Source organism: Puma concolor, chromosome A1 (genome assembly GCF_028749965.1).
Source record: "Puma concolor isolate L17-30 chromosome A1, mPumCon1.1.hap2, whole genome shotgun sequence".
In the NCBI taxonomy this organism is placed as follows: domain Eukaryota; kingdom Metazoa; phylum Chordata; class Mammalia; order Carnivora; family Felidae; genus Puma; species Puma concolor.
In genome coordinates, this window is record NC_141667.1 from 239,774,377 (window position 1) to 239,846,465 (window position 72,089).

Genomic DNA, 72,089 nt, shown 5'->3' on the forward strand with positions numbered 1-72,089 from the left:
TGGAAGAGGAAGCCTATTCTGATCCTCTGCTAGTCTCAGCTGTTGTCTCCTTCTTCTGAACTCCTACAACATTTTTCTAGACTCTCTTGGGAAACAAGCACAGAATTCCCTTTTTTACCGTATTTGTCCCACTTGAAATCATACACTGCCTTGCTCAATTTTTATCATTTACAGAGCCTATCATTGCATCCTGCACAAGAAACAGTTAAACCGAACAGCATTGTATGGCTCCCCTTTATTTTAAAACACAGAAGCTAGTGATGAGGTCCCCAGTGCCATTTTGCTCTCTCTCAGATTTTCTACTCTTGCCCCAGGAATGATCCAGGTTGCTGAAAGGAAGAAAGAGTAAAATAACTGTAAAATGAAAAGAAGTAACTGTGTTTCATGGTAGGAGTGATGGCAAAGCTGAGCACTCCAAGAAAGCTGAAACTGGGGAAGCCCCTGTCACCCCTGCTCCTGGAACAGGAGCTAATGGGCACTCACTTCTGCTGTCCTACTGCTCACACAAGAACAAAAACCAAACGTAAGTCATGTTTTGGAGAAGGTGTCATGAAGGCACCCAAACCAAAGTCACGTCATGGGGACTAAGTTGTAGGCTCAATTTCAACACTTCATAGTTTCCTTTTCATGGACCTAAACATTCACCAGAATTGAGATCATTCTGAAGGACCGTGGGGTCTTAGCCCACAAACAACGGTGTAATCAACGCTTTCTACTCTTGGGGCAGGGTGGTACTGAGCAAACACAGAAGGAGCAGAAATCAGCCTCCCTTAGAAACAACCTCATAGCCAGGAATCATAGGAATTTTCTCAGGCTAATTTATAGACATCATCTCAGCTTGGTTTGCATTGCTATTAAACTCTCTCACGGAACTGAAGAAAAAACTTTTTTAATGGGCACTTTGATATTCATTTAAAAGCTTAAAAGTATTTTTTTGTATTTTCAAAATACTACTTGCAAATAGTTGGAGTAGAAAAAAAAAAAAAAAGATCCGGTGTACAAATTACTCTCAAATAAACTTGTAAAATGCAAATATGGCTAAAAATATGAAATATTCTTTCTCCATGCAAGCTCCAGGCATACTTTCCCCTTGGCAAGGTGCTAGGAACAGAAAGTAATGAAATGAGCTGAATAAAACCAGGAGAGTAAAAAGAGATCAAATGGTCCTTTTAGCGTCAAACGGTCTCCCTTTGAAAATGTTTCCCACTCGGCAAACGCACACATGTCTTTCGAAGCCGTTTCAAGTACAAGCAGACATTCCCGTCTCCTGCCTGCCAGCTCTGGGTCCAGCAGCCCACTGTGGACAGCGCTTGGCCTCTGTATGTAAGGGACAGCATGACATTCATTTACTTCCAGGTCAAAGGTGAAACACATTTGTCATTAAAGTCCTCAGCTCACCCGTAGAAGAGTCCTTTTTTTTTTTCCAATGGGACATCAAATATTTTAATGTGGTCGGAGACATGAACAAGAGAACAGATGTTGATGTCTGGTGATGTCATCACCAAAATAATTTTTTCCCCCTAAACTTTGTTCTTCCTTCTTTTGCATAATCAGTTTCTGAACATATTCAAAAGCCGTGGAGGACAACGTAGAAACTAATAATTCACTGTGGGCCAGTGTCAAAGAGCAGGTCCAACGGCAAGACACAACTACGTTGTAAATAAGTTTTCCCTTCCTTATTCTCTTTATTTTTTTTTTTTTTGGAGGCTCATTCAAATTTTTTTTAATGGCCCCAAATATTACCTGTACTTCTTTTTTAGAAAGTAGTACTTTTTTCTCCTCCAAAATCAAAACAAAACCAAAGCACCCCTGGGGATGCGTCGTTGAAGTTTTGAGCTCTTCCCCTGTCCCTAGAATCTACCACGGTGACTGTGCAGGCTTCCGTCTGACCCTGACCAAAGAAGGTCAACTTCCTGGTCTAGAAAGTTCCTCAGCTTTCATAGGGCTTTGTAAAAAAAGGTTGCAGTCCACCAACAAGTCTACATAGCTACTTCATGACCACTGGGTTTTTGCATTATAGTAACTGTACTGGGTAGGGGAAATGTCACGTGCTCTAAGGGACCAACCTGGCCACAGCCATTTTAAAAATTGGCCAAAACGACTTGCTTTTGTTTCAAAATCTAAACGCCACATAGGACAATTTCTAACACAATCTCTGTTATCAGTTTAGGGCACACGTTTCATACAGAAAACAAAACGGACATCAGACCATGAACTGACCTTCATGCTTTCCCAGGTTTCTGGTCGGTTTCCATTGTCATCCTATGGGATGACACTTAGTCGTGAGTCTTTTAATAGATTATCAGACAGCATGAGCGATTGGAAAAACTGGAATATTTATTAGCGCTTTTTTACCTTTAAAGTAGATACCATTTTATCGAGATGTAATTCACATACTATAAGATTCACCATTTTAAAGTGCATACTCAGTGGTCTTTAACATATTCTCAAGGTTGTAAAACCAGAACACTTTCATCAGCCCAAAAAGAAACCCTGTACTCATTAGCAGTCATTCCCCTTCCTGCGTCGTCAGTCCTGGCAACCGTGATCCATTTTCTATATCTACAGAAGTTGCCTGTTCTGGATCTCTCCTCCAAGTAGAATCATACAATACACAGTCTTTGTGTCGGCTTTTCTTCACTTATCACACGGTCTTCAAGGTTCGTCCATGTTGCAGCACGTGTCAGAATTCCATCCCTTTTTCTAGCTGAATAATATCCCACTGTATGGAGAGACCACATTTTGTTATCCGTGCGTCAGTGGATGGGCACTTGAATTGTTTCCACATTGGGCTGTTACGAATGACAATGCTGCTATGAACATCCATGTACATGTTTTTATGCAAACATGTGTTTTAAATCCTCTTGGGAATAGACACTTTTAACCCATCAACTGTCCCGGTTCCTCAATTTATACTTACAGACAGGTATTAGGGTGATCTCAGCATGGTCTGCAAGGCACGCATGAGCTACTGGCCCCCACACACAGCTCTGACCTTTTACATTAATTCCCTTTCTCTTTATTTCCAGCTGTTCTCATATCCCGCTACAAATCTCTTCGTCTGCACCTGACCACCACCACTCACCATTTTTTAAGTGAGTAATCGAAGAGGTCTTTTCTCAATGCAACTAGCTAGTCTCACTCATTCTCTCTCCCAAGTTCTCCATCACCTTACCTGCAGGGGCTAAATAATCTTATAGCTCTAAATATCTACACGTTATGCTTGATCTTCACTCAAAGTAAGCTGTAATTCTTGACACTGTGCCACTCATCGTCCATGGGGAGAACTTTTTTCACTGAGTTCATCACCCACTTCTCCCTTATCCACAGAGTCCAGTCTGACCCATGGATAACCCACTACCACGCCTCTGCACCCTCCACCTGGAAATCCCTGCAGAATCTATTTACCAGGTAGTCCGGATTTCCCAGCCCTATTCTGACCAACTGTAGGGAGAACGGATTGACACGCAGGAGAACACATCCATCCAACCACAGACGATCTCACTCCAAAGACATAATGAGATCTCGCCCCTCACCGTGCAACCCTGTTCATCTACTGGAATGTAGGGACGGAGAGGTCTTTTTGTCTTGATCACTACTGGGTGTCCAGGACCTAGAACGGTGCCTACACACAGTAGTCTCTCAATACATATTCTGGTGAATAATTTAATGGGTACGGGAGAAAGGAGAAGTCTTCTCTTTCCAGAAGCATTGACGCATTTTGCTTCTGCTCCTTTCTGTGCAATGTGTGAGCCTCTATGCTAACTTCACTATAAATTTTGGGCTCATAAACCCTTCAACAAAAACAGTTCCTCTCCCTTTTCTTTCCTTTTTGGATATGTCGTGTGTTTTATGGCACTAACAAGTAGCTGAGAGCCTAAAACCATAATTAGAAGCCTACTCTTGGTTTTCTACTGAAAACAGCAACTCGATGCTCAAAACACCTTTGTCCAATTTTTAATTAGTTCTGGACTCGCTGATTCCAAACAGCCGGTGGTTAGCTCTCCATAAGTGTCCTCAAACCCCATAATTTAGACTAGTCCCCAATATACAGCTAAGTTGAGGCCTTTGGCAAAACCATTGGACTCACGGTGTTCCCCCATTCCCTCCTGGCCCCCATTCCCTCCTGCCCCAGCGTGAGCACTGGCTGCCACTCTTGCTCCAGAGAAGCTTGTCTTTATCTCTTCCAAAGACAAGCTATCTGACTCTAAGCTTTTCATTTCCCCTCTCCGGAACTCGGTTCCTCTGTGTAAGAACAGGGCTTTAGTCTAGATCGGCGGTCTGAAGACAACCACCCAGGGCAAAATCCAGCCCATCGCCTGTTTTTGTAATTAAAGTTTTACTGGGAAACTGCCTTGCCCACTCATTTACATATTGTCGCTGGCTGTCTTAATACTCCCATGACAGACTTGCGTAATTGCAAAGCCTAAGATATTTACTACCTGGTCGTTTATAGAAAACTTTGACCCCAGTCTAGATCATCCAGCCGGACATTCTATAATCTGAGCGCTCAGACAGATTTTTATTTTCTATTTCCTAGTTAAGGTCAGAACTTACCTGATGGGCTCTCAGGAAAGCAACTGGAAAATCTTCCAGTCTCCAAACCAAAGTAATATTTTTCTTATTTAGACCGAGTCCCTGTACCCCTCTCCACTAGACCATTAATTTTAACAATGTTTACAGAAAAACCAATATTTGCAAGGGTTGTTATGAAAATCTAGGGTCGTAGGCAGTAATGAAATTGGTGATGGGATGTCCTGCTACAGAAGGATGCAAAGCAAGTGGAAAATGAGGTGTTCCCCAAAAAAAGGAAAATGGAGGCTAGCTCAGTTTCTGGGGAGGCCACAGACTCCCGGGCACCCCAAGTACTAGGAGACTAAAAGGGAAACCTGACTGAAATAAATGGGCTTTTTAGGGGCGCCTGGGTGGCTCAGTCGGCTAAGCTTCCGACTTCGGTTCAGGTCATGATCTCGCAGTTCGTGAGTTCTAGCCCCGTGTCGGGCTCTGGGCCGACAGCTCGGAGCCTGGAGCCCCCTTCGGGTTGTGTGTCTCCGCCTCTCTCTGCCCCTCCCAGGCTCATGCTCTGGTCTCTCTGTCTCAAAAATAAATAAACATTAAAAATGTTTTCGAATAAATTAGATAAAATAAAATAAAAGGGCTTTTTAAATAGAAAAGTAAGACACTGAGAAAGAGGAATGGGCACATCTGAGAGGTGGACTTAACATGTAGGGCTTGGAGACAAAGGTGGGAGGAGAAGTGTCACTTTGTCACTGTCACGGGAGGGGGCAAGGGCTGGGGGAGCAGGGTCCCATGTACCGGGCCAGCCCGGTGCCACCTAACGGGCCCCGGGCCCCAGAGCCGGCAGCTGCCAAAGCAGATATTGGCGCTGCACACTTCAAACAAGGTTTGTGTGCCTGTTGAAACTTGAGAAAATTTGGGGCGCCTGGGTGGCGCAGTCGATTAAGGGGCCGACTTCAGCCAGGTCACGATCTCGCGGTCCGTGAGTTCGAGCCCCGCGTCGGGCTCTGGGCTGATGGCTCAGAGCCTGGAGCCTGTTTCTGATTCTGTGTCTCCCTCTCTCTCTGCCCCTCCCCCATTCATGCTCTGTCTCTCTCTGTCCCCCCAAAAAATAAATAAACGTTGAAAAAAAAAAAATTAAAAAAAAAAAAAAAAAAAAAAAGAAACTTGAGAAAATGTATTTAAGCCACAGGGTACTCGTTTTTAAACCACAGACTGTTCTTTGAAACGTGGAACGGTCGTTCAACACTTTTGAACACCTACTATGTGCCAGTGAGGGGATCAAGAGGTTTGGGGTTTTGTTCTGTTTTGATTTATTTTGTTTCAGTTGCAATACAGTTGACACCCAGCGTGGCATTCGTTTCAGGGGTATGGCACAGTGATTCGACAGCTCTCTATTACCATCTGTCACCCTACAAGGCTATTACAGCGCTTGGCTATATTCCTGATGCTAAACAAGGTATTGAAAGGACCCTGATCACTCACAGCAATCTGAAACGGAGACGCTGGGTTGGATCACTAGTTTTCTAGCCCGTAAGTAAAGGTCTCTTGCTGGGCTCTCCTCCCTGATGAGGCCAAGGTGTATGGCAGGGCAATGAAAAGGGCGTCCACCCTCATGGGGGTTTGGCCCCCAGACTTCTCCATAAGGACGCATCCTGCGCACGCACGCACGGTGGTCCTGTGCCTGGATGTTTACACACCCCTGCACAGGAGCTACTCCCGGTGGAGGGTCAGAGGATGGGACAAAGAAGAAATAAAAAGAGAGGGCGGGAAGGAGAATGTGGGATCATGGGTGCAGCCTCTGAATATCGGGACCTCCTCTTTACGTTGGCTAGGAGAGGGTGCATTTCAGGAAGCAAGAGGCACCCCAGAGACGACAGGTCACCTGTCTCCCTGCTCTCCTGCCCTCACCTCTACCCGAGACTCACAGCTGTGGGACAAGGCAATGAAACAGGGGATTTGGGACATTCAAGGCAGTTTGATAGCTACCAAATTCATTTCAGCGACGATTAAACCCAGTGTCATCAAGAGAAAAAAAAAGAAGGGATACGTACATTCACTACATCCGTTCAAGTTTCCAGGGGCTTTTAATATGTTAAGTGTAAGTAAATGTAATACTTGGCCTGAGTATTTTTATCATAAAGAAGGTAAGAAATTTCTATTGTGTAAATTATAAACATGTTGATAAGAATTGCGAAATATTTGATAATATGCCATATCTGTTAAGTATATGTATTTCTTGGCTTAATTGGGACAATTATATTTTGAATAAATTGCTGTATGCATTGAAAATAAATCATTCTTTTGGATGAAAAGCAAGTGGTCAATTGGCATAACGCATGTTAAGCGAGGTAAGTGAAGGTGCAGAAAAGTCCCTAAAACTTGCATCCAGGACCGAACTGTGACTTGTTCCTAGAACACCTCCAGTAGCCTCTCTGCTCTCCAGGAGGGAACCAGGAAACGACCATCTGTGTCAGAGAGGAACTTACTGCACGGTGGGGAGCGGTGGGTGGAGCCTGGGACTTGGGGCCCCTCCAGCTGAGATTCAAATCCCAGTTTTTTAATTTACTAGCCAGGTGCCTTTGGTCAAGTTGCTTAATCTCACTGAGCCTCAGTTGTTTCAACAGTAAGATGGTGTGATAATGCTATTATACTTGCTTCTTTTATCAAAAAGAAAGTTTGCTTATTTATTTTGAGAGAGAGAGAGCATGAGTGGGAGAGAGGGAGAGAGAGGAGAGAGAGAGAATCCCAGACAGGCTCCACTCTCAGTGCGGAGCCCGACGTGGGACTCGATCCCATGACCGCAAGATCGTGACCTGAGCCGGGGTCAAGCATCAGACGCTTAACCAGCTGAGCCACCCAGATGCCCCTATACTTGCTTCGTACGGTTACTCCGAGCATAGAGTGAAATAATCCAAAGTGTTGGCCAGGACTGGTATCCCTCAGCGTTGGCCCCTATCCTACGTCTGTACTGTAGCAGGAATAAAATGGGAAGTGATGAGCCCCTGGCACAGGGTAAGCGTCCAGGAACAGTGGCTCCTGCAAGGAATGGGTGGTTCTACATACAGAGGCACGGCGGGAGAAGGACCTGAAGACGCCCTCCAGCCCCTGGCAGGATGCCCCCTCCCGGTCCACACAGGGAGGTATTCGGGAAGAACGTCCTGGGACGGTGCCCGCAACTAACAACTAGAGTGTGGACCAAGAGGGACTGCACCCCAGCGTCCCAGTCCGTCGGTGTGCAGGAGAGAGAAGACCGTGCGGTTCGACCACCCCGCCCTCTGCACGCGCCCTGAAGAGCACACAGCTCCGTGGAAACTACCGCGGACACAGAACTCTAACTGCCCGCAGGAGCGGCCGCGTGGAGTGCCTCTCTGCACGGCTTGCGTTCTACGACTCCCTCCAAGCGAGGTCCAAACAACAACAGATGGGTCTTGTAGCCCCGATTCCCCTCCCCCACCCCCCCACCCAACAGGAACTGTCACTACCACCCTAATTAGAAAAGTGTTTCTTCAATGTGGTCAGTGGGTATCTCACATTTTGTTGTCCCGCAGCAAGATCATCGAACAAACGGGGCGGGAGGGGGGCAGGCGTTCACGAGACAGCAGAGCCCTAAGCTTTCAAATCCTGTCGGGCTCACACGGCCAGAAGTGGGCACAGCTGTAAGAGGGGCTCCCACACCCCGTTTGTCGTGGCCGACGCCAATGTCATTTCTCAAAGCCCTATCAACAGACACGCCGTATCTCCAGCTTCCTGGGCTTCCCAGGCGAGTTATCTGTCAAAGGCCTAAGCCCTGTCATTTATCTGAGAACATGACAGCGGGAGAGGGGCCAGGTTGGCAGGATCTGTGTCTGGTATTCGACGTAGGGGCTGAGCACCTGCTCCTGGAGGATGCACTTTAAGTGCACACGTCCCTCCTTCCACACTCTCTAACTGACGTTGGAATGTGCGGAAAGACAGTCAATAACCACAAAAAAGCGTTGGGTTTCCATGAAACAGGCTCTTCCAGCCTCTCAAGCTATTTCTATAGAAATATAATGTGCCACGGAGTATAAATAGAATTCACGGCTGCCAGGAATTTTGTTTTCTCCTCTTTGTCCTTCTATAGGAGCTAAAGATATTCACAGCAGCAGAAGAAAAATGAGTGAAGAATAATTTAAGACACCTTTGAAAGGCCCGCTAGGGCTATTTTTACTTTTTCTCATTCCATTGAAACAAAAGGTTCTAAAAATGGAGTCGGCAGAGCTAAGTTCTGCTGCAACCATTTGGTAAGCTCCTTGAGAGCAGGACCCGTGCCTTATAGCTCATGGGGTCCACCACAGACAGAGTGACAGGGACAGAAAACAGTGTCAGGAAACAGGACTGAGCGGAGGAAGCAGTAACGGCCAGCGGCCAGCTGAGGAGCCAAAGGCCGACGTGGGCAGAGGGGGGACGGGTCGCTCACACGCGGCCTGTTCCCGTGCAAGTTCCGGCTGCACGACTCACGTTCATCACGTGGGATGGGATTGAGAGCTGCCTTTGAGGTTAGCAAACAGAAGGGAAGGCGGAGGTCTGTCCTACGAAGCGAAGTTTTTAGCAGAGTCTCGGAAGTACTCTTGGGGCCAGGGTTTCCCTTCTGCGCGGAATCAGGGCCAAAGTCTTGTGCAGTCTGTGGCTTGCACACTTGCCCGTACGATATTGAGACCTGCGCACTGTGTCAGGGGCTTTCTGAGTGCCGGAGCGCATCACCCCACTTCATCTGGAGAACAACCTTGGGGGGAGTATAATGCTCACCGCCCACTTTACAGAGAGGCAGACAAGCCCAAGGAGGTGAATCCACGTGCCCATCGTCACAGAGCAAGTAAGCGGGAGAACCAGAGCGAGAGAGCGAACCCATGCATTCTGAGTCCAAAGCTCACCCAAGCTCGTCTAGAGAGGCTGACCTCACTCTCTCTCCCCGTCTCCCTCCCCAGCTCTTTCCCCCCTCTCCTCTGCTTCTCCAGCTTTCTCTCTCTCCCTCTGCCGTCCCCTCTCCTCCCAGGGATGACCACCAAGCTGGCTGCCGCATACACGTGCCCACCTGGGTTGCCCTCTCTCTCCCCCTTCTCCTGACCACTCTTCCCCAGAAACCAACTTAGAAGTTCTCATGGAAGGCCTCATCTCGTTACTAAATTCCTTCAAGAAGCTCGCTTTTGCAGAAAGCGCTCAATTCCTTGAGAACGTAGGCTACGTTTTATTCTCCCCCGAATGCCTAGAAAATACTAATCCTAAAGTATTGGCTCAGCAAATATCCACTGAACTGAAAAATAAAAGTGGCCGCTCGGGCCCAGCTCAGCAGGTGTGGCTGGAATCACCAGTGCTCACCAGCATTCAGCTCTGCCCCCCCTTCGGGGCCCACAGAAGACTCCGCTCCCAGCCCCGCAAAGGTAGGCAGGGCCACGGGGCCAGTCCTCGCCAAACACGCGTTGCTTTCGGGCCAGGCTTCTGCCTCGGCTTCCCCTGCTGCAGGGACGGCCACTTCTGCCGAAAGGACAAGATCAGATCAGCCTGCGCCAGCGTCCCACACAGGGGACAGCTGCCCTAAAAAGTAGCCTCAACACCGGCTAGAAATAAACCCTGTGGCAGGCGGCTGAGATGGGGGTTTGTTTATTCCCGCAGAGGAAGCTGGCCTCCCCCGACATGTTTATTCTCCCTCTGGTGAGAGTCAAGCTCCTGTTGGCTTTTCCCCTGCAGAACCATCCTTGCTGATAAGTAGAAAATGGAACCGGCTGGATCCTCACGAACCCGGGCCACGCTGGCTGCTCCACGGTAGGCCACGTGAGCCCGAGCCGGGGGACTGCTCTTCAGGACCAGGGCCCTCCCGGCCGCTCCCCAAGGCGGCCGCACTTTGCTATTCCCACCACGCGGCCATCACCCCCACCCGCACCCCGCTCCCCCCGGGCTCCGCCTGCAGAACCCGCAGCACATAATTTTGCCCCTTCGACGGCCGCAAAAGTCATTCAGACTATGCAACTGTAACGGGAGTGCCGTCGAGATGGACACCGCTGTTTTCATTGTTAAAAATGAGATGTTGGGGCGCCTGGGTGGCGCAGTCGGTTAAGCGTCCGACTTCAGCCAGGTCACGATCTCACGGTCCGTGAGTTCGAGCCCCGTGTCGGGCTCTGGGCTGATGGCTCGGAGCCTGGAGCCTGTTTCCGATTCTGTGTCTCCCTCTCTCTCTGCCCCTCCCCCGCTCATGCTCTGTCTCTCTCTGTCCCAAAAATAAATAAACGTTGAAAAAAAAATTAAAAAAAAAAAAAAAAATGAGATGTAGTTATAAAGTAAGTAAACCCTCTTGCGTGATTCATAACCTGGCACTGGAGGCGTTTATAAAAACGTTTTGAGTAAGAACAGTCTTCTCATCCCAAATGCCCAGTGTCTCCTAAGTGTAGCTAATAATAAGTGAAAAAGTAATCATTTTTCTCCGTGTTTTCCTTATAAATGAAATTGTTTAAATGACAGAACATAAATATCAAAGGGTACAAGTATCCTTGTTGTGTTTAAACGGAATATATCTATATGGTAATGTTCACAAAAATTATTTTTTGGAGGTACACGCTGGAACTTAACCTCATTAATTCGTTCGCTCTGGCCTTCGAGCCTTTAAAGACGTGATTGATATGAATAAAAACTTGGAAAACCAATCAATCAATCAATCAATCAAATGAAACTATGATTGCCTTCACGTGGGCGATGAGGTGTGGTTGAAATCACATTGACTAAAGTACTCTGTGCGGCCTCAGGAAATTACAATCTAGGGGGGCAAACCAGACACGATCCCACAGAACACACATGATGAAGTTGGTCAGAGGACGATGAAGTGTTATAGAAAACAGAAGGCGTGAGGTCATTTTCAGAGTCTCAGGATGGCAAATGCAACTTCTATGGAGGAGGGTTCCTTTATCTGGGCCCTAGAGGATGAGTAGTCTCTCAACAGAAGAATCGAGTCGAGGAGAAAGGGCCCTCTGGGGAAGGGTACGGTGTGGACAGAGCTCTGGAGGCCTGAAGGGCCTAGAGCAGAGCAGTTGGCTAGAGATCCAGGCTGGAAGAGTGACCGGGGCCCCTCACAAAACTCTAAGAGGGTGCATGTTAGGACGATTGGACTTTACTCACTGGGCAGTTGGGAGATTTCTGGATCAGAGGAATTCCAAGGTCAAAGGTAAGTGAAGGGCGATTGGGCAGGCAGTAGTACACGGGCTGGAGAGAGGGGAGGCCAGGAATCACAGAGACTGGTCAGGAAAACACTGCTGTGATCCAGGTGACAGTCACTAATGGGGGGGAGGTGCTCCAGGGACACCATCAACGAGAGATGTAAGTGACAGGTGAGCCTGGAGTTGCCAAGTGACATTGCGAGATGAGAAGGAGTGGCCTTCAAGGGCAATGAAGGGAAATCAAGACTTCTGCTTCGTCTGCTCTGTCTCTGAGATCACTGAAGGCACTGCAGCGGGCAGCCTGGCACAGCACAGGGGGAGTGGAGGTGAGGCAGGAGAGTTTTCGGAGAGGATGTGAAGTCACGGAGGAAGAGGACAGGCAGGGCGGAGAGGAGAAGGGAATCACATGGACCGCTGGGAGCCAGGCCCATTCTACCGGCTCTGCCCGGACCTTAGACGGAACCAGCCCACATGAACCAGCCTCTCTTCCAGTCCAAGCGCCCACGCCAGACCCTGGCCAGCTGTGAGGACACCTGCGGGTGTTTGCTCTTTCTCTCTAGTCCTCGTCCTCTCTCTGGCAAGAAGCCGGCTAGCTGCCTTACAACCTGACGGAGGAAAGGGCTCAGTCTGCCCCTCTGAGTTCCCGCATCCCAGCCAGCCCATTTGTACTAACAGCTTGAATATACCAGAGGAAAGCCATAAAATTACATGAAACCAATGATCAGCATGAAACCCCATGGTCATTTCCCCCACTCAGTTTAACTTTTCATAAACCTTAGAAATTGCCCTTTAAAGCCAGAGCTCCTGGTATTTCTAACCAATGTCAAATATTCTTATTAGCAATGATCATGTTTGTGGGAAAATATTCTCTATAGAGACGGCTTTCTGAAATGTGCTTGGAATTATAATAATGTAGCCATACTTGAGTATGATTTTTTAGTTTCTTTTTGAGAGAGAGAGAGAGAGAGAGAGAGAGAGAGAGAACAGAGCATGATCAGGGGAGGAGCAGAGAGAGAGGAAGACACAGAATCCGAAGCAGGCTCCAGGCTCCGAGCTGTCAGCACAGAGCCCGACGTGGGGCTCGAGCCCGCAAACTGCGAGATCATGACCTGAGCCAAAGTCAGACGCTTAACTGACTGAGCCCCCCAGGCACCCTGAGTATGATTTTTTAACGTGTCTCTTCTTTAAAAACGCAAAGCAACATGTTTTATTTAACAATGTACATACCTGCCCTCCCTACCATGACTGGATGGCCAGGGATGGGGTCTGGAAAGGAGACAAAAAAAAAGAGAAACTGTAAAAGCATGCTCTTAGCCATGTGTAGGTAGAGTTGGCCATTGCTAAGAAACCATGACTCAGGACTCCCAAAGAGGGTGACATCGCAAAAGGCCTCTGTGCGTCACAGCAGGTGCAGCCAGGAACTCGGGGTCCCGGGTCCCTACTCTGCCCCATTCTGGCCTGGGAGACTGAGCAGAGGGCTTCCTCTGCTTCCGTTTTCTAACCGCTACCCTGACTTGACCTCAGAATAAAATCTCCATCTCTCGATCTCCTAAGTAGGGATCTCGATTCAGCATCCTGGCAGCACCTTCAATTTGCCACTTTGTTTGGGCATTTCTGACCGTGGTTTGTCCCTGACTCCAACTACCCCAGTACCGGCTGTTGGGAAAGAAACAGCCCAAGCTGCCCCCCTCCTAACACCTACAGCACATTCCCTCAGTTCTCCATGCAGAGTCTTCCTTCCATGGTTAAAGTCCAAAGGAAAGAGAATCTAGAAGTGGGGAAGAAAACAAGCAACTTTTCCTCTTTCCTGGGGAAAAAAAATTACTTTTCTCACATAACAGTGGACAAGGAAACCTCCCACCCTGTCTGGGGAACTGCATCAGGCATCAGGGAATGGCTATTTCTGGACAACCAGGCACGACTCTGCACAGACAAGGCAGAACTAAGCAAGGTGGTCATAAAGCATTTAGATGAAGAAGACATAACTGAAGGAATGAGCTGAGGCTCTGTCATCCACTCCCCTCGAATACCTTGTGAAGGGACAATAGAACTTATTAGCGGAAGGACCCCCAAGGGACAACGCTAAGTCCCAGCATAGAGGGACAGAAGATTGGGCACCGTTTCACAAACCTGAGTCCTGGTGGAAAGTTCTGACAGAGCTGCATAAACAAGGGAGTTGAGGCTCTAGGTGACAGCCAGCTTCCATTCCAGTTCAAAGACCAGAGCAGCCCTGATGAGATGAAATAAAACCAAATTCACTTTCCTAAAATGAAGCTGATGCCACAGCCTCGAGATAAGAGGGATATTCTCACTGAAAAGTTTGAGTGTGTGTCTCCAGTTACTTGCTGGGGCAACAAGAAGAAAAGTAGCAAGTGGTTTTGTTGATCATTGCGATCCATTCATCCCGTCTAGAAAATATAAAAGGAGCCAGATTTCAGGCCGAGCAAACAGAGGTAGAGTCTGCCCCTGACCACGCCACCCCCCAACTTCAAATGTAAAGTCATCCTTGATACTAAAACAAGAAATTAAGAAATCCTGTCGGACTACTAAAACGAGATCCTACAAGCCAAATGTACGAAACAAATTGTATCCAGGAAGCATTTTTGAAAACGGTTAACTGTTATTCCAGTGGCAGCCAACTCTGTTCACATAATCCTAATTATCGATGTTCTTAAAGCAGCAAGAGTCCAGTCTGCTTCTAAGATACTCTGACATTTAGATTTCCCTAATGTCTATTTTATTATTTTTTTCTTACAAATAATAAAGGTTTTTATTTTTTTTTGACCATTTCTTTTTTTTTTTTTTTTTTTAATTTTTTTTTCAACATGTATTTATTTTTGGGACAGAGAGAGACAGAGCACGAACGGGGGAGGGGCAGAGAGAGAGGGAGACACAGAATCGGAAACAGGCTCCAGGCTCTGCACCATCAGCCCAGAGCCCGACGCGGGGCTCGAACTCACGGACCGCGAGATCGTGACCTGGCTGAAGTCGGACGCTTAACCGACTGGGCCACCCAGGCGCCCCTTTTTTTTATTTTTTTAATATGAAATTTATTGTCAAATTGGTTTCCATACAACACCCAGTGCTCATCCCAACAGGTGCCCTCCTCAGTGCCCATCACCCACCCTCCCCGCCCTCCCACCCCACATCCGAAAAAACAAACAATCCAGTGAAGAAATGGGCAGAAGACATGAATAGACACGTTTCCAAAGAAGACATCCAGATGGCCAACTGACACGTGAAATGATGCTCAACGTCACTCCTCATCAGGGAAACACAAATCAAAACCACACTGAGATACCACCTCACGCCGATCAGAGTGGCTAAAATGAACAACACAGGAGACTACAGACGCTGGCGAGGATGTGAAGAAACGGGAACCCTCTTGCACTGTTGGTGGGAATGCGAACTGATGCAGCCACTCTGGAAGACAGTGTGGAGGTTCCTCAAAAAATTACAAATAGATCTACCCTATGACCCAGCAATAGCACTGCTAGGAATTGACCCAGGGGATACAGGAGTGCTGATGCATAGGGGCACTTGTACCCCAATGTTTATAGCAGCACTTTCAACAATAGCCAAAGTACGGAAAGAGCCTAAGTGTCCATCAGCTGATGAATGGATAAAGTATATAACACAATGGAATAGACTTTTCCTTAATTTCAATGGAACTTTCTCTCCAATTAATTTTGTTTAACTTTAATAAGATTATGTATCTAAAAGACATTTTATTATTCTGGCATCAAAACATACCCCTTTAAAGCTAAGGATCCTAAGGTCCAGGAAAATTAAATGATCTGCCCAAGGTCAAATAGCAAGTTGGTAGCAAAACCGGAACAAAAACTCAGGTCTCCTGATGAGCCAAAAGGCTTCTCTCCACATACTCTGCTTTCTTTGTCCTCTGTTAGAAAACCACACTCACATGGGGCACCTGGGTGGCTCAGTCGGTTAAGCAATTGACTTCGGCTCAGGTCATGATCTCAGGTTTGTGGGTTCGAGCCCCACATTGGGCTCTGTGCTGACAGCTCAGAGCCTGGAGCCTGCTTCAGATTCTGTGTCTCCCTCTCTCTCTGCCTCTCCCCTGATCACGCTCTCTCTCAAAAATAAATAAACATTAAAAAAAAAAAAAGAAAGTTAATCACACTTGGTATCTACAATATGTAAATATCCCCCATGAGCCAATAAGGAAAAGTCAAAAGAGAAAATACAAATAGGCAAAAGATGTCAACAGGCGATGCACAGAAGAGGAAATGTAAACTGTCGAAAAGTGTATGAAAAGGGGCTCCACCTCAGTAGTAATCAGAAAAATGAAAAATGAAGCAAAACACAATTTCGCACTCAGAAGATAAGCAAATATCTAAAGTCTGGAAATACCAAATGAGGGCTAGAATGTGGAGAAGTGAAAACTTTGCACCCCATTTATAGGATGACGGGAGCACCAGTTGGTATAACCGTATTTGACGACAATTTGGCAAAACCACTAGAGCTAAAGGCGATGTTACCTAAGACCTCACGATTCCACTTCTAGGTGTGACCCCCAAGGAAGTTCCAGACAGGTGCACAAGGAGACATGGGTAAGAGTGTTCTTTGCACTATTTTACTAAGGAAAATATTAGAAACAACTTAAGCATCGCTTGACACATTTGAAAATCAATTGGGAGCGGATAAATTCTGGCATGTTCTTACAATGGCATAATGAAGAACACTTAAAATGAATTAACTAGATCTACATGTATCTACATGGCTAGGTCCCAAAAACATAATGAGACACAAAAATAGAACAAAAATGTAAAAACTGTACAGTAGGATGCTATTTGTGTAAGTTTTTAAATACTCAAAATAATACCATATATATTATTTTAATTGTATACATACTTACATAGTGCAGATGCAAAGAAGAATGTGGTATTTGCTTTCTAGTGAAGGTATTGAAACACAGATGTAAATAATAGAGACCTACTTCTGGATAGTAATTACCTCTGTAGGAACAGGTGAGAAATTAGACTGCCAGAGGGATGAGCCAGGACTGGTGAGCATTCAACTGTATCTCTATTTTTATTTCCTTTGAAAAAGATATGGCCAAATGTTGTGCTTCTGCATGTGCCTGCACTTCTTTGTATGTTTCAAATATTTTATAATCAAATTTAATTGAATACAGAAATTTTCATTGTTTTGACTAATAGAATATATATAAACCCAATATGCCATGCAGAATGTGAATCTAAACAAAATGTGGATGATTGTGGGGAAATCTGTCCTTACATGGTTCTCTGCCCATTTCCTGTTGGGATCAGCAAATCTGGATTAAATTTAAAGGGAAATCTTTAAGCAGATTTGCAGATTAACTTGATTAACTTTGTCTCTTAATAATTTTCTTTTCAGAAGACAATTTTCCTAGACTTTTAGTAGCTGTACTTAAAATTCCCTAGACTTTTATTAGTTGTTCAATTCTGGTCTTTTAATCCTATTTCATAAATGATGATAGATTAGAAGATAGATACCTAGATACATAGTAGATTGATTGATATATAGATGATTCAATGACAGGTAACAGATAGATTAGATAGATAGATAGATAGATAGATAGATAGATAGATGATAGAATGAATCACCTATTCCATAAGGTTCTCTCTGATGTGTGGCTTTCTCTTCTAACCATTTATAAGATACTGGACTTGGGGGTTGGCTTGGCACATGGAAAACATTGGAGAATAAAGGTGAGGGGCTCAAGAACATTTCCATGACTTTCTATTGATCAACAGTTTTCCCTAAATTTGCCCTCATTGACGATTTCCTGTGAAAGCCACTCCCCCCCCCCAAGAATGCTGATTGCCACGCTACAATCAAGTGGACAGAGTGCCAACTCCTGAGGTTCTCTTTTCAACACTTGAGACTGAGCCTCTACACTCAACTGTCTTCAACCAGGAACTGTCTGATTGGGATTACAATGGTCCACAAAATTCAGGTCGAATTTTCTGGTGCCTGGATTGGAAACGTCTTTGGAAGCTAACCATTCCATGAGCTATTGGGGAAACTTCCTGAATAAAGCTCACTTGTTTACAAGCAGGTACTGGACGCTGCTCCTCACAAGAGCCGACTGTCTAGTGCACAACCCCAGCACGCGCCTGGGGCCCACCCAGCTCTTCAGATGCATTTGGGGCTCCCTCCCGTCTCCTCTCTCTGCTTCAGCTGTCTTTGTTTTCTCCCAGTTACACAGCAACATCTTGCTCTCTCCATCCCAGAGTCTCCAAACCACTACTGCGTTTCAGCCTTCTCCCACCCAGAGGGTTTCTTAGGTCTCAGAGGATAGTCTCTTCCTGGGCAATCTCCCCCAGTGAGGCCTGTGCAGGTCCCTCCAGCACCCTGTCCTCCGATCCCAACAGCTGCCGCAGTTGGAACTGTATGTTCCGTGTCTGCCTTTCCCACCGACAAGAACTCTGCTTTGTTCAGCCCACTAACCCCAGAGCCAATGTACCGCCCTACCGTGCCCAGCATTTAGCACACGCCCAATTAATATTTGCTGAATGAAATCATTTACACTATCACAAGGCAGGGTGCCTGAGGTGCAAATGAGCAATCTGAACAGATAGTGGAAATGGGAGAGAGATCATTTGTGCTGGGAAGCACTGGAAAGGTCTCAATGAACTCTGTCACCTGAGAGTTAAGCCCACTTTGAAGGTAACTTGCTTTAGGAGGGGAAGGTAGGGGGGACAGACTAAGAAGCTTCATCTCTGGGAGAGTAAATTAAATGTACAAGAGCTACAATATTCAGGGCAGGATTGGCAAAGTAAGATGAAGTCCCTTCCACAATTTCACTCAACTTCAGGGCACCAAAATACTCTAGAATATTAGGTTAAAAAAAAACAGGTCACAGTCCAACAGACGGTGAGACCAATGCCACCAAGTAAACCAAAGATGTCATCGCTGTCCAGAAACCACTATTTTTTGGTTTCCTCCAGCCATTGATTATTCAAAACCAGTACAGAAGGCCCAGGTTTGAATGTAGGCTGTGACAAATAATCTTAGTACTAAAAAACAAATCAAAACAAAACAAAAAACCCAAAAATGTGACAGTTACCCTTAAGAACCCAATGTATGCATTCTGAGGCACCTGGGTGGCTCAGTTGGTTAAGCTTCCAACTCTGGCTCAGGTCATGATCTCACAGTTCATGAGTTCGAGCCCCACAACAGGCTCTGTGCTGACCGCTCAGAGTCTGTAACCTGCTTCGGACTCTCTGTCTCCCTCTCTCTCTGCCCCTCCTCCACCCACACTCTGTCAAAAATGAATTTTCTCTCAAAAATAAATAAACATGAAAAAATTTCTTAAAAAGAGCCTAACATTCATCTAAAAAATATTAAAACTCAAATATTTCAATGTTAAAAAAAAAAAAAGATGATCACCCAGGAGTATCATTTTTGGCATATGATGCGACATGTACCATAATAAAGCATCAGAGCAGCTGTCAAGGGCCACGGGACTTCCATCCTGTCTTCTCTCTTTTGCCACGATCTTTAGAGGACTGGTTCTCAGTGCGCGTGAACGTGGATGAAGACTGCGGTTTTGACTAGAAACTTTTCACAAGTTTCTAAACCCCACCTATCCAATCCCATTCTGGTTAGAGACAAAAATGCTCTACCTTTCATCATGCAAGGAAAGACATCACTTGCTGCCCAACAACCACAGACCAAATGGATGAATACACCGTGACTCTCAGAAGAGCACTTGGGAGAAATTTCCATCACTGAGCACAGATTGCAGCATCTTTCCTGCCAGATTCTAGCAACACACTCACCAGGCTCACCATCGGGCACCAGAAGGACAACTGGACCAGCTTCCTCTGAGGGTTAGGACATTTAAAAAGTTGTGTGAACTCAGGATACCATCTGTGCGCTGACAGTAATTGACCACATGATAATAGATTATCCTCGGAACTACGTATCCCTAAGTGGCGAAATGTACAGAGAGTTCTGTCCTTGGTTGAATTTTTGTTTATGTTTCTTATTTTACTTATTTTGCTGCTACTTATTTGGTTATTATTTGTTCTGATGTTGCTTATTTTATTGTTACCGCAAGACCGTATTTGGACTCCTTCTTTCACGAACCAGCAAACTGATTACTTGCCTGTTGGGTTAGAAGCCAGCCTTCCTGAGGCCCTTCATGCTTTGTACCAACACTGGGGTTCACAGGATGGAAAAAAAAAAATTTTAAGTCCCTGCGTTTCTCTGAATTTTTTTAAAATTAAAAAAGAAGATTGGCCTTTGGGCTTTTAATTTATGCATCTTCAGTTTCCATCCCAGCTGTCAGCCTTGGAGAAGAGAGCAAGAGAATCTTGCAAATCTGATAAACTGTAAATTGATCCAGCCAAAGTTTTTTGTTTTTTTTTTTTTCCAATGCTGGACAGTGCTGCTCAGTTCCTAATGGGGAAATGATAGTCGCTCTTGATCTTGGTTAAAATGACCTTACTCTCTCCAGCCTTGGTTCCCTCACTTGTAAAAGCAAGATAATGAGCTTTCCTAAAAGACTTCTGCAAGTATTTTAAAGAGGACACATTTAAAAGCACAATGCATGACACACAGAAAACGCTCAGTACTTGACCCTTCATTCCCTTACCTCCAGATTCTCAAAAAGAGCCTTTACCTAGGAGTCAAGAAATTCTCAACAAATTTCACAACCTGAATACAAGTCAAGTGACTGTTTCATACATAGAATAGAGCCAAATTCATTTGGACCCCATGAATTCACGTGCTATGATCATTTCATCAAGGACTTTCCTTAGGAAAAAAAAACTTGTTTCACAAATAATACCAACTACAATGCCAAGAATATCAAATATAGGATATTTTTAATATCCTGGCAATTTCTTCCAATATCTTTATGCAGTTCAGGAGCTCTGTTCATATATACTAATTGTAAATCTCTTATCAATCCATTAATGCAGGTAGTGATGAGTGAACAATGGGTTATTTGAAGAGCGCTAAAAATTCATTCCCGTAACAAATCCTAAAATTGGAATTTTTAATAACTTGGTCTTATTTCTCTACAATTATTCCAAATAAAAGTTCACATTAGACAGCTCAGGCATCTATTGAAGGACAAAGAAACCAAGGGCGACTCTCACCTTAACACAATATTGCTGGCGTCCTGTCTTCAACAGCTGTGAGCTGATGCCTACGTGCCCCCACGTGCTGCACCTGAATGCAAAGTGGCCTGTCACCTTCCCCAATCCTTGACCTCCTTGTACAACCAGATTACTGTCTTAAACTGTTTATCCATGATGTGTTTCGCCATGCATTTTTCTCTTAGGCAAAACCCTCTGAGACTTATGGGAAACTGAAATCATGTGTTTCTGGTTAGTTTATGCTTTAAAGTACCATAATGTTATTTTGTAGAGCTATTTCAATGTCCAAAGAGTTCTTCAAAGATGTTTTCCTTAGAAATAGAGGTCAACATTTTGCCCAGGAAAAACAATCCTCGACCCCAAGGACCAGGTCTGGCTTAAGATTTCAAGTCCCTAAATTTGCAGAAGACATTCAATTCAGCCAACTAGATGTCACATCCACCAGAAGAATCCCAAAAATCTGATCAATGCACCACGTGGGGAAGCCTGCCATTACCTTTGGGGTATGCCACAAAGAGTTCACATTCATTCCTTTGAGGAATACTGGGTTTGAAACAAAAGTCATTTCACTCTCAAGACCAATAATACAGAGCTTATTTTTCTGTTCAAACACAACATCTTTTGAGCGTTGCTAGACAATGTATGAAAAGATGTACTTGAAGAGATGCCCATTCTGTTTTGAAATTTTAAACCTAACTACAAAATGTTTTTACTTAAGAGCATTCTGAGGCTCCCATCTAACTCAAAATCTGGGTATATTTTGAAACCAGGGAAAATCTGGAAACAAGTTATGTCCCTCAGACTCTCCAAAAGCATTCACTGTCCCTCCATGCCCCTTGCTCCCCATGTCCTCCCTGGTTCCTTCAACTCTGGCTGTCACTTATTCTCCCATCCTGGCCCACTTCCACCAACACAACTGACTCTCCCTGAGAGTCAGTCCAAAGGAAGGCATCACTGTCTTCATGAGACCATCCTGTACCAGGGAATCTATAGTTGATGAACTTGGGTGCTTTCACTTTAATATACACATTGTGGATATTGTGTATACCACTTAGATAACTTAATGACGTACCACACATTTAGAAATCACTTATTTCTAAATATAGATCCATTGTAAATACATAACTTGTGGTAAGTTATGAGATGCATCTTAGCATGTTATACAAGAATGGCCATCTCTTCTCACAAAAAATTGTTACTCAAAAATTACTACTCAAAATAAAATTAGTGCTGTTACATTTATTACCTACATATGTGAGCTATTATAAAAATCATGTGACTTTTTTTTTCACTAAAGCATCAGAATTCCTAGAGTATCCATCACAGAAGCAACAGGTAGCAGCAAAGGCAGCCACAAAAATCAAAGTAAAGTAAAAAAAAGTAAAGTTGCCTTGAATGAGTCAGGGTATGAAAGAGGAAACAAGGAATAGCCCCATCTAAGAATGTTCTACCAGTTCAGATGTAAAAGGGCAGAGCCAAAAGTTGGTCATGCGAGAATCGTAAGGGTGTCCACTTACGATTTAATAACACTTTTAGAACTACACCAAGATACCAAATGCAGCAGGCATTGTCATCAAGATAGTTCAACTTATTTATACTGTGTCTTTTCATAGCAACAGTCATGTCTAATTTTATATGGTAATAATTTCAGATAGGGAGAGTTGATAAAGGTCGCCATGGTGACCACACATTTTTTGTCTCCATGGTGACACTCACAAATGGTAAAGACCTTTAAATTTAATTTTATGTAAAGTTCCAAATGATTTTTTTCTCCTCAGACTAGATAGTATAACAAGACTAAAACAACTTTAGTTGTCTATCATCTTGTATTCTTAGGAAATCAAAGGGAGAAGAAAAGTTAAAAAAAAGAAAAAAGGACTAGGTAAAAACTCTTTCAAACAGATAGGACATGGGTTTGTTTTTCTTTCCTGGAAAACAAACAAATGGCCTTTGATAAATAATCATAATAGGGTCTGATAATTAAACATCCACTCTTTTGTATCTGTTCTCCTATTCAATCTTCATGATAGACACTTGTCCTGTTTTTTCAGATAAGAAAACCGAGAAGCTGAGTCGTTGGTTTTTCTTAAGGTCACAAAGCTGGTAAAGGGTGGGGCTGAGATTTAAATGGCTGTCTGACTCCAAAACTCCTACCAGGCCCATGAAGATATTCCATTTATTGAACGGTGTCAGCACAGTCAACACTTAGTCAACTTCATAAAAATTGGTCGAGCTTCAGGAAGAAATCAAGTAAGACATGAATTTCACTCCTTTTGTCTGGACAGGAATTTGAGAAGACTCGGTCAGTCACACAATTGCTAGGGAAATGTAAGCAAATGAAAGGAAGTTTAGAGGGGGAAAAAATGGGGAAGAAAGTTTAGAGCTCAGAAGTTTGGATAGCAGGCCAAGAAGATAACTAAAAGGTAACGTGACAGTAAAATATAAACAGTACAAGCTTAGAATTCTTGGATAGGGCTAAAAGTATCTGTGTCTTTATAGACTAGGTGTAGAGCAGAGAAGCTGGAAAGACAGTTTCTTGAACTAAAATCCTATTTTTCATTAACTTCGTTTTAAAAGTACAGCTATTTTAGGGGCACCAGAGTGGCTCAGTGGGTTAAGCATCCAACTCTTGATTTTGGCTCAGGTCATGATCTTATGGTTCGAGAGATAGAGCCCCATGTCAGGCTCTGCACTGACAGTATGGAGCCTGCTTGTGACTCTCTCTCCCTCTCTCCCTTCTCCCCCTTTGCACAAGTTCACTCTCTCTCTCTCTCAAAAATAAAAATACATAAACATTTAAAATAAATAAGAGTACAACCATTTTACCCCAAATGTCCTTTGACGTTCAATGGAAACACTGACAAACCTCAGGGTTCCCAGTGGAGAGCCTCAGAGTATTTCAGCTCTGCCTTCACCTGTTCATGGGAGAGTGGCCAGATCCTAAGAGCTAGACTTCTTCCAGGAAGAAGACTCCCCTTTTTATCTGGGAGTCTACACTTGACCCATTTCTTACATCACCTCTGAACACCAATGTCACACCTCCCAGTTCCAGTCATTCTGTTCCCTTCTGGTCCTTTCTGTGTGCAGAAGGTCCCTCATTGAGTTAAGTGCTTCATAGCCTTAATAAGGAGGAAAAGCTACTTCTCGTGAACTATTCCAGTCCATACTTCCAATCTGGTGAACTGTATTGCATATTCTACCTGATAAATCCTGCAAGGTTCGTATTTTATTAAAACATACTCATTTAAAAGGAAGGACACCTAGAGAACACGTCCTTGTGTTTTTCAAACTTCCACTCTTGAAAAACATTTAGTTCAATAAACAACCTTCAGGCAAAAAGTAGAAGCAACAAGAAAATAGCAATGGTTCTCACAACTGCCCTTCATCATCTCCTAACTGTAAGATCATCCATTTTCTGGTCTCCATGACAGAGCCAAGAAAAAGTCAACAGTAAATAGCAAGAGAGTAGTATACATGTGGTAGACATTCAGAACCACCACCAAAGAATAAGTGAGCAGGGCAAGTTTACAGGAAAGCACCAGTGGGAGGAGTTATGTGAGCAATGTGGGCAGTGAATACACTGGTGATTGAGAGTTTTACAAATTATTCTTCGACAAGAAGAATAATCAAAACTGACGAAGATCACTTTCCTGCTACACTAAGTTAGTGTGGCTGCACCTTAGACGTTTAAATATGGTATATCAGGGTACTCCAGAGAAACAGAACAAATAGGAAATGTAGAGATATTCAGAGAGCAGAGGGGATAGATTCTGTTTAAAGAATTCACTCATATAATTACATGATTATGGAGCAAATTTGAAATTGAAGGAGCCCAACATCTGGAAACCTAGGCAAGCATTCATGGTCCAGCCTTGAGACACCATTCATTCTTCCCGGGAACCTCAGTTCTTTTCTTCAGGCCTTCGACTGATTGGATGAGGCCCACCAAAGTTACCAAAGATAAGCTCCTTTAAACTAAAGTTACCTGATTGTAGACGTCAATCACATCTATAAAATACCTCCAGACGATATAGGGACTAGTTTTTGACCAGCCACCTGGGCACCAAAGTCCACCCAAGTTGACACAGAATCAATCGTTACATGGGACACAATCGTTTTCTTTAAAAGGCAAGTGACCTAAGAAGGTAGGAAGATCCCTGGGGGTGGGCGTGTTCCTGAGTACAGGATCAGGAGCCAAAGCAGGTGAAGAGGGGCAGGGAGGAGACACTTCCTTCATAAAGAAAACAAAGCAGGAAGTCAAAAGTGTCAACAGATTTCTTAGGGTCTAGCAGGTCAACAGGCACGTTTCATGCCTTAATGGATATTTATTTGAAACAGCCAAGCAAAGCATTATCAACGCAAAACACTGATTAACTTCCCATTTTCCATTGCCGGTTCACTTTTGGTCAAAAAGAAGATGACCCTCAAACCAAATAATTCTGTATTTTCCTTGACAATGTTTTGACCTCTAATTTCTCGCTCTCTGTAAATTCTCTCCCAGTGAACAAACCAGAAAGTGCTGGAAGAGCTGTTTTGTGTGAGGAAGTCAAGGCCGAGTTGTAGGGTCATTCAGAGAATGGGTATGTGGTGGGCAGAACCATCAAGAGGCATGAAATGCACCCATTCTTTAGAAAACATTCTGTGGGAAATTTCATTCAGTTCAGACAGGTTGAAATACAAGCTACTGAAATATATATATATTAACATGAATAGCTGCATTACAGTAAGAATGCCTCTATTATCCCAAATTAGCTGCAAAAATCCCTTCAGAGACTTGACAGGAGGTAAAAAAAAAAAAAAAGAGAGAGAGAGAGAGAGAGAGAGAGATTTCTCACAGCATCACAGAAAAGAAAAACCCCGGGATAAGAATATTCGTACAATACAATTTTGTTTCATAACACACTCACACAGACTTTTAATACCCAGCAATTACAGCAAAGGATAAGAATGAAAATTGCTGCAGGAAGCAAGGATAAAAGACTGAAGAGAATTCACACAAACATTTAAGGAACAAAAAAAAAGAATACTACTTAAAGTCTCTTAGGAATTCCCAGACTTTCAAGAGGTCAGCGTGAGGTGGTGTCGGCGGGATGAAATTTATTTCAAGGCATGCTTCACACCGCACGGTTCAGCCTTGTTTTGGAGTACAGCTTTTTGCCTTTGCCTTACCAGTCAACACACTGTCAAATGGAAGCATACCTGGGAGATGCTGTGGGACACGTTCCAGGCCACCGCAATAAACCAAATATCACAATGCAGCCAGTCAAATGCATGTTTTGGTTTGCCGGTGAATAGCAAGGTTACGTTTACACCGTGGTGTAGGCCATTAAGTGTGCCACAGCATTACACCCCAGAAAGCAACATACACACCTTCATGGAAAATACTTTATTGCTAAAAAAAGAACGCTAACCAGCAGCTGAGCTCTGGGCAAGTTGCAATCACTGACCACAGAGCACCCAGATGAGATAATAATGAAGAGGTCTGAAATATCGCGAGAGTTGCCGACACGCGACGCGCAGACGCAAAGCGAGCGAACGTTGGCAAGATGGCGCCGCCAGGCTGGCTCGGTTCCGGGTTGCCACAAACCGTTAATGCGTTAAAAGAGCGCTATCTGCAAAGCACAATGAAACGAAGGGTGTCTGTAATCCAAACTGCAGGCGCGAGGCAGCGTGGAGTGCCGAGGGGGGTATTATGATGAGCATAAAATGGTCCCTGCCCTCAAATATCTCAGACTCTAGTAAACACGGGTTTTTTCTGAGCAGCTGCTATGGAGTCTTCTGTTTCCTCCCTAAAACTGAGTGATTTTGTCTGTACAGCTAGATCCCCCGCTTATCCTACGGCATCATGAAGATCAACCCCACACCGAGGATGATCCGGTCCTGCCTTCACATGAACCCATTCGGTTCAAATCCACGAAAGATACCATGTCAGCCCATGAGGGTTAGAGAGTGGAGCACTCCTGGCGACCTCAGACGGCTTGCATTCTGACGGAGGATACCGACCTGCACATAAACGGTGCAAATGTTAGCAAAGTAGAGCAGAGCTCTGAAGAGCAAGATGAACAGCAAGGCGGCCGTCGGGGAAGTTCGCACGGAAAATCAAGGCGGGTGACCACCACTGACTGAGATTCTACCATCCATGCAGACACTATGCCGGCCGGGATTTATGCGAGGACTGAGAAGAGGCATCCAATTTCAGAAAGTGAAAGAGGGTGTTCCAGGCGAAAGAACACAGGTTGCAAACAGAGACAACGTGGGGCAGGCAAGATGCCATGAAAAGGCGCTAGGCTGTCAGGCCAAACAGACTCAAATGGCAGCTCTCCCCGTGTGAAGCGTGGAATGTTCGTTTTACAGCCTCCTTGAGCCTTGGTCTCCTCATTTGTAAATTACAGGTGATAATAGGTGTGTCACCCACGAGTGACCCAATGAGATGTCTGCATACCGCCTGACACCTGGTAGTGCTGTATGTTTGTTTACAAAAATGACAAAGATAAATAACTAAACCATGCTACTACCTAACAGATTTTTTTGAGGCAGCCAAATGAAACTCCTCTAACTTCATGTCATTTTCTCCCGTTGAGCATTCCCTACCTGCAATATTCAGATCCAGCGCCCACGAGCATTATTACAGTTCACCCATTTCCAAATTTCACAGCCATTCCCCTCATCATTCCGCTGTGAGGCTAGAGTAGTAATGGCCCAGCATATGCCCTCAGTGTGCAGTAACCCTTGCTGGATATTACCGCTGTCCGCTGGGCGACTGGAAGAGAAGCAGAGAGAGAGAGAGGTCTTTAAGAGCGGCTAGCCACTTTGCTTTCCTTGGAAGTAAAATTCTATATGTGGAAATTCCTGAAATGCTACAGACAGAAATTTATGCGAGGTGTTAACAAGGTCTCTGAAAGCTTAGAGATGCCTCCTAGGCTAGTGTCCAAACTCACACTTAGGAAGACTCTGTCCCGTGAGAAGAAAGAGCTATGGTTAAGCGGGTGTAAATCACCAATGTAATAAAGTAAGAGGTGCTATGAGCATGTGCCGGCAATTTAACAAATTTCCTCATTTTATGCATGATTTTTGCAGTGTTTGCCCCAAACCCTGGAGGTACTTTACTAAACAATCTATCGTTGGAATAGAAGTAAACGTCAACTAACTCAGAAATATGTTTTCAAATAAGAAAAAGATATGAGGCCTGGTGGCTTGGAGAATACCTACTAGCCCAAAGCCTTTTTAAAATTTAAACATTTTTTAAATACTTTGTTGATTAAAAAGAACAACGAAAACTCCAAAGGTGACCATGTTTACCTTCTCTCTGAAACTCTATTAACAGGCTCTGCCCATTTGAACCATTTCCTTTGTCATATCTAGCAGAAATGGGTTTTCCTACGGGTATGATGACAGATAGATACAAAGAAACATAGCTAGATACTATATAGACTATGGTTTTCCTATATAAAGTTGCACTGATTTTTCTCCAGCTCTACCAAGTGAGAGGTGTGATGAGAATGAAATCGTATTTGCAGGAAAGGAGTTGGTACGTACTGGATAAGACCATCTTCAGCACATTCAGATGTTGTGGGCAGTTTAAAGAAAGATTAAGGATTTCCTCAAAAATATAGTAGGTGGCATCCCCCTCCTTTAAAACCTCACTTAAATGACAGCAAAAAAAAAAAAAAAAAAAAAAAAAAAAAGTAATCTAAGCCAACAATGATGCAGAGAAGAAAAGAGAGAAGAGAGTTCAGGGAATTTATGAGAATGAGAAGCTCTAGAGGAGCTGGAAGTGCTGAAGCAGGACAGAAGGGACCAATCAAAGCAAACATATGAAGCAATCGAGCTCAGGAGAGCAGTCTTCCAGACAGAACCCCAGAGGCTCAGGACCTAGAAATATCAGGTCCATGAACGACAGCATTGGGGAGACAGTGCGACCAAACCAGGAAAGCAGAGAAGGGAGAAGAGAAAGCTCTAGGGAGGCCAGGGAGGAAATAATTGAAAGTTATTATAAGGAGTCAGTTTCACATCCTTTAATTTTCAACCAGGAAAATACCTCCAGGCAAAAAAAAAAAAAAAAAAAAAAAAAAATCTAGAACTTCATCTGACCACTACAGAAGGAAGAATTTTGGATTCTAGTATATAGAAGCCCCCCACTAAAAATCTTCCATGACTACCAAGTACCCTAAAGCAAGCCCCACCAATTCACAAACCCCATTCATATATAATGAATATCAGCATCAGGCTTTTAGTGCCCCACCTCAAAATTGAAAGGTTGGCCAAGGATCACCAACATATAAGCCTCCATTATGGTCGGGGCAGTGGAGGGGAGACCAAGGTAAATAAATTTTTTTTAAAAACATGCGGTACCTTGGTTGCTCAGTTGGTTAAGCATCTGATGCTTCAGTTCAGTTCAGGTCATGAGCTCACAGTTCGTGAGTTCAAGTTCTGCATTGGGCTCCACGCTGCCAACATGGAGCCTGTTTGAGATTCTTTCTCTCTCTATCTCTCTCTCTCCCTCTTTCTCTCTCTCTCTCTGCCCCTCATCCCCCCCTCTCAAAAGAAATAAATAAATGTTTAAAAAATACAATAAAGTATTTGGGAATAATTTGAACACTCTCATTTGTATACTCATTAGAGAGGTTTTGTATTCATAAAGCAAAAATAGAAAAATCATAGAAAAATGAAATTTTCAAGATTAAAAACCACAATAAATTAATAGAAATATTGGGAGGTAAATTGGGAAAACCTCCTAGAAATAACTAAAAGAGAGGCAAAGTTGAGATAACATAATAAGTGAATAGAATTAGTCCCAAAGGTCCAAGATCCACTTAAGAGTCATTCAAAAAGAGGAAAAAACAGAGAGGAGAAAATTATCAAAAAAGGTATTCAAAAGAATTTTCTAAAGATTGAAGGATAGCAATCTCCATATTTTATTTTATTTTTTAATGTTTACTTTTTTTTTTTTTAATTTACATCCAAGTTAGCGTATAGTGCAACAATGATTTCAGGAGTAGATTCCTTAATGCCCCTTACCCATTTAGCCCATCCCCCCTCCCACAACTCCTCCAGCAACCCTCTGTTGTCTATATTTAAGAGTCTCATGTTTTGTCCCCTTCCTTGTGTTTATATTATTTTTGCTTCCCTTATGTTCATCTGTTTTGTATCTTAAAATTCCTCATATGAGTGAAGTCATATGATATTTGTCTTCTCTGACTGACTAATTTCACTTAGCATAATACCCTCTAGTTCCATCCACATAGTTGCAAATGGCAAAATTTCATTCTTCTTGATTGCCAAGTAAGACTCCATTGTACATATATACCATATCTTCTTTATCCATTCATCCATCGATGGACATTTGGGCTTTTTCCATACTTTGGCTATTGTCTATAGCACTACTATAAACATTAGGTGCATGTACCCCTTTGAAACAGCACACCTGTATCCCTTGGATAAATACCTAGTAGGGCAATTGCTGGATTGTAGGGTAGTTCTATTTTTAATTTTTTGAGGAACCTCCATACTGTTTTCCAGGGTGGCTGCACCAGTTTGCATTCCCACCAACAGTGCAAAGAGATCCTCTCTTTCCACATCCTCGCCAACATCTGTCGTTGCCTGAGTAGTTAATGTTAGCCATTCTGACAGGTGTGAGGTGGTATCTCATTGCAGTTTTGATTTGTATTTCCCAGATGATGAGTGATGTTCAGCATTTTTTCATGTGTCGGTTGGCCATTTGAATGTCTTCTTTGGAGAAGTGTCTATTCATGTCTTTTGCCCATTTCTTCACTGGATTATTTGTTTTTTGGGTGTTGAGGTTGATAAGTTCCTTATAGATTTTGGATAGTAAGCCTTTATCTGATATGCCACTTACAAATATCTTCTCCCATTCCATCAGCTGCCTTTTAGTTTGGCTGATTGTTTCCTTCACTGTGCAGAAGCTTTTTATTTTGATGAGGAGCAATCTCCATATTTAAAATGTTCCCACATGCCTAGAGAAAGGATCCACACTTGTGCCACACCTGCGTGCAACATTGTGAAATTCAGAATGCCACGAAAGAAGAGGAAACTGTCTACAGGGAGAAAAATCAGGCTCAGTAGAAAATAAAAGGCATCAAGTTGCCTTCTAATCAATAACAGTGAATGCCAGCAACAATGAGCAATATTCTCAAAACTCTGAGAGAAAATTACTTTCCACCTAGAATTCTATTCATAACTATGAATTAAAAATGAGAATAAAATGTAAACATCTTCAGAAATGGAAGGCCTTGGCAATTTATTCCCATACTCACTACATCTAAAAGTTATTTGAGGAGGTGCTAGAGCATGCAAAGGTTAAACCAAGATGAATCAAATCTCAGGATCTAGGAATCAATGAAACCAAACTAGAGAAGCAATAAAGAAAAGTCCCCAAATCACAACCAGGCAGCAGGCCTGGACAGAATTAAGTCCAAATTGGAAAAGGAGGAGGCAAGACAGCAGAACTCTTCATTTGGGATGGGGGAGGCCTCTAGGGAACATCATATTAAATAGATAATTAGATAGGTTGGACAAAGTTGGTTAAAACTGAGAATGTGATAAAAACAACAGGAAAAGTCAAAAGTAAAAGCAATTAGAAACTCCAGGAAAAACAAAAGGATAAACAAGAAAGAAAATATAGGGCTTTATTTGGTTCTGCAATGAATAATACTTGCATAGTCACAATAATGAACTATATACTAATTTTCAACCTAACCTCCAGAAAATGAATGAATGAGATATTTATGGTTATAGAACAAAATTTAAATGTTAATAATCTTTATATTTTAAAAGTAAGAAGAAATGACAGTAGAAGCAAAAGAGAAGAAAGAGAGCTGAAGAATAAGATGGGGTGCAAACAGAGGCAGCTTCAGGATGTACAACCTATGCAGTCACACACAGCTCATGCCTAGAAGGGCCCCATGCAGGGTTTAATGATCCTGTATCATCATCTTGATATTCAGGATAGTTTTTAAATGAGGGAACATGCATTTTTATATTCCACTGGGCCCTACAAATTACAAAAACAGTCCTGAAACTGAGTGCAACAGGAAACAAAGGTCTGCTTACAATTCTTCTTTTTTTCAACTTATTTATTTATTTTGAGAGAGAGAAAGTACGAGCAAGGGAGAAACAGAGATAGGATAGAGAGACATTGCCAAGCAGGCTCTGCACTGTCAGCACAGAGCCCAATGAGGGGCTCGCACTCACAAACTGTGAGATCATGACCTGAGCCAAAACCGAGTCAGAAGCTTAACCGACTAAGCCACAGTCTACTTATACTTCTTAAAGTTACAGAGTAACTATATTTATAGAGATACTGGGAGAAATGGTGAGAAGAATGTGTACATTAACTAAATCCTCATCTGACCCATCAGAATAAAGACATAAAGAAATAATGACTGTATTTAGGGATTGACAATGACTAACATAAGAAACAACTAAAAGAGATAAAAGTAGTTGCCCCTGAGAAGAGGGACGAGGAAGAGAAAAGATGGGCCCAGGCACCACTGCTTCTTATTTTAGGCCCTAATATGTTTGGTTTTATTTTATTTTTAATTTTTTCATGTTTATTTATTTTTGAGAGAGAGACAGACAGACAGAGTGTGAGTGGGGACGGGCAGAGAGAGAGGGAGACACAGAATCGGAAGCAGGCTCCAGGCTCCGAGCTGTCAGCACAGAGCCCAACGTGGGGCTCAAACCCATGAGCTGTGAGATCATGACCTGAGCTGAAGTCAGATGCTTAACCAACTGAGCCACCCAGGCATCCCATGTTTTGTTTTATTTTTTTTAACCTTGTATGTATATATTACTTTCATTTTTAAATGAACTTTTAAAGGATAATTTTAAAATCATACTATAGAAAATAGACATTCTATAACATATTCTAAAAAATAATTCCATAAAGCAACAAATCATTTACATAAACTTTACGTAAACTTTACATCAAGTTTATGTAAAGTTTACATAAACTTTACATAAACTCTAATTTATTTAATACAAATATTTTATGATTTATATCTTAAAGTGGAAAGTGGCAAGCTCAGAACATGTATGACATAGTTTCTGCCCTCTTAACATTCACTTATGTTATAAATCACATTGTCTAAGCCAAGGTCAAGGCTATACAGAGAAAGAAGAAATTATCAAAGCTGAGTAGCTTCCAGTGGTCATGATTGTTTAAAGGTCTGTTTGTCCCATTTCTTTTAACCATAACACTGTTTTTAAAAGCTAAATATTTCCAAATACCAATACAGTTTTTAGTGACTGGTCCATATTTTCATTAAGGAGGAAAGAAGTAGAGTTCTTATGCTCTGAAAAATAACTACTCACTTATTAGTACTCTAAATAAAAGGAGGGGAACCCTGTGGGAGGTTTGAGGAAACCAAGAAGTACTCTGACCCATTAGCTGCTTTCCTTGGACTTTTCCCATGATACAAACACAGGTGCACTTCATTCTCAGCAAGTCTGGATAAATGATCTTTGGCCAGTGGGTCAAACTACCAGTTTGCTGATGTAGATGTAAATAAGAAAGTATGTGGAAGACAGAGACTCTGGTAATGCTACTAAACATCCCATGTCATGAAGAGAAATTGTAGTGGTTACTGCATAATCATCAAGTCCTGAATACTTTTGCCTTAGGGGGAAAAAAAGCAATTTACAGCAATATCTACAACCTGCTTCCTGATAAAATAATCCAGTGTAACAAAGTATTTTTTTAAGTTTGTTTATTCTGAGAGAGAGAAAGGGCATGTGCACGTGCACATGAGTCAAGGAGGGGCAGAGAGAGGAGGAGAGAGAATCCCAAGCAGGCTCTTTGCTGACAGTGCAGAGCCAGATGCAGGGCTCAGGGCTCGACCCCATGAACCATGAGATCATGACCTGAGCCTAAATCAAGAGTCAGAGGTTTAACCAACTGAGCCACCCAGGCGTCCCATAATTTAACCAAGTCTTAAAGGGCCTACAAGCTCCATCAAATTCCCCTTCCCAGCACGTTTAAAAAAAAAAAAAAAAAAAAAAAAAAAAAGGACAAGGAAATCCTAGCATGAAAACCATAGCCCATTAGGTGCATAAACCAAAATCTGGCATTGTTCAAGTCTTGCTTAGTTCCAGTATTTTCACTAATGGTCTTAATGCCAAGATGATCAAATTCCCTTAATGTGAAAGAGTGATCATTACCAATCACGTGATAATCTTTCGGTATTATTTTAGCTAGTTGATCTCATACCCAGCTGATGATTCGGTGGTAGAACTTTGCTAAGGTCGACAGTTGGGCCATACCTAAAAGGGCAGACAGGTGCTGATGGCCTGTGAAGTTTTAAGTCCTGCCAGGTGCCCGAACGTAAAGGACAATTTTTGAGGACGTAGTTTTGAGGAAGAGGAAAGCATATGGTGAGATTGTCTGGTAATTCCTGAAGGAGCCATTCCAGATCCACCTAAAGGACACGGTTTCCCAGGGGAAAACAAAAGGCCCGTCCACTCAAGCAGCAGGTAAGAAAGAGATGGGCCATCGAAGCGACACCATGCAGCCTAACCATGGCCACCCACCCACTGGGAAGGTAACAAGCCCTGTGGTAAGAAACAATATGGTGGAAGGGAAGCAGGCAGGGAGGAGGGAAGCAGGCACTGCCTGTATCACAGGGAGTCAGAAGAAGGGCGAGTTACTGGCCAGGTAGGTGGGAGGGGCCACCAAAGCAACAGCTGTAGAAAGAACCAACATAAGGGAAGAGAAGACGTGGCAGGACAAAGTGACAACATGTGGCTGGTCTGCAGAGGCAGCAGGGCAGAGAGGCTGTGGGTGCCTGTCTGCGGGAGTCCCCCAGCCCTGCCGTGGGAGCGTGCCTGCAGACCATTTAAGCACATGTTAGCGGGCTCCAGAAGGAAAACATGGAACACCAGAGAAGAGAAAAAACAGAATGAGATCTGGATTCGACTTTCTCACTTGCGTCCAGCAAAAATTGCGGCAATATTAGTAACTTGTTTCCCTTTTAACTTTTCCTTTTGAAACCATTGCATTTGCAATGATTGCAAAAATGAGACAAAGAACTCCCACACCCTTTATTCAGATTCCCCATTTTAATGCTTTGCCACAGTTGCTTTATCATTCCCTTTCTATGCATAGCACATTTTATATACTTTATATAGAGTCTATGCTATATAATAAATAATATTGGATTTTTTTCCCTGAAACTCTTGAGAGTTCACTGACGATCTCCTGCCTTTTCACCCCAAGGTCCTTCAGCATATATCTTCCGAAGACAAGAATGGTCCCTTCCATTACAATGAATTAAAAATACAGAGAAATTAACTTTGACTTGATAGGGCTATCTAATCTACAGGCCGTATTCAGATTTCACCAGTGGCCACAATAAATGTCTTCACATCGGTTTTCCCCCTGATCCAGAATGCAGTCCAGGACCCTGTGTTGCATTGAATTGTCATGTCTCTTTAATCTCCTTCAGTCCGAAGAACTTCGTCCCGCTTTCCTGGTCTTCCACAACATTGGCACTTTTGAAGACTTCAGGCCAGTTGTCTTTCAGTACGAATTAGATTCAAGTTATGCATTTCGGGCAGAGATTCAAGGTAAGAGGTGCTTTAAGTACCTCAGACCGGAGCTGCATGTTAGTTGCTCCCGTGATAGGTGCTGTAAACTTTGATTGCTTGGTTGGTTAATAGGAGGTCCCCAGGTATCTTCACTATAAAGTTACCATTTTTACCACTGTGGTTAATAAGTCGTGTGTGGGAAAGACTATGAGACCGTGTCGATATCCTGTCCCTCTCTAAACTGTCACCCAATAGTTTTAGCATCCATTGACGATTCTGACTCCATCTTCACTCTGATGGTTACAAAATGGTGATTTTTCTAAACCTGTTCTTTCCACATTTATCAGATGGCATTCCACTTTAAGAAAGAGGTCTCCTTCTATTCCCCATTTATTTATCATCACTATGGACTTGGGGATTCTTATACAATTCAATGAATTACAACCCATTGCTGCCATCGTTCCTTTTGATGCTTAGATTGTCCCCCGTGGCCAGTGAGAGCTTCTTAAGCCTGTCCCTGTGGCCTTTTGAGGCGTCCTCCTGTTCTGTGAGCACTTCCTTACTTGCTGACATAACGAGATGCCCCAGAGTCATCTTGCGCTTTCTCCCCTTCAGCTCCGAAATCAGCCATCTTTTGGAGGAGCGTTGGTTTACCTTAGTGGTGCATAATATTTAGAAACGGACATCTAAACACACGGTGTGCTCAGCTATTAGCAACTTCTTACAGAGGACCTTGAAGGTCAATCTAGAGGTCTTTCTCTCGGGGGAAAGAAGGAGTCGGGTGGGTTTCGGAGAAGGAGTTTCTAATTGATCACACGGCATTTATATTTTATACTTTATGGATTTGATGTATGTGTTAGCAAGAACAGGGAAGATGGTATTGACACTGGCCCTATTTTCACTTCCAGATGAATGGTCTTGCGATGGCTGTGGCTGAGGTTGCGGTGGTTGCTGCTGTTCTGTAACCCCAGGCGTCGTCCCGTGTCTGGGGTGTAAATACCTCAAATCTAGCCGCAATTGACCACCTCTCTGACCGCTCACGAAGGCTGCGTGTGTCGGTAAATGCAAACTAACCCAAGCTGGCTCTTTCTGTACTCCTACTTTGGGGCCGGGACACGGTAACCCAACAAGGGCAGTGGTAACACATCCGGCAGTGAGTATTCACGCAATCACGGGCGCCACCGGACAGCTCATGGGCCGCTCAGAGCACTCAGCCCACCGGCTACCCCCACCACTTGAATAAACGTTCCACGTCCTCTAAAAGCTCTTTCAAAATACTCACAGGCTCTTTTCCATCCTTCTAGGTCCACCTTCATGTACGGCTGCGTTCCAACCCATGCCTTCCGTTGGCTGAACCTCCCCGCATAAACCAAAATGTTCGGTGACATGATATTTTCGCAGACTACGGTCAACATAATTGGCGGGAATAAATGCAATAAGCAACACGTCTTGGGAGCCGTCTACTCCCGTTGTGGGCCAGCTTCAAATCCGAAGTGCAACGATCAGCCCAAATTGCCGCAGCTCGGTGGCCCGAGGAAAAGAAGATACTTCTTCAACACGAGTGAATTTCCTTAAGCATTGTGAAAAGGTTGCTGTCAACAAGCTGTATCTCGTGCCACTTTAACTTCTAAAATCCTGCTCCCTTGGGGCGCCTGGGTGGCGCAGTCGGTTAGGCGTCCGACTTCAGCCAGGTCACGATCTCGCGGTCCGTGAGTTCGAGCCCCGCGTCGGGCTCTGGGCTGATGGCTCAGAGCCTGGAGCCTGTTTCCGATTCTGTGTCTCCCTCTCTCTCTGCCCCTCCCCCGTTCATGCTCTGTCTCTCTCTGTCCCAAAAATAAATAAACGTTGAAAAAAAAATTAAAAAAAAAATAAATAAAAAATAAAAAAAATAAAATCCTGCTCCCGATTTAGAGCAGCTGCACCAGGAAATGGCGTCCATACGATGTCCAAAGAGACATCCCTGCCTCTTAACTGAATAAAAACCGAAACAAGCATTCTCGGCTGGTTATAGAGTAAAACGTGACCTGCGTTCCATCCGTAAAGAGATCTGCCACCACTACGTCCGTAATTTTTATCACTGAATGCTAAAATTGTTTTCATGTTCCCGTACCTTTTGCTCCTAAATTTTCTTTACGAGGTACACACGTTGCCTGTGCCAGAGGCTCAAAAGATAATACTAAACATGGGTGTATAGATGCTGGGAAAAGAAAAGGACCCGTCACCCTAGCGGCCATTGCAGGCCCCAAAGGAGACGCTGCCGGGGTAGTGCGGGACGGCAGTGGGGAAATGACATTCAGTTAAAAGTCCCTTTTTTGGTGGTTTTGTTCTGTTGCGGTTGTTTGTTGCAAAGACATGACATTTCTTTAAACGGCAACTATAGGCTGTCTCGTGAGTTTTTCACTTCACAGTGTTTTCTGCCAATGCTCAGAAGGGAAGTTTGCATTTTGAGAGATTATTTTAGCTGGCCGAACCCCAAGAAGACATCAGCTGCCTCTGGGCTCTGGAAATCTGAGTCTCCCTCTGCACGCAGAGCGGAGGGCCCATGAGTCGGGTGGCAAGGAAGGTGTAAGAAGAGGCCGCCTCAGAAGGGGGGGTTGCTCTGGCCACCACGAGCCCCAGACAGTCCCCCGCACTGGCCTATTTCAATACATCGAACAGGTGCATTCATTCAACAACCGTTTTCTCAAGACCTACCCTATTCCGGAAACTCTGCTAAGTATCAAGAATACAAAGATCAATATGGTCCCTGTCCTCAAAGGTTCAGAACAGGAAGGACAGGATGAGGGAAATTGTACATTTACAGAAGAGAAGGCTTTCTGAGTAAAAGGTCTTCTAAAGAGAAGGAAAGGGAAAAGAATGAGTGAAAGAAGAAGGATGGCAGGAGAAAAGGAGGGGAGGGACGGGGGGACGGAAAGGTCTATGTGATACGTGACCACAGTCCCTAAGCACTTTGATAAGCCAACTACTTTAGCCCGAAGCACTTCAACGCCGAGGAAAAAGTCCACTCCTTTGCCTTAATCATTTCTAACATCGAGCCAATACCGATATCACAGTTACCCTCCAGTTACCATCCCCACAGGGAACACTTGGCTACAACTGCATTTCCTACAACCTCAAGCACTCACTAGTCTATCAAGGGCACTGGCATCTCACTACGTACCTGTGGGGGACAACCTGTACTCCTGACAGTGTGCAAAGCGGGTGGGTGCTAGAGAGCATCCGGGGGGCTGTTGACCTTAAGCACTCTTCAATAGCCTGGCCAGCAAGGTAAAAGGTGTCTGTCGCAGAAACCGTGGGTGCCCCTGCCCCTGCATTCTCAGCATTTACCACTTCCCTACAGGCTGGCCCAACTTCCCAACTGCCAACTCCCTCAGCTCTTTCCCGCAGGGCTTCATCCAAGCTGGATGCCACTCTTCTCTCCCACCAAGCAGTTTAGAAGCTGGGGAGTTAGCGGCCTCCCCCAAAGGCAGCTCTCAACCAGTGACCAAGAGGAGTCAGTGGAGAACTACCCCACTCCCTTCCACCGGCGCATGGTCTGGAGACACGTGATCCACACTGGCCCTCAGAGTCCTCGGCAGGGACAAGACCTGGATGCCCACAGCGGTACTTGCACGAGAACGTGCTATTTATTCACTGTCTTCACGTCCCTATCTGACTCCCCTTCCTGTGCCTCCTGGAACCACCTCCCAAGTCAACTACTTGCAGTGGAATCCTTATCTCAGCATCCACTTCTGGAAGAACCCAAACTAAGACAGCATCCCACCCTAGACAGCTTCCCATTCAAACTGGCTGTCAGGTCCCCTAAATAGGATGAGTGCCCCAGCCAACTGCACAAATACAGCATTTCATTTCAACACTTGTTCAAAATATTTGTTAACGCACCAGAACCCAAGAGCTAGAGTCTGGTAGGTCCTTTGTTGATTATATACTTCTGCTGCATGGATAGATTAATAGAGTTAAGGATTTGCATATGCCTCGATCATTCAATTTAGATAGTACATCACTTACTTCCAATTTTTTTTTGTTTTTTTTAAGGTTTATTTATTTATTCACTTAGAGAGAGAGAATATGCACAACCAGGGGAGAGGCAGAGAGAGAGGGAGAGCGAGAGAACCCCAAGCAGGCTCTGCATTGTCAGTGCAGAGCCAGATGAGGAGTTTGAACTCACCAACTGTGAGATCAGGACCTGAGCCAAAATCAAAAGTCAGACCCTTACCCAACTGAGGGGCACCCAGGTGCCCCTTCCAATTTTTTTTTCTTAAATGCTTAGATTTTTCTCATATTCCAAGCCACCATGGCATATTTAAACCCATTGTCTATTACAAATCATAACATTAAAAAAGTTAACAGCGTGTAAATCATTTTGTTGTTAGTATTTACTGTAAAAAATTGTGGATTTTAGGTAAGAAATTAATAAACAATACCCGCTTTAGCTTTTTGTGAAATATATGTCTTTTAACAATAAAATTGCTACATGTGCCCTAAAGAATCACGTGAAAATGATAGGCAGGAAAATAATTATTTACACCTATACACAAATTGTTGCTTTTAATATCTGGGTCCGGAGGTCAGACGCATCTGGGACCTCCCGGTTAAGAACCCTGGCCTTACAATAAAGAAATACAGCATTTTGGAAGTGGTGCAAATAGCATCTGAATTGTTTTTGATCATAAGTGCACTAAACTAATCAGATACACTGCGAGACTCGATAACAGACGCGATTCCTCTAGTCGGTTGTGCTGATGGTCTGCTGTACCTGAGACGTACGTGAAAATCCAAATCGCCATCTAGAGCTTTCTATACTCTGTATGAGATGAAAGGCCCACTGACATGTTAATACTGAACAACACTGACACTTATACCAACACTTATACCACCTTCTCCCGTCACCCCAGCAAGAAATGGCCTTCCGTCTCAGAACACCCCACGCTTTCCAGTCCCGTGTACGTGGTACCAGCATGCCCTGCTTTGTGTGGGTGGAGGGCGTCTGGTCTCCGCTCTCCCTGCTAGATCAAGGCCATCTGACACCTTCCTTTTTTTTCTCACCCAGACTACAAAACAGCATCTTGCTTTCTACTTAATAAATATCTGGCGACGGAATGAACTAACTCACTGGTCTTTTTGAGGTCATCATTTGGAAAAGCAGGCCAAGTGATTCCAAACAGCAAACGCTACCACCTCTATTAATCAACCCAGTGGCTCTAGACGTCGTACTTCCTCGCTTTCTCCACGCTGAACACACACACATCCCACGGACACCTTACTGATAACACAAATGAAACGTTAGAGCAAAGTGACCACAAGTCAGTGACAATTTTACAAAACCACTGTGATAATGTCAGACGCCCTCCGTGCATTCAGTCAGACGCCCACACAGCCCAGACAACAGGGGAACGTGAAACTCATCCTTAGTCTCACTCGACCTCCACATTCAGCACTACCATGCACACCCACCAAGTGACCTTGGCTATGTTGCTCATCCTATCGGCACCTCGGGTTTCTCTTCTACATGTTGGGAACAACCGTAGATAGAGACCCTGATTAAGCGACAGCTGTTGTCACATTTGATGTCTCAAACTCGTACTCCACCCCCACCTACCCGATACTCAGAAGCTAGATGCAGCACCTGTCTACTTTAAGTCCTTAACCAAAGCCGCAAGCAGGCCTCTTGGCCCAAAAGGATCCTTCAAACCTTATGAATTAAAAGAGAGTCATCTGATCAACAAGCATTTACTGAGCATTTGCTATGTGGCAGGTGTCGTGCCAGGGACTGGGCAAACAAATGCAACAAGAGCCGCACAACGCCTGCCGTCCTGGAGCTCAGAGGTTACGGAAGGGACGGACCAAAACATTCTGCAGGGGGGTGAGTACAGTATGGGGTCCTTGGGGGTACCCAGGAAAGGATCTGGAGGAAGAGGTGTTGGAGCCCAAGGACGTATAGGAATTGGTCGGGCAAACGCAGCGTGTGCAAAGGCGCAAAGTGTAGCAGATTATTGTATTCATGGACGTTATAGACATTTACCATCACAGAGGTGTAGAACAGCGGCCAGAGACAGGCCGGGGCAGAAAGCACAGCCGGATTGCCAGCAGCCTTGTGAATCTCATAGGGGAGTTTAAGCCTTGGGATACCATTCAGGCTGTCAGAGCCATGGGATGTGGAACGTGATCAGATTGGAACGATTGCTCAGTTCTGCAGGACAGAACTTTCACATGAGAAGAGCAGAGGCAGGAGTAGTTAAGACGACTCCTGCAATACCCCAGGCAAGAGCAAATGGTGCTTTGGGTAGGAAAATGGCAGCAGGGGTAAAAGTAACAGTGCATGAAATTGACAGATGTTTAGGAAGTAAAATCACGGAGTTTGTGGATACAGGAGCGCCAAAAAGAAGGTGTCAGGGATGACACCCAGATGTCTGACTTGAGCAACTGGACACATTTTTTGTGATGGAGAAAACCAGAAGACGAATTTGGAGGAAAAGATCCTGGGTTCTGTTTCAGACCTGGTAAGATGGTGATGACCATGGGACATACGAATGGAAATAATTGTTGGGCAACTGAAGAGGTGAGTCTGGCGCTTAGAAACAGGGTCTGGGGGGCAGATGCAAGTTTGGGCTTGTTGACTCACAGACAGTAGTTGGGTCCTGGGAGTAAAGAAAGGGCCAGATTGCCCAGTAGGCAGACTAAGCACGCCCTTAGCGTATTAGCAAAACAGGAAAAGAAAGGAAAAGAAAAACGATTATGAAAGAAATTACACATTTTCTATTTCAAAAAGTGGAAGAAACTAGTCCTCGTGGGGGAAAATCAGCACTTACTTAAGCCATCATTGGGTATGTTTTGCAATTTAGAATGGATTTGAATTTGAATTTTTCACAGCCAGGAAGTGGAAGATTATCATAATGCTTTCAGTATTTAGGGCCCCTAAAGATTTCACTCCACTCCTGAATGTAAACATTACCACCGCAATCTCAGAGCCACCATGGGAAATCCAAGCTCCAGAAAACAAAAGCGATGGCTCTCTCTACAGATGCTATGGGAACCTTCTGGCAATGTGAACTTGGGAAGGTAAGGAGGGCTGAGTCCCTGGTCAGAAGCCAGGTGGGTGACGGAGGCACTGCCTGAGGTCCCCGCACCCTCGAGCCCCTGCAGGTGATATCTATTTAATCACAGTATGTGGTCTGGGTGCCGATACCTTAACACATTCCTCTTTTAAGTAGAATTTTTGCCTTTTAAAGGAGATGTTTTGGAGACCATGCCCAGACCAAAAGGCAGAAATCTTCTGGTCTAAATTTCAGACTCTGAGGTAGGTCTGTGAGGAGAGAGGCCTCCTTCTTGGTCAGGGGGCTGCTTTTCTGGCAACTTCCAAGTCACACTACATAGGTGGCCCCATTCCTCCGCCTGCTTGTGTGGACAAAGCCATAGAACGGCCATCACTTCTCAACTCTCTTTGTATCCAAGGCCTGGATGGCGTTCAAACCTCACCCCCCTACCAAGTCCCAAAACCACTTCTGGCTCTTGAGGTGCTAGCCACTTATAAAACTTCTGAAAAGTCAAAGTAAGGGCCAACTGCACTGTAACCTGAAGGCTTTTACTCGAGTAATCGCCACTGCTGCTGAAGGTCGAAATGCTGGCAGGAGAGTGTCCCCAGGGCCCATAAAGCTGTGTTTCCATTAAAGCGTCCTCAGATAAATAAGCACTGGGCCCTTGTAAACACTCTGTCCTCTACGGATGTAAACATTCTCAAGGTGTATTCAAGAAACTGAATCACTTCCAGTGCGGCATGTTATTAACAGCTGCTGGTTATTCCCCCCCCCCCCCCCCCCCCCCCCCCGGGTTCTCATGTGCCACTCATTTAGATCAGTATGGAAGAGTGGGGGGGGGGGGAATTCTGTTTACTTACAGAGCAAGAGTTACTGCTTAACCAAGCCGTGCTTCGCATGTTTGATAAGAGACCAGAAAGCAAGAAACGGTATTTTTTTCCTTGGAAGTTAGCAATTAACTTATGAAAAGCATAGATATGTACCAGACTGGTTTGACAAAGGTTCTAGAAGGTGGTACTCACCTTCCACTCACCCCCAGGTGTGCAGTTTGCAATGTTGCCAACAGAACGACCGAGCGAGCCTTACTGAAACAATTTCGGGATGGGTTGCAGATCCGTTGGAATAAAAACCACTGGAGCTGTCGGAACGAAAGACATGTGTGAGGGCCCAGAGTATAAACTGGCAGTAATTCCCTCATCAGGCTCCACAAACCCTAAGAGGTGGCCATTTTGTTCTGCATTAACAGCTCTGTGCGCGCTCCCTGACGCCACACATGGAGGTCTGAAGAACTCCCGGTAAACGGGGAGCCGAGACCAGCCAGGAAAGGACGGTGGGGAGGGAAAACACAGGCATCCTGTCCTCTGTGTATGAGGGATTCTTCTTCACGTGAGAGGCCTGGGGACTCAAGGCAGGGACATCCTCTTTAAAGTTTGCTTCTCCGGAAGTAAAAAGCGGACATTTTCCTCCTACGCTGCGTGAGAGGCCTGAACTTCAGGCACTGGGACAGGAAGTGACATAACATAAGAGCAAGAGGCAGTGAGGTCGGTGGTGATAACCACGCCTCTCAAAGCTCTGTACGTCCACTCACTTCAAAGCGCGTCCTGTGGAAAATGCCGAGAACGCATTTTCAGAACCAAGCTGATGGCCAATTGTGCAAAAGGTCCTCCCTGGCATTTCCGGCCCTCGGTTGGCATGCTCTAGGGGACGTGCCCTGGGGGACGGTGAATAATTGTTCTTGGCACGAGGCATTGCGCGCTTGACTCTGCTTCAAATATCCTTTGCATAGTTTCCTTTCCTCCTATGTTTAAAATTGCTTTTTAAATTCCTCTGTGTTATCAGAGGGGGTTGTGAACTCTCCAAGTGTCACCGTCTTCTTCGGATCCATTTTCTTCCCTTTAAGAACGAGGCGTTAATACACAACATATTCATTGAGAAAGCTGCTTCACCGACGTGCTGATGAGCCGCTCTGTCACCAAATGCGTACTTCTCTATTTACCTAGGTGTGTTTCTTTGTCTTCACATTTATTTAACAAAAATAATAAAAAGGAGTTTTATGAGCTTGGTGCGAAGTCTGGGAAAGTCCCACAGTCCGGGAATAGTGTCAATGTGCTGTGGGTAAAAATTCAGGAGCAAACAGAAACCCAGATGAAGGGATAATCGAAATCGAAGTTTACAACCCAAAGCTGCTTATCTGATGGCGCGAGTCGCTGAGAATCCACTTTCCACCTCCTTCCGCCTTGTAACCTTCAAGTTCTCAGACTCCCTTTCCCCTTCCCTCCCTCTTCCTCGCCCTCCTTCCCCCTCTGGGCTTTGAGGAGACATTAGGATATGTGGGAATATGATGAAGACATATTTGTGGCATTTATCTTCAGACAGCAACCCACCAACCTTCTATAAGAAAGAGATTCCAGGGCGCCTGGATGGCTCGGTGGGTTAAGCGACTAACCTCGGCTCAGGTCATGATCTTGCAGTTCATGGGTTCAAGCTCCGCATCGGGCTCTGTGCTGACGGCTCGGAGCCTGGAGCCTGCTTCGGATTCTGTGTGTGTCTCTCTCTCTCTGCCCCTCCCTCATTCACTCCCTGTCTCTCTCTCTCTCTCAAAAATAAACACATATTAAAAAAAAATCATTTAAAAAAAAAAAAGGAGATTCCATCTCCTTAGAATGGGCGAGCTATCCACACTGACTTTTCTGATTGACCTCTAGCATTCTTCCCTTTGCTAAAACCCCTGCAGGGGGAAGCATACGTTGCTCACCTTAGAAAGGCTCTACCTGTCTGCACACCTCCAATCATCTCGCTACTTCAGCCAAACATTCAGGATATCAGGACACAGTCGAAACATTTCAATAGTTTATTTTGATTTTAATTTACACTGAACTCAAGACACTTTATCCACAGAACAAGCTGCAGAAAAGTCTGTAAAGCCCTCTCTTCCTCCCTGATGTGAGGGATAAAGAGTTATCCTAGAATCAATTATGTGTACATGGACAGATGGGCAGAAGTTCCCCCCAAATTGCACTGTATCCAACTAGAAGTTTTCTTATTTTGAAAACTCTGGCTCATGCCAGCATACCTAGCTGATTATCAATCCAGATTCTTCCACCCCTTATTTCTTAAGCAACTGATCTCATCTCACAGTTGTGGGTACCATATCTGCCACAGTGGATGTGCCCAAAAGTGCACGTGGCCAGGCACGCGCGTGCACAAGTGCACGCCCACAGCTCAACGTCCGGGCCCAGCATGCCCTGAGTTTCCCCACCCAGCAACATAGAACAGTGCATCCAGTTGGCACTTACTTCTGCTGCTTCCACAGGTCCCGATCTACCCGGTTATCCCCAACTGCACCCACCGTGTCTCCAGACAAATGCCTTTCGCCTCAGGCCACAGATCTAAGTTGATTTCCAGCTCTGAAGCCTGGCTTGCCTTTTTCTACTAAATATATCAGCCCTGTCTTTGGTCTGTTGTGGTTTTTGTCTGTTTTTTGTTTTTCAATGTTCTGAGTTCTTGGGTTATAAATTCACATTTGCCCTCATAGTCAACTGCCTGTCAGTCTCCCTTTGTCAGTGGTTTCCTCAATATAAATCAACACACAGATGCCCAACAATTTACAAATGCAGCCTGGGTTTCCTAGGCCATCCCAGCCGGCAGGCAGGTCTGGGGTCTCAAGAAGATTCACACACAGCAGTTCTCAAGCTTTGCCCACCCTCGCCACCCCAGAATGTCGGTCTCTCTTCGAACTCGTCCCCTTTCGGGAAATCCCCAGGAGTGTTCCATAGTGTCTGTCCCTGTCCCTCGCTTCTACTGAGGGCTCTGAAGTGCACGTAGCAGCCAGGACTGTGTGAGCCCATAACGGCAGTGCCCTTGCTGAGGCCACCCCGGGCTGTGCCACAGAAGAGATGCTCCCAGCTGTCGGTGCCAAAGCTGTCCCTGCGGAGGACAGAGGAGTCGGTGCCAGAAGGCCAACCCTCATGGCTACCAAGCCACTGGACCTACTGGCTTCTGTCTCTGCCAAGGGCAGTCACTTTCTCTCCCCCACATTTGTCCTGAATTATCTTGGTTCTGCAACTCATCAGCGAGTGCCCCCTCGCAGCCCGGTATTGTACAGACGCCAGCGAGGCAGCTTTTCCTGAATTTACTCCCACGCTATTGCTATAGGACTCAGACACAAACCCAGGGACAGGCCAGTGTGTATTGCAAATATTTTATCCTAACTGGCCTTGAAGTCAGCTTCCCTTCCGCCCTGAGCATGCATGGTTTCCAGGTGTCTTCTGGGTTCTTCTCAAGGACAGCCCTCTGGCAGACTCACATGCCAGCCTCTCAGGGAAATCGAGTCACATCCAAACCCCTGCGTGAACTATATAGCCTGGGTTCCGACTGCAACCTTTGCTACACATACATACAGTGCCGTGGGTGTCCTGGCTCGGAGGCATGAGAAAGGTCTGCTTCTCCCCATGTTTTTGTGTCTATTGTATTTTAAAAAATGTGTTCCTAGTGTTCAACGCAATGATCTTTCTAAGGGTGAAGGGATCTTATTTAAAAGGTAAGTGAAACTAATGAGGGAAAGAGGCAACACTTTGAAAAGGATGCCCTTGCACCAACCCTGGACTAGGCCCACTCAGTCTCCCTGGTCAGCCATTCACCTCTGTGGGATGGGACCCACCCAAAGGAAAAAGTCAGGTCCCTCCCCGGTCCAGCCTGTCCTTGGTGTCCTATGCCAGAGCACTCACGTCCATAGGAGAGCGTCGGGAATTGATGGGTCAGGGGCTGGGGGGTGCTGAGGCTTATCAAATCCCATGAAGCACCGACTCCATGCCCATATCAGCTTACTCATCCTCTTATTAACTATGTGTGCTAGTTTTCTGAGTGCGTTTTCCGTATGAAGCTATCGATGCCCAGAAAGAACAATTTGCCCCCAAATCACACAGCTAATGGAAATGGTTGTGACAAGACTCATATTCAGAGCTGCCTGACTCCAAACTCCACGCTCTTTCATTTGACTGAAGCTTTCCTTGGGGCTAAGGTGTAGAGAACGGCCCAGGAGAATGGAAGCGATTCAAGAAAACCTCAGGGACCGTGGAGAACATTAGGTAAGTGGTGACCGCCACATTACCGTACCGTAACTTCCCTCACGCTGGATCTGTAGGAAGTGTGCACCCCCGTTGGTCTTGACAGTTAAAACCCCCTACCAAGACCATCTGCAGCTTTTCAGTCTCGGGCCCTTGGCACCTGCTCGCATTGCTGAAACTCCAGATCACCTGGAATCGGGCGACACGTGGAGTAAAGTCCTCTACAAACACACACAGCATGGGGAGTGAGCCTCTGACTCACATCCGTGGCATCTTCCCACTGCCCCACCGGAAAAGGGACTCCAAGTTAATTTTTAAAACTCTTCCTTTGGATGAGATCTAAATGAAGATCTCACCGCCGCTGGCCCTTCTCGCTCTGGCATGGATGCCTGGGCCACATCCTACCCAGCTGATTAGAATCTGACTCTTTAATCGCTGGCCTCCTGTTCAAAAGTGAAAACTAAAATACATTGAGATTTTTCACAGAGAGTTGATTAGTTCCACCACAAAGTTGTCTGCTAGTTCTCCGGTTAATGCCTTAAGCAAACAGAATAATAAACAATTGCCTGCACGACTGTAATAAAGGGGACTATCTGGCTCGAAAATGGGAGTGCTTGGCCCCTATTTTCAAAGATGCAGGTCCTCGTGGCGCGCCCGGGGGGCGCAGTCGGTTGGGCGGCCGGCTTCGGCGGGGTCACGACCTCGCAGTCCGGGAGTTCGAGCCCCGCGTCGGGCTCTGGGCTGACGGCTCGGAGCCCGGAGCCTGTTTCCGATTCTGTGTCTCCCTCTCTCTCTGCCCCTCCCCCGTTCATGCTCTGTCTCTCTCTGTCCCAAAAATAAATAAATGTTGAAAAAAAAAATTAAAAAAAAAAAAAAAAGATGCAGTCCTCGTGGGGCGCCTGGGTGGCGCCGTCGGTTGAGCGTCCGGCTTCAGCCAGGTCACGATCTCGTGGTCTGGGAGTTCGAGCCCCGCGTCGGGCTCTGGGCTGACGGCTCGGAGCCTGGAGCCTGCTTCCGACTCTGTGTCTCCCTCTTTCTCTGCCCCTCCCCCGTTCATGCTCTGTCTCTCTCTGTCCCAAAAAGAAATAAACATTGAAAAAAAAAATTAAAAAAAAAAAAAAAAAAGATGCAGTCCTCGTGGGGCGCCTGGGTGGCGCAGTCGGTTGGGTGGCCGACTTCGGCGGGGTCACGACCTCGCGGTCCAGGAGTTCGAGCCCCGCGTCGGGCTCTGGGCTGACGGCTCGGAGCCTGGAGCCTGCTTCCGATGCTGTGTCTCCCTCTCTCTCTGCCCCTCCCCAGTTCATGCTCTGTCTCTCTCTGTCCCAAAAAGAAATAAACGTTGGGAAAAAAAAAAAAAAAAAGATGCAGTCCTCGTAATTCAACAGCAGGTTAACAGTTATTTCAAACAGTGTCCTCTTCTATCTAGTGTGTTATCACAATTTACTGTCTCTACAGCTACATACTCAGACATATGCGGGAAAAATTACATTCTCACGGTCCATTGTACTTTTAAAAAATCAGTTGTTTCCTTTGGGTTTTGATACCTGTACTTCCGGTACTTGGGGGCTAGAGGCCAAAAAATGTTCACCGATCGCCATGAATATTTCAGAGTTCAAAATGAGCGCCACCCTCCATGCAGTCCCTCAACTTAGCATTTCTTTTTCATCTCCTCTCTGCTCTCCTAAACCCGCTCTCTGTTGGTTATGCAATCCGAGTGACCCCATTCAGAGCGGGACGCTGCCAGTTCAGATACAACACTTCACAGACTCCTGTTTTTCTCATATTCAGTCCAATTTCTAATCCTCACTCAACCAGAAAGAGATAGAAAGATAGAAGGCACTAAAGAAAGGCTCTATTAATTTTATGGCCGCTCAATTAAACTATTACTTCTGCAACTTCTAAGTTCTCATCTGACCAACTGGGAGGGTCTGCCAAGACATAACCCAAAGACAAACAAGCACAAAGTTTGTTTGCACTTTGCAAAGCGCTGGAAACCAAATACGTGTGTACCGCAAGCTAAATTCCACGAGTGTCCCGATCAAATGTGTATAATTCCATACGTACATTCCAGCCCAGATGTGAAAGTGGAAAGAAGGAGAACATTTTCTTCCTCCCTCCCCCAGTGCAACGTTAGAATTCTGTTTAATTTAGATCACTAACAGCAAAGATTTTTTGAGATGCAACATAGCGTATTGGTTAGGAGTACGGATTCTGGAGCCAGACCTCCTGAGTCAGAATCCTGGCCACACAACTTACCAACTGTGTGTCCTTGGGCAAATTACATAATATCTCTGTGCCTCAGCTTTCTCGTCTGCAAAGTGGGGATATTACAGAATACCTACCTCACAGGAAGCTATGAAGATTAAACAAACAACATTTGTCCAGCTTTTAAAGGAGACCCAGACAAGTGTTTGATAAAGAGAGAAAAGAAAAGGAAAAACTAAATACGATTGTGGGTCACACACCATCTGCTGCCTTTAAGGTAATCAAAACTAGCTAGGAATATGAAGGAAAAGCAAATAATAGTACAAAGACACATAACAATTATGAAATAAATACTGGCTTTTGCTGGTGGCCGTGAATATAACCGGAATATTTGCCTGAAAAACAGACAATAGTTATGAAGGCCTTTGAATTGACAAACTGATCCAATATTTACACTGTAAGTCATAAAGACCAAAGTCATTTTATTCATGGCACTGTTTAGGTTTGAAACCATCCCGAAGAAGGAAAATCATCCATCATCTTGGGGCTTCCAATTCTGGATTCCAAATCCAGGCAATTATTTTTACTGCTTCATTTTTTTCACCAGACGGAGTTAAGAGTTCTCTCAGTATTTCTGGCCTGGAAGAAACAAATTCCAACTTATGTTCTAACGTCATTAAACGCTCAATGGTGATGCAGGTGATATATAATAATTTTCTCACCTCGAACCTTTAAGTAAGTGTAAAGTTGGGAAATTCATCATGTTAAAACTTATTCACAGCTTTGTCTTCTTACGTTTTTAGTAAAAATGGAAGTCTATCGCAAAGCATCCATTTTTCCCCAGAGCCCACTATGTGCCTAAGACAGGGCTATATTCCGTGGAAGAAAGAGAAAACCAAAGAGGCAAAAAAGTCTGTTCTAGAAAATTTTACCATCACACTGGAGAGACAAAACATGCTGATACATTTAAGACAACCAGAGAACAAAATCAAGGTCATATGGAAGAAAGTACCTGGTGGGGTAGATCTTCAAGATGGAGAAGAACTTTACACAGAGTCTCAAGACGGTGAATTTTTCTGGTACAGGCACAAAAAAACGTGTAGGAACAAATGCCTTCAAAGTTAATTTAATGGCTAGGTGAGGAATTAGAATAAATGCCACAGGGCTGTGAACCAGGAGTACACCTCAGCTAGATTAGACTATACACAAGAGAAACACACCATCACCCCACCCCACCCCACTGGCATGAGTTTTCAGTGAGAGTAAGTCCAACCCTCACTTGTTTTGTGGTTTACCTGATGAAAATACTCACGTTCCAGTTTGGTAGAGTTGGTACATCCGTTTGTTTACAGACCACGAAAACGAACAGAAAATGAGAAAATCGTTTGTATTTGCTTTTGAGCTGTCACCATCGACAGTGGAATACAGGGGAGGTGACCATGTGAAGTTCGTGGCATAAGGGAGGCGTCAGAGGCCCAATGCACTCGGAGCCAGGACTTTAAAAAACATTCCGTTGGCCTCTCCAAACATCCTCAGCAGGATTTGACCCTCTGGCGCCTTCAGGCCAAACTCAGTTGAAAACAAAGCAGCCAAATCACGGGGATGTCATGTACAACATGGGGACTATAGTTAATAATCCTGTACTTTAGGGGCGCCTGGGTGGCTCAGTCACTTAAGCATCTGACGCTTGATCTCGCCTCAGGTCATGATCTCACGGTTCCTGAGTTCGAGCCCTGCATCAGGCTCTGTGCTGACAGTGCAGAGCCTGCTTGGGTCTCTCTCTCTCTTTCTCTCCCTCTCTGCCCCTCCCTGCTCATGCTCTCTCTCTCTCTCTCTCTCTCAAAATAAATAAGCAAACTTTAAAAATAATAGTAATAATATTGTACTATAATTTCAAAAGTTGCTAGAAATTCTCATCACAAGGAGAAAAAACTGTAACCTGTCATGGTGACAGATGGAAAATGGGCTTAATGTGGTATACATGCATAGGCCATGTATACAAACGTTGGATTATTCTGTTGTATACCTGACACTAATATAATGCTGTGCCCCAGTTACACTTTACTTTTGTTTTAAATCAGCCAAGCGTAAAACAAGAGAAGCTGCTTGCTAAAAAGCAAGAAAAAGCCCCGCGTCGAAAGACCAGGCGGGAGGCACAGAACCCAGAGGAGGCCGGAAGCAAGGGGCAGGGCAGAGAAAACAGAGTAGCACAGGACAGCACCAAAAGCTGGGTCTGGTCAGAAACCTATCTCAGGCCATAGGCAGCCTGAGGCCACCTGCGGGTATCGACACGTGGGCCCAGAGGTCGGGCTGGGGGCAGGACGGGCTAAGACGAATGGCCTGTGCCCACGGTTTCCTGAGGTTTCCCACCAGGATTGCCATTAGACACTCTGATTTCAGGGAAGGCCCCAAGTGACCTACCTTTTGAGTTTCTTTTTTTTAAATAAAGTACTTGCTGTTACGAAATCGCATATTGATTTTCGTTTTGTGTTACTGTTCTCAACACGACACGTGTGTTCAGTCCAATGGCAAACCGTTCTGTAAGGCTTGTCGAGAAAACAACAGTCACAGCTCCTGCCCCATATTTCACTCCCCGAAAGCAACCGCTTTCGAACCTTTTAGGATGGGAAGCTGAGCTGGCTATGACATCTGTCACCCACTGATCACCAGGGTGGATTCCGCTGACCTGGCTGGCGAGGCAAGTGTCCCCTTCTTCCCTCACTGCTTCATCGGCATCTGTCCCGAAGCTCCGTGCCCTGTGGAGGAGGAGGGCCATCCCTGAGAGAAGAGGACCATTCTTCAGTCAGGGGTGGACAAGCAGCGGCACTCCCCTTCTAGAACCTCCAACCAAGCTCTCAAATCTTTTAGCTCGTCATTTGCATATTTGCATCCACGTCTGTAAGTCACTTACACATATTGCTACTCCTGAATTCTTCCATTTTAGGTATTATCTGTTGGCTCTCTCTCACACACACACACACACACACACACACACACATCCATTGCGCAGCCACCGTCTTCCCGATGGAGTTAAACTGTGATTTACATTTGACCCATATTCACGGGTTGCACTGTTATATCCACGTAAATGCTACTCACAGATTATTCACGTGACGCAGCATTTACCCTTCCCTGCGGACACAATAACTTGCTTTCCTTGGGGCATATCTGCTTTTCTTTTACTTACTTCTCTATGTTCTTATTAATCCATCTCTCAGTTCTCCTCCAGTTTGGGAAAGCTCCTCACAATACATTCAAATGCAAACGTGTGCTCGCTCCTGGCCTTTTCTTTCTGGACCTGGTGGGTGTGACCTTTCTAACAGCATTGTTTCATTGTCCCTTCATCGGTGCTACAAGAGGGACGACAGCCAGCTGTGGGTGTTCACTCTGCCATGCTGCTTAAACTTGTCACCTTTACCCATTGACGGTTTAATCAGAGCTTCAGTGCTTGGGAAATCGAAATATAAGGATATTGCGAAAATAGAGACGAGGGATTTCATTTTCAACGCCCCTGGTTTTAAATTTCCTCAGCGGCGTTGTGCTAGATCTGAAGGGTCTCTTGTGAGTGAGCCTCGCCTGAAGGAAGAAAGCCACGCGGGAGACCTCGACATCCACCTCGAAGCTTGCATTGACTGCATCTTGGCCCTTGGCCACCACCTGTTTGCTGAGGCGACCTTCAGTCAGACTTCCCTTCGGTGTGCCCTTCGTCAGGGCACTGCTCGGGTACCCGCTGTCTTCTTTCTCAAGAGCTATGAGATGCGGCTAATAAAAAGCTAAGGAAGGAACCGTGTCTCTGTGCCTCCATGAGCCAGCTTCTCTTCTGGGCAGATCCACGTTGATCACCTGGTGACATGTTTTTGGTGCCCCAGCCCCACAGCCCTAAAATGATTAAGGCTTCAGATCCGGTCCTAGGAAACCCGCGAAGTAGGGAGTGGATGCCATAGACAAGACCCCCTTCCTCGTTTCGGCCGCTCTCGTCCCGCTCGGGGCTCACTCCTTGTCTCAAGCTCCTGGCCGGCAGGTACCAGTAAGAGCACTGGCGGAAGTAAGACAGGTGTACTTCCCATGCCCACTGTGTCATTCTGGGCGAGGAATTAAATCCCTCCTGAGCACGTAATTATTTGCAAACTGGAGATAACCGTGCTGGCCTAGAGAAACTATTATGGTATTTATAGTTAATTAATAGAGAACTGTCACTGCCAGCAATATTAAGGATTTAGTTACCTGAAAACTCCCACTGTAATACAATGTGAAACACCAAACAAAATATCGGATTCCTTGTAAATGCCTAGCTGGGTCGGTGGGAAATGCGAACTGGTGCAGCCGCTCTGGAAAACAGTGTGGAGGCTCCTTAAACAATTAAAAATAGACCTACCCTATGACCCAGCAATAGCACTGCTAGGAATTGACCCAAGGGATACAGGAGTACTGATGCATAGGGGCACTTGTACCCCAATGTTTATAGCAGCACTCTCAACAGTAGCCAAATGATGGAAAGAGCCTCAATGTCCATCAACTGATGAATGGATAAAGAAATTGTGGTTTATATACACAATGGTATACTAGTTGGCAATGAGAAGGAAGGAAATCTGGCCTTTTGTAGCCACGTGGATGGAACTGGATAGCGTTATGCTAGGTGAAATAAGTCATACAGGGAAAGACAGATACCATATGTTTTCACTCTTATGTGGATCCTGAGAAACTTCACAGAAGACCATGGGGGAGGGGAAGGGAAAAAAAAGGTTAGAGAGGGAGGGAACCAAACCATAAGAGACTCTTAAAAACTGAGAATAAACTGAGGGTTGATGGGGGGTGGGAGGAAGGGGAAAGTGGGTGATGGGCATTGAGGAGGGCACCTGTTGGGATGAGCACTGGGTGTTGTATGGAAACCAATTTGACAATAAATTACATATTAAAAAATAAATAAATAAATACATACATACATACATACCTAGTTGGGTTCTCAAAAATGGGGAACTTTCCAGAAGCCAGATATAAAGAAGAAACCAAAAACCAGAGTGCAAAGTTTGTGAGCCCACACTGTGACAACACAGGGAGGGGAGAAATTGGAGTTAGCCAGAGGAGCCAAGAGGTGAAACTGCAAGTCCCATATAAAGACACAACTCTCCAAGATAACTCAGGAAAACAATGAATTAGGAAAAAAATTCACCTCCAGTATAGGCAGAAAAAGAGAAAGCCATTCTATTTCTGATTGGGTTAAAAAAAAAAAAAAAAAAAAGCTCCCCTGGGAATTCAAAACCTCAGGCCAGATCTCACACAAGTTTGAAGAAATCATGCTATCCAAGATGAAACCTTGGGTCACCTAGAAAACCAATACAGAACCCCTCTAAAGGGACATGATTCACAAACCTGAGTACAGCACATGGAGAAAGAAACCGCCATCAGTAAGACTCAGCAGACAAAATACACAGCAGGATTTGATTGTTAACAAATTCTGACCATGAAACAACTGCATAGACACTAAAAAATAAAATTTTTAAAGATTTAGGACAAAAATAATAAAAAATATACAAAATGAATAAGATGCTATTTTCAAAAGGAACAGGCAGGCTTAAAAAACAAATAGAGCTTCTAGTAATAAAAACTATAGCTGATGAAATGAAAACAAGTCAGTGGATGAGTTTTGACAGACTATTAGACAAAGCCGAAGGAAGAATTAGTAAACTGAAGATAAACCTGAGGATACTGCACAGAATGTATCATCTCTTTTTAAGAGGTAAAAATATGTGGTGGATAAAATGAAAATGTCCAAAAAATATCTAACTGGAACTCCAGAAGAAACGGAGACTGGTAATAAGAGACATTGTCTGAAAACCAGGAACTGAAGGTGCCGAACACATTTTAGGACCCCAATAAATAGTAATGATTTTGAGTTTGGTTCTTATACTTATGTAACCCTGAAGCTCAAGCACTAGAAACCACACGAGCTCGTAAATTGCCATAGATCTTCTACAATCTGGTCTGTTGGTGGAATAGTTATAAAATGAAAGAAACTTAGAGGTAACCTATTTATATCACTTAGTGGATAACCTGAGTTTTGATCCCAGCTCTCTCACTTATTAGCTAAGCTTATTGTTAACTCACTGAGCTTCAATTTCTTCAGCCATATAATGGAAATACAAACAATCTTCAAAAAGTGTTCCTCTAAAGATCAAAAGAACAAAACACATGTAAAACACTTAATACAGAGTTTGGCACAGAGTAAACATTCAATAAATGAAAGCTATCAATACTTCTTATTGTTAATTTTCACTTCAAATGAAAAATTAGGAGCCCAGAAAAGCTAAATAACTTCTGAGACTCACACAGAATATTAACAGTGCACCAAGAATTAGAATCCAGCTTTCTTAGCCCATATTCTTGTGCTGTCTCTGCCATAATTCACTGTGTCTCAAATGCAGCTATTAGGAAGCTAGAGGCTGGCTTTAAAAGAGGTACATGAGATTTCAGAAGCATGGCCCAAGATGTTTCCATCCCATCTTAAGATGACATAATACACAGTGGACAGACACAATAAGCTTTCATGACATAAACAAATGACTACTCAGTGATGAAAAACAGGCCTATAGGGAAGGCATTTCAAGTGAGAGGACAGATGTGACATCGCAGGGCATATCAAGAGAAGATCAATGTTGACTCCACTTCTCAGAGTGATGGGATGTACAGAGGCACCAGTTCCTTGCTTTCAGGGACCCAGGAAACAGGAGGAGTCAAGTGTATCAGGGCGGTACTTATTCATGGTATATTGCCAACAGCCTCTGGAGCTCAACTGGAAAAATCAGTCAGTATCAACCTCACAGAGCTGTGTGTGTTTTAGTAGCACCCAAGGAAACCTAAAATCTTCTATGGTCAAAGGTAGAGTTTCTTGTTTGTCCTGAGGGAATCTGCAAGTGTGGTGTCAATTGTGCAGTTAGAAGACTCAACTATATGCTGCCTATGAGAGACTTACTTCAGCTTTCTTTTCACCTCAGCTTTAAGGGTGCACAGAGACTGAAAGTAAAAGCATGGGAAGACATTCTATACAAATGGAAACCAGAATAAAGTAGGAATAGCTAAACTTGTATTAGATAAAATAGATTTTAAGACAAAGAGTACAGAGGTGAAAAAAATGCTCACCATCACTCATCATCAGGGAAATACAAATAAAAACCACGATGAGATAGCACCTCACACCTGTCAGAATGGCTAACATTAACAACTCAGGCAACAACAGATGTTGGCGAGGATGCGGAGAAAGAGGATCTCTTTTGCATTGTTGGTGGGAACGCAAGCTGGTGCAGCCACTCTGGAAAACAGGATGGAGGTTCCTCAAAAAGTTAAAAATAGAACTACACTACAACCCAGCAATTGCATGACTAGGTATATATCCAAGGGATACAGGTGTGCTGTTTCAATGGGGCACATGCACCCCAATGTTTATAGCAGCACTATCCACAATAGCCAGAGTATGGAAACAGCCCAAATGTCCATTGACAGATGCATGGATAAAGAAGATGTGGTGTATATATATATATATATATATATATATATATATACACACACAATGGAGTCTTACTCAGCAATCAAAAAGAATGAAATCTTGCCATTTGCAACTACGTGGATGGAACTGGAGGGTATTATGCTAAGCAAAATAAGTCAGTCAGAGAAAGACAAATATCATATGGCTTCACTCATATGAGGAATTTAAGATACAAAACAGATGAACATAAAGGAAGGGAAGCAAAAAGAATATAAAAACATGGAAGGGGACAAAATATAAGAGACTCAAATACAGAGAACAAAGTGAGGGTTGCTGGAGGGTCAGTGGGTGAGGGGATGGGCTAAATGGGTAAGGGGCATTAAGGAAGACACTTGTTAGGATGAGCACTGGGTGTTATACATAGGGGATGAATCACTGGAATCTACTCCTGAAAACATTATTGCACTATATGCTGTTTAAATTAAACTTAAGTAAATTAAAAATAAATAAAGACAATGACTATAATAAGAGACAAAGAAGGTCATTATAATGATAAAGGGACCAATCTAACAAGAAAATATAGCATTAGTAACTTAAAAGCACCAAAATACATAAAGCAAATATTAACAGACCTAAAGGGAAAATAGATAGCTATACAGTAATAGTAGGAGACTGCAATACTCCACTTTCATCAATGGATAGATCATCCAGACAGAAAGTCAACAAGAAAACATTGGACTTAACTGGCATGTTTGACCAGATGGACCTAGCAGACATACACAGAACATTCCATCCCAAAGCAGCAGAATACACATTCTTCTCAAATGCACATGGAACATTCTCCACTATAGATCTTATGTTAGGCCACAAGACAGGTCTTAATAAGTTTAAGAAGACTGAAATCATATTAAGCATCTTTTCTGACCACAAGAGTATGAAACTGGACATCAAATACAAGAAGAAAACACAAACATGTGGAGATTAAACAACAACTGAACAGCCAATGGATCAAAGAAGGAATCAAAAAAGAAATTTAAAAATTTCTTGGGACAAATAGAAACGGAAATAAAATCTTCCAAAACTTACTGGATGCAGCAAAAGCAGTTCTAAGAGGAAGGTTCATAGTGATAAATATCTACATTAAGAAAGATCTCAATCTTCAAAACTGAGAACAAACTGAGGGTTGATGGGGGGTGGGAGGGATGGGAGGGTGGGTGATGGGTATTGAGGAGGGCACCTTTTGGGATGAGCACTGGGTGTTGTATGGAAACCAATTTGACAATAAATTTCATATATTGAAAAAAAAAAAGAAAGATGTCAAACAAGATCGCTAACTCTACAACTCAATGAATAGAAACAGAACAAAGCCTGAAGTTAGCAGAAGAAAAAAAACAGCAAAGCGAATAGCATCTACCAGTGAAATAAAAAACTAAAAAGACAATAGAAAAGGGGCTCAGCATCACTAATCATCAGTGTGTATCAGAACCATGAGATATCACCTCACACCTGTTAGCATGGCTATCATCACAAAGAGATAACAAGTGTTGGCAAGGATGCGGAGAAAGAGCATCTCTTTTGCATTGTTGGTGGGAATGCAAACTGATGCAGCCACTCTGGAGAACAGTATGGTGGTTTCTCAAAAAAAAATTAAAACTAGGACTACCGTATGATCCAGCAGTCCCACGTCTGGGTTTATATCCAAAGGAAATCAAAACAGGATATTGAACAGATATCTTCACTCCCATATTCACTGAAGCATTATTCATAATAGCCAAGAGATCGAACAGCCTAAATGCCTATCAATTGATGGATGCGTGGATAAAGATGTGGCATCTACACACAGTGGAATACCTTTCAGCCATGAGGGGAAAAAAAAAGAAATCTTGCCTTTATCCTTGAGCTCATTATCCTAAGTAATGTCCCTTGAGAGCAGTATCCCAGGAAAAATAAGCCAAAGAAAGACAAATGCTGCATGGTATCACTCATAGGTGGAATCTAAAACAAAAGTCAAGGGGTGCCTGGGTGACTCAGTCGGTTGAGCGTCCGACTTCAGCTCAGGTCATGATCTCACGGTTCATGAGTTCGAGCCCCGCATTGGGCTCTGTGCTGACGGCTCAGAGCCTGGAGCCTGCTTCAGATTCTGTGCCTCCCTCTCTCTCTGCCCCTCCCCCACGCATATTCTGTCTCTCTCTCTCTCAAAAATAAATAAAAACACTAAAAAAAGTTTTTAAAAAAAATAATAAAAAAAATAAATAAAACAAAAGTCAAACCCATAGAAATAGAAAGTAGAAAAGTGTCTGCCAGGGTTTGGGGGGTAGAGGAAATAAGGAGAGTTTGGTAAAAGTATACAAACTTTCATCTATAAGATAAGGTCTGAGGACCTAATGTAAACACGGTGAGTTTAGTTGATAACACTGTATTGTAAAATTGAAATTTACTAAAAGAGTGGAGCTTACATATTCTCACAAAATGAGGGAAATCCTCTCACAATGTATATATGTATATTAACCACTATGGCATACACTTCAAATATCTTACAATTCTTTATGTCAAGTATATGTCAAAAAAGCTGAAATAAAAATAAAAATAAAATAATAATCATAATAATAATAATATATGGTAATAAAAATCCCATTACTAGCAAAAATAGACTAACAAGGATCAGGTTAACCCTCCCACCAGAAACTACTAAAAACTAAACAAAATAAATGAAAAAGAGTCTTCACAAATTAAACATCAGACAGCACAAGTCAGTGATTCCTGAAAGAGGAAATATGAGGCAAGCTTACTGTCTCAAGAGGGTTTTGAGGCCACAATGCACTGATAAGGAATGCAGGCAGCACCATGAAGTCTCCCTGAGCTGAGGAAATGGAGCTATAAGTCCAGGAAAACCAAGGCAGCTAGAGCTTGCCAAGCAAAGTACTGGAGAGGAGAGGGCTGAACAGAGGGAAATCCCTGGAGCCTTCTTCGTTCAGCTAAGTTCTGACAAGAACATGCATATGAGGAGGGGCACCTGGTGACTCGGTTGGTTAAGCAACCAACTCTTGATTTCAGCTCAAGTTATGATCTCATGGTGGTGGGATCAAGCCCCACATTGGTCTCTGCACTGGTCATGGAGCCTGCTTAGGATTCTGTCTCTCCCTCTTCCTCTGCCTCTTCCCTGCTTGTGTTCTCTCTCTCTCTCTCTCTCTCTCTCTCTCTCTCTCTCAAAAATAAATAAATAAACATTAAAAAAATAACATGCATGTGAGCAAACTACCATGACTAAGGAAATAACTACCCAAAAGGAGCAGAGAGAACCATCCCTGGGGCTTACACAGACTCATAAATAATTCGTGTTCCCATTAGCCAGAATGGAAAACCTCATAATTCATGAATTATCAGGTCACATACTCAGTGGAGCATTTCCTCAGCAGAGGGCAAAAACTAACCCTATATTGAAGGATGGCTCTAGTCATGCTTTAAAAACTTTTAAAGCAAGCCCTAAAAACATCAAGACACTTCTACATAATTGTTCCATAGCCAGAATGAATCTCAAGAATATTTATAGAAATACAACTATATCGATCATACCAATGGATAAAACTTACAATGCCTAATATCTAATCAAAAATTACCAGGCATGCCAAGAACCCATGGTTAGAAAACGATCAGTAGAAACAAACTTAGAAGTGTTCAGATTAGTACAGACATTAAAACAGTGACTTAGCTGTATTCTATATGTTCAGGAAACTAAAAGATTTGTATGTTAAATAGCAACATGGGAGTTTTTTTTTTAAGATCCACATCAAACCTCTGAAAGTGAAAATATGAGAAAGAAGACCACCAACCTGGAATTCTATACCAAACCAAAAGAAGTTCCAAAAATTAAGAGAAATAAAGTATTTTTCAAATATACAAAAGCTGAAATAAGTCATCACCAGCAGACTTGCACAGTAAAAAACATTTTAAGTCCTTCAATCAAAAGGAAAATGATACAAGATGGAAATATGAACCTAAACAAAAAAATTAAGAGCACCAAAAATAAAATATGAGAAATACAAGATATTTTTTTCTCATTTTTAACATCTCTTTAAAAACTAACTGGTCAAAACAAAAATAATGACAATGCACTATGTAGCTGATAACATAAGTAAAATGTATGACAACAATAACACAAAGACCAAAAAGAGAAAAATGGACATATATTGTTATAAAGTTCTTATCCTACACACAACATGGTATATTACTTGAAAGTAGACTATGTATCCCAAACCAACCACAAAATAATGAACAAAACTTACAGCTCGTAAGCCAACAAAGGGGGTAAACAGAATTTTAAAAATCAGTTAATCCAAAAGAAGCCATACAAAAAGGGAAAAAGAAATAACAGACGGGACAAATAGAAAACAAATAGCTGGATAGTAGATTTAAACAATGCCATACCAATAATCACATTAAATATAAGCATTTTAAATGCCTTATTTAAAAGGCAGAGATTGAATTTAAAAAATAAAAAAAGCAAGATGCAACTATGTGTTGTCTACAAGAAACACATTTTAAACATAAAGACACAAGTTGGTTAAAAGTAAAAAGATGAAAAAAAGGCATAATAAGCTCTTACTAATCAAAAGTTGAATTGACTATATTAGTATCAGACAAAGTAGATTTCAGAGCAAAGAATGTTACCAAGAGTAAAGGCCATTTCATAGTAACAAAAGGTTCAATTCATCAGGAGAAGATAAAAATCCAAAGTGTTTATGTACCTAAGAAAAGCTCCAGAATACATGGATAAAAATGACAGGACTGCAAGGAGAAATAGACAAGCCAACATCTACATGTGCAGATTCAGCATCCTCCTCTCAATAACTGATAGAACAAGCAAGCAGAAAATCAATAAGGATATAGATGGGGGAGCGGGGGAGGGCAAAGGACTTCGAACTCCAAGAGTCTGGGCGGCAAAGTGGCAGAGATGCCTCCAGGGACCCACCGGGACCACCTGATGGGCCATAGGTGCCTGATTGCAAACTGGGAGAGATAAAATGAACGGAGGGAAAGGATCCCCTTCTGCGGAGAGACAAAGGGAAGAGAAAAAGAGGCTGGGGAAGCGTAGGACTGTATTTGGACAAGAGAAAAACCACAGACCTGGACAAAGATCCAATGTCTAACTGCCAGGTGTTGTCCAAACTGGGGTCGGCTGCCCGGATCGTGCACCTGGGGAGGAGGGGAGCCATCCCCAGGCTCAGTGGTAGGTCAGGGGTGCAGTCCGCAGTGGGAGAAAGAGATCAGCTCCCTGGAGTGCTGTGGGAAGAAGGTATATATCTGCTCAAAGGAGCGGCACATCCTGGAAACTGGGGCGGCTGGAGCAGGACCCTTAACGATATCAGGCTGTGAATCCCAGCGGAGCACCAGGGAGGTGAGGGAGTCATGGAACGGCACAAACCGCCTCGTTCGTGCCCATAGCGCAGTGAGGACAGCCTGAACAGGGTAGTTTGGGACACCAGGTCCAGGGAGGAGAGGCTGGGGTGATGCCATTTTCCTCCCCATCACCACCAAGGTGAGACCTCAGGGGACGGACAGCGGGCCCACAGGGGAGGCGGGACCCGCCCACACCAAACCATGCCCTTCCATGCCTGCTAACTGCGGATCTACTGGAGTGGGATTCACAGTGACGAACCGGACAGCCCCTCCTGCAGACCGGGGCTGCCACCACTTCCAAGGCACCCAGCGGTTTTGCACTGCCTGATGTAGTTCTCAGACAATTCTTATTACATATATATTTTTTCTTCCTTGTCTCTTTCTTATCTCTTCCGTCCTCTGGGCTGGTTATTCTGGTTGTTGGTTTAGTCTAAGCGGACATGTTTGATCCATTCTCTTGATATATGTTCTACACCTCCTTCTTTATTTTGCTGTCTCTCTCTCTCTCTCTCTCTCTCTGGACTAAGTCTTATAGTTTCCATGTCTGGTCATTTTCTTTTCTTTTCTTTTTCTCTGCCCCATTTCAATCCTTGGATGGGATAAGGCCTCTTCCATCAGCTCCGCTTCCACCCTGTTGTTTACTTGTAGCTGGTGTTTCTGGTTTTTGTTTTTCTTTTGTTTGTTTGTTTTTATTTGTTGTTTGTTTTTTCTTTGTTTATTTTCTTTTCCAAGTCTACTTCAATGAACAAATCAAAGCACACCTGGTGGAGGGTCCAAAACATCACTACAATAGGGAGATAAAGTAAGCAAAGTCACAACAGAAAGCAAGTAACACTTTCCAAAAAACACCTGCTGAAGGGCCAGGCCCTGGACAGTGTATGACCCCTCTTTAATATACTAGTGCTCACAGGAGCAGGGGACATGACAAGCTTTTAAAACACATAAGGGACAAAAAACTAGCCAGAATGATAAAGTGGAAGAATTCTCTCAAAAGATATCCCAGAAATAAATGACAGCTAAAGAATTGATCAAAAAAGATATAAACAATATAACTGAACAAGAATTTAGAATAATAGTCATAAGATTAATCACTGGGCTTGAAGAAAAGCATAGAGGGACACCTGGGTGGCTCAGTTGGTTGGGCGTCCAACTTCAGCTCAGGTCATGATCCCCCAATCTGTTAGTTTGAGCCCCACGTTGGGCTCTGTGCTGACAGCTCAGAGCCTGGAGCCTGCTTCGGATTCTGTGTCTCCCTCTGTCTCTGTGTCCCTCCCCCACTCACACTCTGTCTCTCTCCCTATCTCAAAAATAAAACATAGGGGCGCCTGGGTGGCTCAGTCGGTTAAGCGGCCGACTTCGGCTCAGGTCATGATTTGTGAGTTCATGAGTTTGTGAGTTCACGGTTTGTGAGTTCGTGCCCCGTGTCGGGCTCTGTGCTGACAGCTCGGAGCCTGGAGCCCGTTTCAGAGTCTGTGTCTCCCTCTCTCTGACCCTTTGTGAGTTTGGTTTGTGAGTTCGAGCGGTTTGTGAGTTCGAGCCCCGCGTCGGGTTCTGTGCTGACAGCTCAGAGCCTGGAGCCTGTTTCGCATTCTGTGTCTCCCTCTCTCTGACCCTCCGCTGTTCATGCTCTGACTCTCTCTGTCTCAAAAATAAATAAACGTTAAAAAAATTTTTTTTAATAAATAAATAAATAAATAAATAAACAAACAAACATGAGAGAAAGAAAGAAAGAAAGAAAGAAAGAAAGAAAGAAAGAAAACAGCAGAGAATCTATTGCTGCAGAGATCAAGGAACTAAAAAATAGTCACGATGAATTTAAAAATGTTGTAAATGAGGTGCAAAATAAACTAGAGGTGGTTATCGTGGGGATTGGAGAGGCAGAGGAGAGAATAGGTGAAATAGAAGATAAAATTATGGAAAAAGATGAAGCCAAAAAAACACAGAGATTAAAAAAAATTCTGGACCAGAAGGGGAGAATTAGAGAACTAAGTGATTCAATGAAATGGAACAATATCTGTATCATAGGAGTTCCAGAAGAAGAGCGAGAAAAAGGGGCTGAAGGCGTACTTGAACAAATCATAGCCAGAACTTCCCCAGTCTGGGGAAGGAAACAGACATTGAGATCCAGGAAGCACGGAGAAGTCCCTTCAGACGTAACTTGAATCGATCTTCTGTACAACATATCATAGTGAAACTGGCAAAATACAAAGATAAAGAGAATTCTGAAAGTAGCTAAGGACAAACAGGCCTTAACCTACAAGGTAGACACATAAGGGTAGTAGGAGACCTATCTACTGAAACTTGGCAGGCCAGAAAGGAGTGGCAGGAAATTTTCAATGTGCTGAATAGGAAAAATATGCAACCAAGAATCCTTTATCCAGCAAGCCTGTCATTCAGAATAGAAGGAGAGATAAAGGTTTTCCCAGACAAACAAAAACTGAAGGAATTCATCACCACTAAACTAGCCCTACAAGAGATCCTAAGGGGGACCCTGTGAGTGAAATGTTGCAAAGGCCACAAAGGACCAGAGACATCACTACAAGCATGAAACCTACAGATAACACAATATCTTTCAATAATAACACTGAAGATAAATGAACTAAATGCTCCAATCACAAGACATAGGGTATCAGAATGGATATAAAAATTAAAAAAAAAAAAAAAAAAAAAAAAACAAGACCCATCTATTTGCTGTCTACAAGAGACCCATTTTAGACCTGAGGATACCTTCACATTGAAAGTGAGGAGATGGAAAACCATCTATCATGCTACTGGAAGTCAAAAGAAAGCTGGAATAGCCATACTTATATCAGACAAACTAGATTTTAAACAAAAGTCTGCAACAAGAGATGAAGAAGAACATTATATCATAATTACAGGGTCTATCCATCAAGAAGAGCTAACAATTATAAATGTTTATGCACCAAATCAGAAGCACCAAAATAATAAAACAATCACAAATATAAGCAACCTTATTGACAAGAATGTGGTAATTGCAGGGGACTTTAATACTCCACTTACAACAATGGACAGACCATCTAGACAGAAAATCAATGAAGAAACAATGGCTCTGAATGATACACTGGACCAGATGGACTTCACAGATATATTCAGAACTTTTTATACTCAAGCAGCAGAATACACATTCTTCTCCAGTACACATGGAACATTCTCCAAGATAGATCACATACTGAGACACAAAATAGCCCTCAATAAATATGAAAGAATTGAGATCATACCATGCACATTTTCAGATCACAATGTTATGAAACTTGAATTAACCACAGGATAAAGTTTGGAAAACCTCCAAATGGATGGAGGCTAAAGAACATCCTACTAAAGAATTAAGGGGTCAACCAGGCAATTAAAGAAGAAATTAAAAAATATATGGAAACAAATGAAAATGAAAACACAATTGTCCAAACCCTTTGGGATGCAGCAAAGGCACTCTTAAGAGAGCAGTCCAGGCATATCTCAAGAAACAAGAAAAATCCCAAATACAAAATGTAACAGCACACCTAAAGGAACTAGAAGCAGAACAACAAAGAAACCCCAAGGGCAGCAGAAGAAGAGAAATAATAAATATCAGAGCAGAAATAAACAACATAGAATAAAAAAAAAAAAACAGTAGAACAGATCACTGAAACTAAGAAATGGTTTTTTGAAAAAATAAACAAAATTGATAAACCCCTAGCCAGACTTCTCAAAAGAGAGAGAGAGAGAGAGCACCCAAATAGATAAAATCATGAATTAAAGTGGATTTATCACAACCAATCTCTCAGAAATACAAGGAATCATCAGAGAATACTATGAAAAATTATACGCCAACAAATTGGACAATCTGAAAGAAATGGACAAACTCCTAGACACCCACACACTACCAAAACTCAAATGGGGAAAAATAGAAAATTTGAACAGACCCATAACTAGTGAAGAAATTGAATCAGTTATCAAAAATCTCCCAACAAATAAGAGTCCTAGGCCAGACAGCTTCCCAGGGGAATTCTACCAAACATTTAAAGCAGAGTTAATACCTATCCTTCTCAAGCTGTTCCAAAAAGTAGAAACAGAAGGAAAACTTCTGGACTCATTCTATAAAGCCAGCCTTACCTTGATTCCCACACCAGAGACCCCACAAAAAAGGAGAATTACAGGCCAATATCCCTGATGAACGTGGATGCAAAAATTCTCAACAAGATACTAGCAAATCAAATTCAACGACATATAAAAAGAATTATTCACCATAATCAAGTGGGATTCATTCCTGGTCTGCACGGCTGGTTCAATATTCACAAATCTATCAATGTGATACACCACATTAATAAAAGAAAGGATAAGAACCATATGATTCTGTCAATCGATGCAGAAAAGGCATTTGACAAAATACAGCATCCTTTCTTAATAAAAACCCTCGAGAAAGTTGGGATGGAAGGAATATACTTAAACATCATAAAAGCCATTTATGAAAAGCCCACAGCTAATATCATCCTCAATGGGGAAAAACTGAGAGCTTTCCCCCTGAGATCAAGAACATGACAGGGATATCCACTCTCACCACTGTTGTTTAACATAGTGTTAGAAGTACTAGCAACAGCAATCAGACAACAAAATGAAATCAAAGGCATCAAAATTGGCAAAGAAGAAATCAAACTTTCACTTTTTGCAGATGACATGTTACTCTACATGGAAAACCCAAAAGACTCCATCAAAAGGCTGCTGGAACTCATACACGAATTAGGCAAAGTTGCAAGGTACATAATCAGTGTACAGAATATACACCAATAATGAAGCAACAGAAAGGGAAATCAAGAAACTGATCCCATTTGCAATTGCACCAAGAACCATAAAATACGTAGGAATAAACGTAAACAAAGATGTAAAATATCTGTATGCTGAAAATGATAGAAAACTTATGAAGGAAATGGAAGAAAACCCAAAGAAATGGAAAAACATTCCATGCTCATGAATCAGAAGAAGAAATATTGTTAATATGTCAATACTACCCAAAGCAATCTATACATTCAATACAATCCAATCAAAATTGCACCAGTATTCTTCCCAAAGCTAGAGCAAGCAATCCTAAAATTTGTATGGAACCACAAAAGATCCTGAATAGGCAACATAATATTGAAAAAGAAAACTAAGGTGGGAGGCATCACAATCCCAGACATTAGCCTCTCCTACAAAGCCGTAATCATCAAGACGTATGGTATTGGCACAAAAACCAACACATAGACCAGTGGAATAGAATAGAGAACCCAGAATTGGACCCACAAATGTATGTCCAACTAATCTTTGACAAAACAAGGAAGAGTATCCAATGGAAAAAAGACAGTCTCTTCAGCAAATGGTGCTGGGAGTACTGGACAGCAACATACAGAAGAATGAAACTAGACCACTGTCTCACACCATACATAAAAAATAAACTCAAAATGGATGAAAGACCTAAATGTGAGACAGGAAACCATCAAAGCCCTAGAAGAGAAAGAAGGCAACAACCTCTTTGCCCTCAGCTGCAGCAATTTCTTGCTTGACACGTCTCCAAAGGCAAGGGAATTAAAAGCAATAATGAACTATTGGAATCTCATCAAGATAAAAATCTTCTTCACTGCAAAGGAAACAATCAACAGAACTAAAAGGCATCTGACAGAATGGGAAAAGATATTTGCAAATGCCATATCGGATAAAGGGTTAGTATCCAAAATCTATAAAGAACTTACCAAACTCAATGCCTGAAAAACAAATAATCCAGTGAATAAATGGGCAGAAGACATGAAGAGACACTTTTCCAAAGAAGTCATCCAGATGGCCAACAGCCGTGAAAAGATGTTCAACATCACTCATCATCAGGGAAATACAAATCAAAACCACAATGAGATACAACCTCACACCAGTCTGAGTGGCTAAAATGAACAACTCAGGAAACAACAGATCCTGGCAAGGATGTGGAGAAACGGGAACCCTCCTGCACTGTTGGTGGGAATGCAAACTGGTGCAGCCACTCTAGAAAACAGTGTGGAGGGTCCTCAGAAAATTAAAAATAGAAATACCCTACAGTCCAGCAATAGCACTACTAGGAATTTATCCAAAAGATATAGGAGTGCTGTTCATAGGGTCACATGTACCCCAAGGTTTATAGCAGCACTTTCAACAATAGCCAAATTATGGAAAGAGCCTAAATGTCCATCAACTGATGAATGGATAAAGAAGATGTGGTTTATATACGCAATGGAATACTACTTGGCAATGAGAAAGAATGAAACCATGCCATTTGCGGCACCACGGATGGAACTGGAAGGTATTATGATTAGTGAAATAAGTCAGTCAGAGAAAGACAGAGACCATATGTTTTCACTCATATGTGGATCTTGAGAAACTTAACAGAAGACCATGAGGGAAGGGAAGTGGGAAAAAAAATAGTCACAAACAGAGAGGGAGGGAAACAAACCATAAGAGACTCTTAAATACAGAGAACAAACTGAGGGTGGATGGGGGGGTGGGAGAGAGGGGAAAATGGGTGATGGGCATTGAGGAGAGCAGTTGGAATGAGCACTGGGTATTGTAGGTAAGCAATGAACCAAGGGAATCTACCCCAAAAACCAAGAGCAAACTTTACTCACTGTACGTTAGCCAATTCAACAATAAGCTATATAAAAAAACAAAAAAATAAAAAATAAATAAAAATTTTTAAAAAAGGATATAGATGCAGAAGATTTGAACAATGCTATCAAATAACTTGACCTAATTCATTTTTATTGGACATTCTACCCAACAACAGCAGAATGCACATTCTTTCCAAGTGTATCTGAACATTTACTCAAATTGATCATGTTCTGGGCCATACACCAAGTCTCCATATATGTAAAAGGATGCAAGCTATCTAAAGTACATTCTCTGTCTAATATTGAATTAAAGCAGAAATCAATAACTGATATATGAAAAATTTCCAAGTATTTTGAAACAAATGAACAAACCACTAAATGGCCCATGGACCAAAGAACAAATCAAAAGAGAAATTAAATTGGCAATGATTTCTTGGCTGTGACACCAAAAGCACAGGCAACAAAAACAAAAAGAGATAAATGGGGCTACATCAATCTTAAAACCTTTTGCACATCAAAGGAAACAATCTACTGAGTGAAAAGGCAACCTACAGAATGGGAGAATATATTTGCAAATCATGTATCTGATAAAAGGTTAATATCCAGAATATATAAAGAACTCCTACAACTTAACAACAACAAAAAAATCAAGTAGTCTGATCGAAAAATGACAAAGAATTTGAACAGACATTTCTCTAAAGATGATATATGAAAGCCAGCAAGCACGTGAAAAGATGCTCAATATCATTCATGACAAGAAAAATGCAAATCAAAACCACAGTGAGATACCATTTCACATCTATTAAGATGGCTCCTATTTAAAAAAAGAAAAAGAAAAAGAAAAGAATGAGTGTTGGCAAGGATGTAAAGAAATGGGAACGCTTATATACCATTGGTAGGATTAAAAAATGCTGCAACTACTATGGAAAACAACGTGGGAGTTCTTCAAAATATTAAAAATAAGACTACCATACAAAAAGAGATTCATAAAGACAGAGAACAACCTGATGAGTGCCAGAGGGGAGACCATGGGGAGACGGGTGAGTTGAGTGATGGGGACTAGAAGGTACAGGCTTCCAATTATGGAATAAATAAGTCACAAGGATGAAAGGAACAGCACTGGGAATATAGTCGATGGTATTGTAATTGTATTGTCTGGTGACAGATGGTAGCTACGTTTGTGATGAGCAGAGCATAACATAGAGTTGTCAAATCACTATGTGGTACCCCTAGAATTAAGGCAACATTGTGTGTCAACCACACTTCAACTTAAAAAAAAAATACTATATGATACAGCAATCCCACTTCTGTGTCTATATCCAAAAGAATTAAAGCCAATTTTCAAAGACATACTTGCCCACCCATGCTCACGGCAGCACATTCACAGTAGACAAGAGGTGGGAGCAACCAAAATGTATAAATGGAAGAATAAATGGGTAAACAAAATGTGGTATATACACACAACGGAATATTATTTAACCTTTTAGAGGAAGGAAGGAAATTCTGTCGCACACTGCAACATAAATTAAACTTGAAGACAGGTGCTAGGTGAAATCAGCCAGTCACAAAAAGTCAAATGCTATATATTTTCACTTATACAAAGTATTTAAAGTAGTCAAATTCATAGAAACAGAAAGTAGAATATTAATTATCAGGGGAGGGAGAGGAAGGGGATTTGTGTAACAGATACAGACTTTCAGCTCTGCAAGATGAAGTCCTAGAGATCTGTCTGTTTCACAGTAACAAAATGAATATACTTAACACTGTAAACTGTATGCTCAAAAATAGCTAAGATGGTACATTTTCTATGATATTTTTTGGCACACAAAGCAAAAGAGGCAGAATGAGAATAGTGCTATATGAGAAAGACCCTACCAGCCACTGCTGTTTTTGAAGATGGAAGGGGGCCGCAAGCCAAGGAATGCAGGCGGTTTAAAAGCTGGACAAGGTTAGGAAACATAGCACCCCCTAGGGTCTCCAGATGGAATTAGTGCTGTTGATACCTTGACCTCAGCCCAATAAGACTGGTTTTGGATTTCTAACGTCCAGGGGTATATAATAAATTTGTGTTTTAAGCCCCTGGGAGTAGGGGGAGGAAATTAGGGTGTATTCTGAACTGAATGAAAATAAAGACACAACTTATAAAAACATGGGAGGCAAATTTATACATCTAAATACGTAGCTTAGAAAAGAAGAAGGTTTTCAAACCAAGGACTTCAATCTGCATTTTAAAAGATAAAAAAAGAAGAGCAAATTAGACCCAACATAGGAAGAAAAATAAATTTAAAAGATAAGAGCAGACATCAATGAAATGAAAAACAGAAAACCATCATCGATGATCACAAGCTGGTTTTTAAGAACAACCAAATCAATAAACCATTAACCAGAGTGACCAGGAACAAAAAGGAGAAGACACAAATCACCAGTATCAGGACTGAAGGATATAACATCACTACAGATCGAGCAGATACTAAAATGATGTTAAGACAATGTTACAAACAACAGTACGCCCATAAATTCAACAACTTAAATTATATGGAGAAATTCCTTGAAAGACACAATGTGCCAAAGCTCACAAGAAGAAATGGGTAACCCTAATAGCCCAAGATCTATTTTTATCTCTTATACCTATTTCTTAATTTAAAATTTTAATTGTAAATTTTAAAAACCAATAACTAAGATACAAAGCCCAAGAAAAAAGATAATATTAGTATTCTTGAGATGTGAGGGGGTGATTTCAGCTGTAAACAGTAGGTACCCCAGTTGAGAAGAATTTATGAAGTGATATAAATGGATATAAATTATGGAGTGACATATGGACAGTATTATGGCAAACATTGTAGGAGACATAAAAAACAAAGAAACAAACAAACAAAAAAATAAGACCCACATGCTGTCCCCAAGGAACTCATAGATGAGCTAGGAAGACCTAATTAATGTACAAGATACCATCAGAGA

The 72,089-nt window shown here is 43.2% G+C and overlaps 1 long non-coding RNA gene across 1 annotated transcript; it reads right to left on the reverse strand.

Annotated features, from left to right (window-relative positions):
* Positions 1–2,319: 2,319 nt before the first annotated feature.
* LOC147584897 (uncharacterized) lies at positions 2,320–43,869 on the reverse strand. Its single transcript, XR_015239938.1, has 4 exons — positions 43,404–43,869; positions 13,815–13,914; positions 12,912–12,950; positions 2,320–2,722 (listed from the first exon to the last, which is right to left on the reverse strand). It is a non-coding gene; the product is annotated as an uncharacterized LOC147584897 (long non-coding RNA).
* Between the last annotated feature and the right edge of the window lie 28,220 nt (positions 43,870–72,089).